Source organism: Lissotriton vulgaris, chromosome 6 (assembly GCF_964263255.1).
Source record: "Lissotriton vulgaris chromosome 6, aLisVul1.2, whole genome shotgun sequence".
Lineage (NCBI taxonomy): Eukaryota > Metazoa > Chordata > Amphibia > Caudata > Salamandridae > Lissotriton > Lissotriton vulgaris.
This window is the reverse complement of record NC_141694.1, coordinates 1,586,432,016-1,586,504,104: the sequence shown is the minus strand read 5'-3', so window position 1 is coordinate 1,586,504,104 and position 72,089 is coordinate 1,586,432,016.

Genomic DNA, 72,089 nt, shown 5'->3' with positions numbered 1-72,089 from the left:
ACAGGGCGTGTTTGCACACGTCACCTCAGGCTTCATCCCCTCCCTACACCACTTTGTAAACGCACCCTGTGGCCATTTTAAGTTGTGAGATTAAGTCCCCTTGAATGCTGAGGGTCCCTACGGTCAAACTAGCCCACTAGTTACCTCCAGTAAGCGCTGTTGCAGAGAGGTTTAAAAAGGGGCATGTCCTGAACCACCTCTCTGCAACGCAGCGCAGTGGTGCTTACTGAAAGCACTTGGTGGGCTAGTTGGCCCCCAGGGGCCGTCAGGATTGAAGGGGATTATTTCCCCAACTTAAAACACACCACAGGGCGTGTTTGCACATGTCACCTCAGGCCCCGTCCCTTCCCTTCACCACTGTGTAAACATGCCCTGTGGCCGTTTTAAGTTGGGAGATTAACCCCTTCCATGCTGATGACGGCCCCCAGCCGTCATGCACTACAGTGCTTGTGTGCTGATGACGGCTGGGGGCCGTCATAAACCCGCCCACTTGTGATTCTGCCGCACAGGCGTAAAATCGTGGCCGCATGGAAGGGGTTAAGTTCCCTTGAATCCTGAGTGTCCCTAGGGTCCAACTAGCCCACTACGTACCTCCAGTAGGCGCCACAGAGCTGCGTTGCAGAGACGTATATAAAAGGGCGTGGCCTCAAAACACATCTCTGCAACACAGTTCCGTGGCGCATACTGGAGGTACCTGGTGGGATAGTTCACCCCCAGGGACCCCCCGTATTCAAGGGGAATTAGTTCCCCATCTGCAAACGCGACAGAGGGCGCGTTTGCAGAATGCTGCGGGGTCTCCGGCACAATGCTGTTTTTTTTTTTAAGAAGGGGGCTGTGTGGCCCCCCTTCTTTTCCTTTTGTTATCGGCTCTGGGGACCCCATCCCCCAGGGCCTGACCCCTTTCTTTTATTACAAAATAGGAAGGGGTCCATGTGGCCCCTCTCCAGAGGCCATAATTGGCACCGGGGACCCCATCCCCCGGGGCATGGCCAGTTTTAAAAATGTATTTAAACGTTTGGATGGCGGCTGCGTGGACCCCCTCCTCAGGTGGTTCATGGCCCGGGGAATCAATCCCCCAGGGCCAGCCTTTCTGTTTTTAACATTTTTAAAAATATTTTTTATAATTTGGGAGGGGGGCTGCATGGCCACTCTCCCGGGCCACTTGTTGCCCCATGGACCCCATCCCCAAGGGCCGGCTCTTTCCATTGGGGACCGTGGGGGAGCCAGCATTGCTTTTTCACATGGGGAGCTGCTAAGGTTCCGCTCCCGTGTGGAAAAGCAGTCGTCTTTGGTCTTTGGAATAGAGAGCAGGATTCCCTGCTCTCTTTTCCAAAAACCAAAGCAGTTTGCGCTCCCGCCCTGCCATAGCAAACAGCAGTGTAGGAGCCGGCCAAGGGGGGTGGTGGTCCCCAGGGCCCTTGAGGGCTCCAGGAGGGGGGCCACGCAGCACCCTCTTACCATCTCCTTAGCCCCGGGGGGTGGTGGTCCCCAGGGCTAGGGGGTCTGTCACGGACCCCCATTTGTAAAATTAGAGCACTGGGGGGGGTGGCGGTCCCTGGGGAACATGGAGGGATTCAGGCCCCACACAGGTATTTTTATTTAAAAAATAGAAGCCCCAGGGGGGTGGCGGTCCCCGGGGGCTGTGGGGGGGCCATGAGCACCCACAAATATTTTCAAAAAGCCCCAGGGGGTGGCAGTCCTCAGAGCTTGTGGGGGCCTTTGAGCTCCCTCATCCATTTATTTTAGAAGCACCGGAGGGGCTGTGAGTCCCCCCGCAAATATTTTCAGAAAGACCTTTGGGGTGTTAGTCCCTGGGGCTTTCGGGGCCTTTGAGCCCCCCCACCCATTTATTTTAGAAGCCCCAGGTCCCTGGGGCTGTTACAGCCCCCCACTGAGACGCTTAACAACGCCACCGATTTGGGAGCGAGGAGCGTTTGTTGGGGGATAATGGACAGCTGCGGTGTTGTGATGTGACACTGCATACCCCATTGTGGTTTTATTTCTTCATCAAACAGTGTGCTCCAAGGCAGGCAACTCACTGAAGGAGGACATGACATTACACTACAGGTACCATGAAGCCCTGTGACCGGCCACGCACACTGGGGTGAATACTACTGCTGTGGTTTTGCCCAAAAAATGTTTGCCTTGGAGCTCGAGTCAGTGCCTCTGAAGAAGTAGCAATACGAAACGCGTCAGGCTGACTTTCATTGCATTTGCTGTTTTTGCATCCATTTCGCAAGCTGCGCTCCCACAAAGAATTAAATGCTGAAACCTTTACCTTGCTCGTGGGCTCCTCTTCCTTGCAGGCAAACTAAGTTTGGACATATATATTCTGCTCCTTCTCTGAAAGTTTTGGGGGGATTCGTCAAGCAGGGGCTGAGAAAAAAGGGGGGTTCCCCATGTTAATTTCCATAGGACGTTAAGACACGGCTACAGCCCGAACCGCTGAACGGAATTACACCAAACTTGGCAAAATTGTAGGGACTGGTACGCAGAAGTGCCTTTTGTTTAAATTGTGTAAATCCCTCCAGTAGTTCCTGAGAAAATCAAGAGAGAAAATATATATATATATATCTATAGCAGCTTACTGTTAGCTTACTGTAAGCTTACTGTACTCTGTACCATTTCGAGCACAAGCTGCATGCTGATTGGCTGCCAATATCTGTCAACACTTCAAACCAGAAAGTGTTGGTAGCCATCTTGTGGCTCGGTAGACTGAGGCACAGGAAAGCAGAAAAACAAAGGTGCAAAAAACGCAAAGGGAGCAGGGTAGAAATACCCTGACCCCCTAGGCCTGCTCAGGGCGTCCCACAAGGACCCCCCAGGCCCCCAAAAATTATTTTATTGTTTTAAATCGCGAGGAATGCGTACATGATAGCACCTCATTAAAAAGCATTGCAGTTAATAGAAGGTTTTAAGACATTAGTTACATTATAAATCATTTGTTGATGGTACCATACTCATTTTAGGAATTGTGGTGTGTTCTAAGGTTTTTTTACCATGTGAAAAAGCCTTCTGTTATGATATCATGAATCATGTTTGAAAGAAAACTATTATCTAATGCTTTTCCCACAGTGGTTTGGAAGGGGATCTATAAGCTAAACTGAAAGCATATTTTCTGTAAATTCACATTATCTTTCTCAGTCATGTGAGAATGAAGTCTGACATTCTCAGTAAAACATCCATCCAACAAGGACAGACACTGTCAGTTGATTCCTTTGTGTTCTACTGCAGCCTCCTAGAGTGTTCTAAAGAACAACTAGAGCGCTAACAGTCTTACTTATTACAAAGTTATGGCACACCTGAAGCCATCTTGATTGGAATAAAGTGGTAACTCCTAAAACATTTAATTTAAAAAGGAACAAAATGAGGGGGTATATTTAGCCATAGAAAGTATGATTAGTGCTGCAGAAAGAAAAATTAGGCCACATTTTGAGTGACTTCTCAAATCCTCTTCTATTTTATTAAAAAATTCTGACATGCAGTCTCACAAGATGGCCACCAGGGACAAAAGAGCCCAAATGTAGCCCAAATATCACCCAGATGTAGCCCAAGTATAGCCCAATGACAGAATGTCCCAGAGTGTTCTAAAAAACAACTAGAGCGCTAACAGTCTTACTTATGACAAAAGTATGGCACACTAGAAGCCATCTTGATTGGAATGAAGTGGTAAGTCTGAAAACATTTAATTTTAAAAGGAACAAAATGATGGGGTTCATGTTGCCATAGAAAGTATGATTAGTGCTGCAGAAAGAAAAATTAGGGCACATTTTAAGTGACTTCTCAAATCCTCTTCTCTTTCATTAAAACATTCTGACATGCAGTCTCCCAAGATGGCCACCAGAGACAAAAGAGCCCAAATGTAGCCCAAATATCACCCAGATGTAGCCCACGTATTGCCCAATGACAGAATGTCCCAGAGTGTTCTAAAGAACAACTAGAGCGCTAACAGTCTTACTTCTGATAAAAGTATGGCATACCAGAAGCCATCTTCATTGGAATGAAGTGGTAAGTCTGAAAACATTTAATTTAAAAAGGAACAACATGAGGGGGTTCATTTTGCCTTAGAAAGTATGATTAGTGCTTCAGAAAGAAAAATTAGGGTACATTTTGAGTGACTTCTCAAGTCCTCTTCTATTTCATTAAAAAATTCTGACATGCAGACTGGAACATGCACTTAGAATACCAGCAGCAGACTTCCCTGGTGAGCAGTAGCTTTACTACAGTGATCTAATGAGCAACTAGAGTGCTAACATTCAGAATTTATGGCAAATAAGTGACACATCTGAATGCCTTCTTGATGGAACCGAAGTAAACAAGCATTGAAAATGCAATAGATCTCGCCCTCGTTTAAGTTAAAGCCATTCTGTTTGTAATGAGGTGGCTTTTTAGCTTTGCTTTCATTAGTGTTTTTTAAACTTTCATGTAAATAACATGCATATGTATGCATATATGTATATGTATGCATACATTTATATTTGTATTTATATAGATATGCAGATTGTATATGTTTATATATGTATGTATATATACACACATACATATATATATGCATATGCATATATATGTGTATATATGTGTATATGTGTGCGTGTAAAGAGAGGTAGAGAGGTAGAGGTAGAGAGGTAGAGACTAGTAGAGAGAGGTAGAGAGGTAGAGAGTAGAGAGTGAGTAATAGAGAGTAGAGAGTGAGTAGTAGAGAGTATTAGAGACCAGTAGAGAGAGTAGCTGAGAGTGAGTAGTAGAGAGTAGTAGAGTGAGTAGTAGAGAGTAGTAGAGAGTGAATAGTAGAGAGTGAGTAGTACAGAGTGAGTAGTAGAGTGTAGTAAAGAGTAAGTAGTAGAGTGAGTAGTAGAGAGCAGTAGAGAGTGTGTAGTAGAGAGTAGTAAAGAGTGAGTAGTAGAGAGTAGCAGAGAGTGAGTAGTAGAGAGTAGTAGAGAGTGAGGAGTAGAGTGAGTAGTAGAGAGTAGTAGAGAGAGAGTAGTAGAGTGAGTAGTAGAGAGTGAGTAGTAGAGAGTAGTAGAGAGAGAGTAGTAGAGAGTGAGTAGTAGAGAGAAGTAGAGAGTGAGTAGTAGAGAGTAGTAGAGAGAGTAGTAGAGAGTGAGTAGTAGAGAGTAGTAGAGAGTGAGAAGTAGAGAGTGAGTAGTAGAGAGTAGAAGAGAGTGAGTAGTAAAGAGTGAGTAGTAGAGCGAGAGTAGTAGAGAGTGAGTAGTAGAGAGTAGAGAGTAGTAGAGAGTGAGTAGAAGAGAGTAGTAGATAGTGAGTAGTAGGGAGTGAGTAGTAGAGAGAGAGTAGCAGAGAGTACTAGAGTAGTAGAGAATGAGTAGTAGAGAGTGAGTATTAGAGAGTAGTGGAGTAGTAGAGAGTGAGTAGTAGAGACTACTGGAGAATAGTCCAAAGTTTGGCACAGCACCACTTGCACAACAAGTCAAATCAAATCATATCACTTAGAGTCCTTATTGAAGCGCTGAATCTTGGTGTATATTCAAATGCTTTTATTTTCCTTAAGTTTATGTACCACAGCCAGCCGACGCGTTTCGTTCTGTACAACAGAACTTCTTCAGGGCATTCTTATTTCCTTCAAGTTATGTCAGTATCCTGTTGTCATATAACTAGATATTTCTTCCAAATGTTAGACGAGACGTAAGTACATTCTTATTCAAAGTGACTAGGTATCAATTTTACCCACACAATTCGGGCAGACTTGAGTAATTTATAGCATCCTCAAAGTCAGTCTTTCAAAAATTCCAAAGTATAGGACATGATAATCCAAATCCAAATGTTTCTCAAGAAAAGTCATTTTCAATCGTTCGGAATATCGGCGTTTGGGCAGATATGACCCACGGACACGGTTTATGACTTTTCTTGAGAAACATTTGGATTTGGATTATCATGTCCTATACTTTGGAATTTTTGAAAGACTGACTTTGAGGATGCTATAAATTACTCAAGTCCATGGATGCTGCTGGGAACGCCCCCAGCAACACCCATTGCACACCCCTTTAACGCAGGACACTTTGTTAAAGGGACTGATATTTATCAGGCAGGATTACGCCACAAAAAGTGGCTTAGTCCTGCCTGATAAATATCACTCAGTCTTCTGCGCCACCGGAACGTCACAAAAAGTGCATCATTCATGACATGGTCAGTGACATCACTGATGGCATCACTGATGACATCTCAAATGACATCACTGATAACATCACTGATGACATCATCCATGTGACAATCAAATACACCTAATCACACACTAGTATAATCTTTCATCACTCACTGTAAAATAGAAAGTGCCATATTTGAAACCATTGACACACCAATAGAAATTTCTAAACACCCACTCAGTTATTCATAGAACTATACACACATCTAATCACTTACCTATAGATTCAGTGTTATATGCAGTGAATATTCAACAGAACACTATCAAATATACTTATACGCCTATTTCAACATTACACACCAGCACACATTGCATTTACTTATAAAGACATCCTTCTGACTTATGCAAACAATTGATTATACTTACATTTACTCACCTACACACTTATACAAACACCACTTCATCTATTTATATAGATAGTAACTCACAGTATGTTATAAAATCACTATTACAAGTATACAGTTATCCATATAGTGACTCATACAATCACTAAGTCTTAGACACACTTAATTAGATATAACTGTCACATACACTGCCTTTTTTTTCAAGTTTAATGGAGATGTACCTTTGAGAGAAATATTTCATCACCACCACACCCATAAACATATACACTCACTGAAACAACTGTTATAACATGTAGTCTTAACATCATATAACTACTGAATGAACTATTCACATATTTTTGGGCAATCACACACCCCCCACCAAACCACATAGACATTCATTTACCCATATAAATACTCAGTTAGGAAACCGATAACAAATATAGTCTTTAACATAGCAATTAAGACAAAGCAATAAAGACTTTCACACAGTTTAGTAACTACACATTATATATTGTGAGACTCTACAAATTAGTCAATGAAACAATCAATGACACTGTTACTAAATCCACCATCCACACATTTATATTTATATATCCACTCATTCTTCAATGCAAAGTAGTGTATTTATAATACATATTTAAATATCAAAGCAAACCACATTCACTGGATGATGTCATCAGTGATGTCATCAGTGATGTCACTGACCATGTCATGAATGATGCAATATGTGACATCATCAGCAGTGGATTGGTTATAGTGAGTACAATTAACTATAACGGGGGAAGTTCAATGGTTTTGTATGAGTAAAATGTCCAGCTAACTATAATATATATATATTTATATATACGTGCGCGGACGTGCACGGACCTTCGCATGCGCGAGCTGCATGCTGATTGGCTGCCAATGTATGTCAACACTCAAATTGTTGGCAGCTATCTTGTGCCCTGGTAGACTGAGGCAGAAGAAAGCAGAAAAACAAACATGTAGAACTCAAAAAGGTGGCAGGGTAGAAGCACCCTGACCCCCTAGGCCTGCTCGGGGGTCCCACTAGGACCCCCCAAGGCAAAAAAAAAAAGATTTTCAAAACAACGTGGGGTGCGCGTACCGTACGCGCACGGGTCAGGGTACGTATGCGTACGGTACGCGGACGGTGCGCGTACCTTTCCGAGAAAGCTGCATGCTTATTGGCTGTCAACACTCCAAACCAGGAAGTGTTGGCAGCCATCTTGTGCTCATTAGACTGAGGCACAAGAAAGCAGAAAAACAAACGTGTAGAACACAAAAAAGGGGCAGAGTAGAAACACCCTGACCCCGTAGGCCTGTTAAGGTGGTCCCACAAAGACCCCCAAGGCCCAATTTTTTTTTTTAATCCCGGTATTTTTTTCAAAAACTTACCCCCCAGGGGGACCAAATCGCGGGGCATAGTGATAAAGAAGTGTGGGGGGTGCCCAATCCCCCCCACACTGCCCCGGGGACTGCTGCCCTCCGGGGCAAAGCAACACAGCCCCCTGGCACATACTGGAGGCTCCTGGTGGGCTAGTTGGCCACCAGGGACCCCCAGTATGCAAGGGGATTAGTTCCCCTCTGCAAACACGCCAGGGGGCTGCGTTGCAGAGAGGTGTAACAAGGGGCATAGCCTCATTTCACCTCTGTGCAATGCAGCCCCCTGGCGCATACTGGAGATTCCAGGTGGGCTAGTCGGCCCCCAGGGGCCCCCAGTATTCAAGGGGAAATAGTTCTCTCTCTTCAAACATGCACGGGGGCTGCGTTGCAGAGAGGTGTAAAAAAGGGTGTGGCCTCATTACACCTCTCTGCAATGCAGCCCCCTGGAGCATACTGCAGGTTCAAGGTGGGCTAGTTGGCCCTCAGGGACCCCCAGTATGCAAGGGGAATTCGTTGCCCCTCTGCAAACACACCCGGGGGCTGCGTTGCAGAGAGGTGTAAATAGGGGCGTGGCTTCATTCACCTCTCTGCAATGCAGTCCCCTGGCGCATACTGGAGATTCCTGGTTGGCTTTCAGGTCCCATGAATTAGCATTAAAAAAACCTTTGAAATTCACTGAAAGAAACCATAGGTTTCAGGCCTTATATAGTTAGGAATTAGCATTTAAAAAACCTTGCAAATTCACTGAAAAAACCATAGGGTTCAGGCCTTATATAGTTAGGAATTAGCATTTAAAAAACCTTTGAAATTCCCTGAAAAAATCATAGGTTTCAGGACTTATATAGTTACGAATTCGCATTTAAAAAACCTTTAAAATTCACTCAAAAAACTATAAGTTTTAGGGGTGTTATAGTTAGCTGGACATTTCACTCATACAAAACCATTGAAATTGCTCCTATATAGTTAGTTATACTAACTATATTCGCGCACCCGCAATCCACTGCTGATGATGTCACATATTACATCATTCATGACATGGGAGGTGACATCACTGATGACATCTCAAATGACATCACTGATGACATCACTGATGACATCATCCACATGACAATCACATACACCTTTTCATACACTAGTAAAATCTTTCATAACTCTTTGTAAAATACATAGTATCATATTTGAATCCATTGTCACAGCAATACAAGTATCTAAAAACCCACTGAGTGATTCATAGATGTATACACACATCTAATCACTTACCTGTAGATTCACTCATACATGCTGTCAATGAACAATAGAACACTATCAAAAATACTTATACACCTATTTCGACATTACACACCAGCACACATCCTATTCACATATGAAGTCATCCTACACACTTATGCAAATAATGGATCATACTTACATATTTACTTAGCTACACACTTATACAAACACAACTTCATCTATTTATTTAGATAGTAAGTCATACTTAGTGAATTATAAAATCATTATTACAAATATACAGTTATCCATACAGTCACTCACACAATCATCAACTGACACATACATTGCCTTTTATTTTTCTAGTTTGTTGGACATGTACCATTGAGAAATATATTTGCTCATCACCACACCCATAAAGATATTCACTCACCCAAACAACTGTTAGAACATGTAGTTTTAACTTCATATATCTAGTCAATCAAGTATTCACACATCTTTGGGCAGTCACACACCCCCCACCGAACCACACACACATTAACTCTCCCATACAAATACTCAGTTAACTAATCAATAACTAATATAGACTTTCACATAGCTAGTTACCAACTGGAGAACCAGTTTACACAACAACTGACAAAGTGATACAGATATTCACACAGTTTAGTCACTATCCACTATATTTAGTGAGCCACTATAAATTGGTCAAGTAAACAGTCAATTACACTGCTACTAAATCCTCCATCCAAATATTTATTTTTATATATCCACTCATTCTTCAATGCAAATTGCTATATATATAATGCATATTTAAATAACGAAACAAACCACATTCACTGGATGATGTCGTCAGTGATGTCATCAGTGATGTCATTTGAGATGTCATCAGTGATGTCACTGACCATGTCATGAATGATGTAATATGTGACATTATCAGCAGTGGATTGTGGGTGCACGAAATATAGTTAGTACAACTAACTATATAGAGACAATTTCAATGGTTTTGTATGAGTTAAATGTCCAGCTAACTATAACACCCCTAAAACTTATAGTTTTTTGAGTTAATTTTAAAGGTTTTTTAAATGCTAATTCCTAGCTATATAAGGCCTGAAACCTATGGTTTTTTCAGTGAATATATATATATATATATGATCGACTGAATATTGGTGGCTTTAAAGTGAGTCTGAGCATCAACTCTCTGTTGTTTTATGCTCTTTCAGCCCAATGCAACTCAGATTAGTCACGTTAAATAACTTCCAGAGCAGTTATTCTTCTTGCTGCTAGTTCCTCAAGCAGACACACTTCTCAGTAAAAGGGTCTAAATTTCCTGTAGGCACCAAAGGTCTAACAGCAACGTAGATTCATCCCGGACACCGCCCGTACCCTCAAGGATCACACTTCCAAAAACCTACTGCTGTTCAAGCCCTCATACATCTGGACACCTTCCTACTCCTTGGCCTCCAAGACTTCATATTGGCACCTCTCTTTGGAATCTTATATACTGCATCACCTCTTTCTCTCAAGGCTCTTAGGAAATATGGTCACATTACCAACATCTTGATGAAAATCCATTGGCTAATCTTGTTGGCCTGTATCATCTACAAAATCAGCAGCATAATTTACAAAGTCATCATAACTAGCATCTCCACGTATTTTGCAGACAAACTCACCATCTCTCTCTGATGCTCAACAAACCTTGAACTAGAACACCATCAGAAAGCATACTTAAAAGTGTAAAAAAAAATTAAAAGGCAGCTGGCCTTTTATACTATGCACCCAGGTTTAGAAACAACATCCTAGAATCCATAAGCACTGCCTGAACATCTCTTTAAAGAACAATAAATCACAATGGATTTATAGTTCACAAACCCGCTATCTTTTCTGTTACTTGTTGACTTCATGCTGGATTTTGACCATGTATGGCACTTTGCTTCTTTTTGCCTGAGTGTGGGCCATATAAATATCATATACATACAGAGGCTCTTCCTTTTTGGGAGACAAGTGCTGGAAGCAGAAGTTCAAGTCAGGGCAGAGGAGTGTTCTTCCTAAAGCTTTTGCAAAGCAGGTTGTATTGTTATTATTTTTTCTCCTTTTTTTCCTTTATTTCCCCCCTTTTTTTCTTCTTCCCCCACGCAAAGTGCATAGTTAGTCTTGGGCTCCAAGCTGGTTCTTTGCTTGCAGTTGATGAAGCTAGGAATTATAAAGGGTAAACAAGTTTACTATTGGTTAGGATCCTTAACCCAATCATTAGAAGACATAATTTCCTGTTCCTTTGTTTATAACAGTATGGTGCACTTACTGTTCTCAGATGGCTACATAGATCATAATAGTTCCCAGAGTCCTTTTGCCCCCCCCAAAAAAGCTGAGTGGATCCACCATTAACCATGTAGCACTCCAGAAAGCAGGGTAGAGGCATCAGAATATTTGCAATGCCTGGTGTCCAAAAAGATAAGGGATTTTCAAAAGCAGATAGTTACCCTGATAGTAACAAAGCTATCCCTGCCTCACTTACACTTCTTTGAGTGCAAGCACTCTGTTCATTCTGCGTAATGCAGAACAGATTGGTTAGCAAGTTAGAAGTGAAGGAGATCTGCAACAAATACGGTTGTTAATTGATGGGAGTGACTACCAGCCTCATGGAACAAACACAATGTGTGTCAAGGTGAACCACTAACATCACTAAATAACCCTAAGCTCAACCCCCTGGTAGCTATGGTACAGAGCAAACAGGTTTAACTTGGAGGCAAAGCATAAATACAAAACAACACAAACAAATTCTGAAACAGTTTAGGAAAATGTAGTATATTTTTATAAATACAATGACAGCAACACAACAAAAACAGTGGTAAGCTGGTCACTGTAGACCAAAACATAGGTACAATTTGAGGTAGGCCACAATGGAGTACTGGTCAGATACAGGGACCAGGTGTGACCCAGTAGGACAATCTACCTTGGGACTTAAGACCCAGTTTTTATGTTGGCCGTATAAATACCGTAAACATGAAGGCCTGCCCATCCAATTTTTAAATGCGGGCAGACCTTCAGTTTGGTCACTGTGGAAACTACTCTGTCTCCTCTGTGGCTAAACCTCTCAGATGGCCCTGGGGAGTAGAAGCTATCGAAGAAAAGTTTACAAGTCCACCCACCCAATTTAGATTGGCAGACATGTAGTCATTTTTATTGGCAGACATGTAGTCATTTTTTACTGTTTCTGACTGCCAGGTAAAACCCAATGTGGGATTTTCCATTTTGAAAAGAAAAAAGGATTACTCTATACTACTGTGCTGCATCCTGCTGCTCAGCTCAGTAGCGCAGAGTAATATGCATTGCCAAGAACCACTGTTGAAGTACCGAAAATAAATAATACCATATAGAGCTATACTTACTGATAGCCCCCAATACCAATTACCAATAACCAGTCAGTTGGCAGTGAAGAAGGTTCAATCATGTATTATACAAAGACTCTGCCAGAGGAGCTTCTCGCGACCTAACCCGTCGAGGTCCGCAGAGAAGATTGCTGGCACATTCTCAAGAGATCATATATATACTGTTACATTTCGAAACAGTTACCTAAGAAGGAAAAATACAAGTTGGTATAGGTTGCTGGAAAGGAAGAACCATATATGGCACACAAAGCAGCTTCAGTTCGGCTCAGCTCATTATAGCAAGGTCGATGAGGGTGACTCCCTTCTGCCTATCGTTCAGGAGGGCTCGTACTGCGCCTCCTGGAATGTCTTATCCGGCCTACCCCACCTATAACCTTGACAGGCCTAACATGCAGGAGCAGCAGTTTGTTACATCTGTTATGCTATTTCGGAAAAGAGAAAACCTTACTGACTAAGGCGTGATGGGTTTTGCCAGTGCTACAGTCAGGCTAGGTCACAAAATGGCGCTGGTCGGGTAAAGTTATAATACCCGTCGAAAGATAGAGACTTATATTGTACGAGTAACAACAACTAAATATTGAGGTATGGATTTAGGTGATACCTATTAATGCATTGGTGCTTATACTGAACTAAATAGATACATCACGATAACTTCTAACCGTGACCGTGTGTTTACGACTTACTCATAAGGCCTAATTTAGACTTCAGTTCCTCAAACCCTCATTTTAGCGTGATGTAGCTAACTATACAAGGACTAATCCTGGAAAACCTCTTCATCAATGGCCATCAACTCATTAATCTCCTGTTGGAGCATCTGAGTTTTGGGTGGGACGGGAGAGGGGACCATCAGAGTTGTAAGTTTAGTGGCACAATAAGAGCAACAGGCAGTACCACATTGTATACAAAGACAGCAAGTAAATAGGATGCATGCAGCCCTGGCCACTATCATTAACAGTTTCCATCCCCATGATGACAATAGTCCCCAGAACCAACCAGAGAGTGACCAGGACCCATTGTCTGCATGTATCTCTGAAGCTAAGCAATGTAACTTCTGGATGGCTAAATGAACTGTGGGGGCGAAGTCTGGAATATAAACACTGCAGGAGCTGCCGATCACGCGGCATGCTCCTCCTCGATCAGCCAAGATGACGTCCAAAACCATGCGATTTTGAAGCGAGACAAGTCTTGTGGCCTGAAGTTCTTCAGTTATGTTTGTCATAATATTCGTAGTAATATTAATGACTCTCTCCACCACCCTGGACAATCGTCTAACTTCTCTACTTGTGAATATTGGACCCCAGATGGAAATAATCCTTTGGCAACATCATAAAACTGTTACAATGAAGTATCAGTCTGATCAACTTCGGACATCTCAAGTTGCCCCCTGCGTCTACTAGGAACTGTATCAGAATCAAATAATTGATGAGTCTTGTGATAGTTTGAAGGTGCTATATACACTGGGTGGTACAGGAAAGACAAATAACATCGACCTGCCCATCCTCGAGGCAACCAAGTATAGGCATTTTTCCTGCATACAAAATAAACATTTGGAAGGGTCAATAACGGCGGACTGCTGAAAATTTTCATTTTGTAGGTATAGTTACATAGACTATTCCAGACCTTCACATGTCCCATACCCTGTACACAGAAAGCAGAGGAAGTATTCAAAATGGGTACTGGCATAATCCGGTCGCTAGTAACATTTCTGGTAATAAACGGCTGAAAATACTGTGTATGATTGAAGTTAGTGAAATAAAAAAGTTCATTTTTCAACCAAGTACTGTTTTCATGAGTAGTGTATAGATTCATACAGGCATTTGGATCTAAAGATCCCTCCCCATCGTTCCCTGCCGGATCAAAACCTTGGTGTGTCTCAATATATGCCTGACTCATGTTATAGTCTTTCTCCGTGTACTGTCTAGGATTTTCCACGTAATGAGTATACATGGCCGATAGCAAACAACTACTTAAATATGATAAAGGCAAGTAGAGGAACAAGTCATGTTTATGCATGACTGACGGCAACATGCCACAAACCCAACAGTCTGTAACAGTAGTGGTACTATGCGTTTGATGGAGCATTTCTAAAAATACATTTTTAGCATACGTCTGATGATGTCTTTCCTTATGGGGAGCTAGTGAAAACAGTAAATGTTCCGGAGGGGCAACAGTGGTTTTCATCATTGTCTGCATCAGATACTGGCACTCTAAATATACGAACACACTCATAAAGATTACTAATATAACCGCTATCACTATTACAAATGCTATTTTCACATGCATGGTCCAAGCAGAAAACATGGGTAAATAAAAAGGTAAATGTCGCGGGGCAAAAGGGTGTTCTTCTTCGGGCACAATACGGCAAAAAGGGTACATTCCTAGCTAAAAGTCCAAAACTACACTGGGCCAAAGCAGACCTTCCTGCCAGAGGGTTCTTCTTCCCTGTGTCCATTTAGAGCCTCACAGGCAGACTCCCATAGTTCATCTTGAAAGAAACAATCGATTTAAGTTGCAATCCTTGATGCGGAGGAGAAAACAAGTATATAACCTGGGCCCTTGTATGCAAAAGTCTTTCTTTCTGAACATAGCAAATATCAAAGTTCCAGCTCTCAACGGGTTCAGTCCAGTGTCTCGCTCAGTACTGCCTACCTTGCAGATTGTCAAAATGATTTCGCTCAGAATGTCCTTGCGCCGCTTCTCCTCTACGCATATCACTGCGGTCTGGACCACCTCGGCCACGTCCCCGTTCTCGGACAGCTCCGTTCTGTGCCAATAACAACGGACACTGGGCTCTCCAATGTCCTTCCTGTTTACAGTATGCACATTGATGTATTCCTAAAGACAGGACTGGGCCTCCTCCCCTTCCTGTCCCCACCCCTCTCGACACGGGCCCCTCGGCCGCCCCTTCCTCCTCCTCGTCCTCGGACGACTTGCTGCATTAATACCCGAATCTTGAGGTCCTTAGCTTTCTTTTCTATTTTGTCCTTACTCTCATTTTCCCGATGCTCATAGTACTGGGCCATACTTAATATAACAGAAGTGGTGGATGTATTCCAAGTGCTCTCTGCGGCTTGTAGCCGGGTAGAGACTTCTGGTAACAAGTTGGTCACAAAACGATTTACAAATAACCGGATCCCACCCTCCGTAGCAAAGTCCTGTCCGCTAAAATCAATGAATGTGTCTTCAAATCGGGTAAAGAAATCCGAAACACTTTCGTCTTTCTTTTCCTTACAGGCTGTCAATTTGTCCCAATCAACCTTGCAAGGGGAAATCAAAGAATGCATATAAGCGATAATTTTGGCTGGGAGGTTAGTAATTTCAGTTTTCGGCTTGTCCCCTGGTTTGCGGTCCTTATCCCATTCTTTCAACTGTTCCCATGTTCCTCCTAATTCTGCAACATGATCAGTGTCATGCACTTGTCGCTATATATCCACAGGGACCAAAAGCCCGAAAAACAATTCAACATCGGCTAAAGTCATTACTGCTGAAGCCGCAGCTTCAGTCAATTCCTTATAGTAGGCTGTGGGATTCTTACGGGGATCGGAAGCTGTGATTTTAGGACCAGGACTTCACTCCTCTTCCATGGAGTGTATACCCATTGCTCCTGAAACCGAGCCTCTACTCTGTCTCTCGTTACTATATCCTGATCATTACGTAGTTCGGGTATTTCAGGATGGAAAATGGGATGCACTTCCCCCATGGGATGTTGAGAATCCCAATTGGGGCATTTCAAAAACATCCTACTTCGATATTTCACCAATGTCTCTACATTCCTGTACACTTCCTTTGGACGTAGATCAAACTTATGAGTTTGGTCCAGGATGTCATACAATTTCTGAGGGGCCAACCAGTCTCGAAAACAATTGCTCCCAAATTTCAATAAGGTAACGGGACATTTGATATAACGCATGCTGTTGCATGACGGGTTCAAGATCCCTTATGGTACTCCAAAAGTCAGTAACAGTGTACACATTGTTCCGCATCCATTTAACTGCCTGCTCTGCTATTGCTTCTTCTTCGCTATATCCAACTGCTGCCCTGGTGAATAGTCGCCTAGTGTTTAGTCCACCGGTGTTCCCTAACGGAGTCTGTCCCTTTACTTCAGGTGTTGCACCAGCCAACTGAGAAGTCCATAGAGGACTTGGGGATGCTAAAATTACACGAGAACTTCCTATGGGTGGCTGCATACCAGGAATTAGGGTAGCTGTATCTCTTAGTGAGGTAGGTGTGGTACTCGAAGTACCAGCAGTAGCTAGAGATACGGCTACAACGGGGGCTGGTGCTAGGGGAGCAGTGGGCACCTCGAGGGGAACAGAGGGATACACGCGCTGCAGCGCATACAGTGGGGGAGGTCGAACGTCCAATAAATCCTCTATTTCGTCTTCAGCTTCATTTCGAGTAACATAATTCTTGTCCGTCCGCAATCTGAACTGCCTATTCAAGCAATCAATATTCTGTTCAGTCTGATTTTTATCATAAGCCACAGCTTTCTGGGTGACAGACTGTCCTGCTTTTATCTTTACTAATTTCTCTGCTCTGATGCGCCTGCGCTTTGCTTATTTCTGCCACATATTAAGGGTGTCAAACATGGCTTGTCTGCTTCGCTTCGAGAACAGACGATCTTGTAAATATTGAATCTTTTTCACATCAAAAGACTCTGTCAACGGCCATTGCAGTTCTACATTGTCCTTTGTATATTTGTGCCACAAGGTATTAAACAGGAGTGGGGTAATCCCGTGCTTGCAATACATATGATGACTAGGGCTCCCTTCCGGAGGGGCCGGCTGACTCTCATCTAATCTTTAAGCATAGGAGAAATTTGCGAGTTCGCGTTCCACGAATTTGCGGATTTGCCTGCGAAATCGCAAAAAAAACAGCAAATTCGTGAATTTTCCCGCGAAATCGCGGATTTTTTTGCGATTTGCCCTGGAGTACTTTTTACTGGCTAATCCAGTAGGTGCTCCCTCATTGAGTAAATGTATAGTGCTTTTACTACACTGCAGCTGCGTAAAGGGCCAGAAGATGTGTCTCCAGTGACCATGTGTGCCTGTAACACAGGCACAGGCACACATGGTCACTGGAGACACATCTTCTGGCCCTTTACGCAGCTGCAGTGTAGTAAAAGCACTATGGGGCAGATTTACAAGCTGCTTGCGCCTCTTTTGCGCCGCAGTTGCGTCACTTTTGTGACGCATTGTAAGCGCGGCGCACCATGGGTGGCGAAGCGGCGCACAATAACTGGCGCATCCCTGGGGATGCGCCAGTTATTGTAAATCTGCCCCTATACATTTAGCCAACGAGGGAACACTTACTGATTAGATAGTAGAAAGTACTCCAGTTGAGTAGAGGTATTGCACAAAACGGTGGCATCTTCGTGGACAAACACGCAGGGCGGGATTCATTCTGCCCCCTATTGGACTCATTTTGTGTGCCCTTCTGCCCTCTGTTAGACTCGTTTTCCCTTGTTTTTCCGCCCTTCTGCCCTCTGTTAGACTAGTTTTTCCCTTGTTTTTCTGCCCTTCTGCCCCCTGTTAGACTCGTTTTTTGTGCCCTTCTGCCCTCCGTTAGACTCGTTTTTCCCTTGTTTTTGGGCCCTTCTGCCCTCTGTTAGACTCGTTTTTGTGCCCTTCTGCCCTCTGTTATTCCCTTGTTTTTCTGCCCTTCTGCCCTCTGTTAGACTTGTTTTTTGTGCCCTTCTGCCCTCTGTTAGACTCGTTTTTGTGCTTTTCTACCTCGTTAGACTTGTTTTTTGTGCCCTTCTGCCCTCTGTTAGACTCGTCCTTCCCTTGTTTTTCTGGCCTTCTGCCCTTTGTTAGACTGCTTTTTGTGCCTTTCTGCCCTCTGCATCACCACATCATCACTCAGCGCTACCCCAGCATCACTCAGCACCCCCACATTATCACTCAGCACCACCACATTATCACTCAGCACCACCATAGCACCACTCAGCAGAACCACAGCATCACTCAGCACCACCACAGCATCACTCAGCACCACCACAGCACCACTCAGCACCACCACAACACCACTCAGTGCCACCACAGCATCACTCAGCACCACCACATTATTGCTCAGCACCACCGCAGCACCACTTAGCACCACCACAGCACCACTCAGCACCACCCCAGCATCACTCGGCACCACCCCAGTATCACTCAGCACCACCACAGCACCACTCAGCATCACCACAGCACCACTCAGCACCACCACAGCATCACTCAGCACCACCCCAGCATCGTTCTGCGCAACCATTCAACAACGACTGGTTCAAATATGTTCTCTCAATGTTTCAAGCTTTATCACAAATGTCACAAAAAGATGTTAACATTTCACTTCTATTCTTGGATTTTCGTCACAATAAAATACACTGAACATAATCTTCACAAAAGTTATTTACAAAAGTTTAAGCTATTGCCATTATAAATTAAAATCACTTTTATTTAAGTATTAATTATTTTAAAAAATTAAAAGCCATTGTAATTTGTAATATCAATACATCTAAGTCATGTAAATACAAAACATGTTGCATTACAAATGCTATAGGTGTCACATTTGCGAAAGTTATAACTATTGGCATTGTAAATAACAAAGCTATTAATTTAGCTATTTTCAAAACCAACACATAAATTATTTACAAGACCAATACCTCAAACTTTCATAATGCGAGACCTATTGCATTGCAGATGCTTGTTTTTATACCTGTCAGTGCTTCCTGTTGAGGTTTAATTTTCGTGACAGGCGCCTCATTGCCTACTTGTAACTATTCTATGACCCTGCTTAAAGGGTCAGAGCAGGGTCAGAAAATAGTTGCAAGTAGGCAACAAGGCGCCAGGAAGCAATTACAGGCTTACAGCAGCAGGTGCCCAAGTTGAAGTTAATTTCTTTGTAACCCTTTTGTAAAAGGTTACAAAAAATTAGCTTTCACTTTTGCACCTGCTGCTGTAACCCTGTAAGTGCTTGGCTGAAAATTTGCGAAATCGCGGAAAATCCGCAAATTCCGCGAGGGGAACACATTTTCAGCCCATGCTTACTAATCTTGTGCCTTTCCGACAAATACAGCCGCAGCATAGCTTACTGAAGCATGGCATTTTTTCTCTTTTTCGGGTCCAATTTTTCTGTCTGGAAGGAAAAGAAAGTTAATTACAGCACTCTCATACACATAGCCATGTCCAAGCAACTTCTACGATTTACATACAATGAACATACAACAATCTTCTGACAACATAAAAGACGAAAAACTGTTCAAATTGACATGTCTTTACCAAACAAAAAGGCAGAGCCCGTCGACTCCTGCCCATGCAGAACTTGTGTATTTTTCAATTCTTTAAAAAAAAAAAATCAAGTATTCATATCCTCAGACTACCTAGAGATAGCCACACAGGTTTTCACACCACAGACCGACCTACGGACCATCCGGCAGCTTTCCTGGTTCACCTCCCCGACTATTCTGGCTTAGCCCGCTGTTTAAGAGCTGCTCCAGATCTGCCCAGGGGCTACCCAATCTTAACTGCCAGCATTTCCGAGAGCAGTCTGGCCGGGTACGAACTATCACAAGTCCCACCTAGGTGTTTGGTTCATATCTCTATTACTCACCACGATTGCTCAAAACAGTAGCGTCTGCCCGCGCAGTCTCAGTACTGGCCCGTCAGACCGCCATCAAGTTCTCCGTGGTCTCAAACCACCAAATACCGACAACCAAAATCAAAGTGTATCCAACACAAAACAAGACTAATCACTCACCTGGTGCACTCAGGTTTGATTGCAAGTTTCTCCAATGCCAACTCCTGAAGACCAACACGGTCTGCTTCTGGGTTACACGCGTAGGACTCCGGCGTGGGGCCACTAGCAGCTGAGGCTCTCTGATCAGGAGAGCGGAGTAACTCCCAAACTTCGGTCAGTCCACCCCCTCGACCTAGATCGCCTTTTCTAATGTCCCGTTCTTTTCCGATTACGAAGGGATGACCCTAACGCGGAGTCCCGGCGGAGTCGACAACTGAAGTACCGAAAATAAATAATACCATATAGAGCTATACTTACTGATAGCCCCAAATACCAATTACCAATAACCAGTCAGTTGGCAGTGAAGAAAGTTCAATCATTTATTATACAAAGACTCTGCCAGAGTAGCTTCTCGCGACCTAACCCCTCGAGGTCCGCCGAGAAGACTGCTGGCACATTCACAAGAGATCACATATATACTGTTATATTTCGAAACCGTTACCTAAGAAGGAAAAATACAAGTTGGTACAGGTTACTGGAAAGGAAGAACCATATATGGCACACAAAGCAGCTTCAGTTCGGCTCAGCTCATTATAGCAAGGTCGATGAGGGTGACTCCCTTCTGCCCATCATTCAAGAGGGCTCGCACTGTGCCTCCTGGAATGTCTTATCCGACCTACCCCCACCTATAACCGTGACAGGCCTAACATGCAGGAGCAGCAGTTTGTTACATCTGTTATGCTATTTCGGTAAAGAGCAAACCTTACTGACTAAGGCGTGATGGGTTTTGCTAGTGCTACAGTCAGGCTAGGCCACAAAATGACTGGTCGGGTAAAGTTATAATACCTGTCGAAAGATAGAGACTTATATTGTACGAGTAACTACAACTAAATATCGAGGTATCGATTTAGGTGATACCTATTAATGCATTGGTGCTTATACTGAACTAAATAGATACATCACGCTAACTTCTAACCGTGACCGTGTGTTTACGACTTACTCATAAGGCCTAATTTAGACTTCAGTTCCTCACTGTCATGGCGGTACCTTCCAATACTTCTATAAATAACCACCTGCTTGGCTGTCATTTATAAATTAGGGAGCAGCCTGTCCACCACGGGGGACAGAGTAACTTACTCCATCCCCATTGCATACCACGGACCATCCACAGTGCATTAAATAGGGCCCCGAAGTCTCAAAAATGGAAGTCCAAAGTCTTTGGCAGGGCAATGCAGCAGGCAATAAATAGCCTTTGTGGGCTCCACAAGGTTGGATAGCCTTTGGTCAAGGTTCTGGTAAAGTTCTTGTATTTTTGTTGGAAAGCTCTGAGCGGTAGAAATATTGTTCCCAAGAAAGGTCTCGCTGCTCTTATACTTTTGGGTGGTTTGCCAAGTCCAGATTTCTTTATTCACATGCTGTCACTTTTTTAGTGCTCATATTCTTCCAGCGTGGCAAGTGTACAGGCTGTAGGTGAAGAGGGTTCCATCATGCATGAAGTGATGCTGAAGAGGATTTGGCATCACGTAAAAGCTCAGAGTGGGGAAAACCTGAATCTTCAGCCAAGTGGCAACCCAACTTGGTTGGATAAGCTTGATAGTCTTGTTTGGGTACTCTGGAGGTCTTTGGAGCCAAAAAGGTTATAAGTCCTAAGATTTCTGGGGTAGTAAGGCAAGTTCCGTAAGACAGTGAAGAGTTCCTGGAATCAAGGACAGCATTTGAGGGTCAGGTGGGAATTGGAATAACCCCGGTTACCTCAAGACTGAATATGAGTTATAACGAGCTTGAAGGGGAATACTATTCCTACCTGGAGCATTGCATTATGATGTTGTTCATTTACCAGCACAACAAAACCAACAAATCTGTTACTGGGTTTCAAATGAGGTTACAAAACACTTTGGATTTCTGTAAATCTACGCAGCCTTAAAGAATTCCAGGAGAACAAAAAACGTGTCGGCGGCAGCATTTTGGAACAATGATGTACTGGAATGTGTTTCAGAATTAAAAAATAACTGTGCACCACTCATCTCTGGGCTGTAATTAACTACTGAGATGTTGTAACTTAATAAGAATAAGAATATGAAATGACAAATGGACTGGTGTGCTTCGGTGCCATTTTGGGGTTTTGACATTACTCTGCACTGCATTGTAGTCCGGATAATTTGCACCAAGGGTGGCTGGGTGATGGCACCATGACAGCACCAGTAAGTAAAACAGACATTATATTGTATTTCCTTTTTTTACTGCCGTAAACTGGGGGTAGATGTGCAGACTTCAGGCATAGCCACCATATGTTAGGTCTTGAACATCTTATGACTGGACTGCAAATGCCCTGTACAGTTTGATGCTAAAGAAGTATAGGATGGGAGACCATGTCTAAAGCTGCCAAGAAAGCCAAGAGAATGAAGGCTACTCTCTCCCTCTTATACAAATAGGTTTTAATGTATTCAGATACTTCTAGCAGAGCTAATTCAGTACTCATTGTGATGCATACAGGAGACCTTCTCAATCCAGATACTCTGTAATTTGGTATTGACCAGTTTTTCTTGAGACATGGCCAAAACAAGAAGCAAAAAAATAGGACCATAGTTGAGCAGGTTCTCAGGGTTGGTGGAAGGCATTTTCAGGAAAGGCATAACGTTGGCTTGTTTCCACATGGTTGGGACAGAGGCACTTTCCAAAGAAGTGTTGAATAATTTAGTTATCAGCAGAAAATGACATCAATTTCCTTTGCCAACATACTGGGAGGGCAGGAATCCAAAGGGGAGCTGATTTGCAACTACTTAGTGCCAGTTTGGTTCGCTGGAGAGTATTAGGGCAAAAATGGTGGTGAGGAGTTTGACGAGGATAACGCCAAAGAATACCCTTAGATAGTGAATCCTGCAGAGTGGGACTGAATTCAGCTTGGTTGTTTCTGATCTTATCGTCAAGGAAATCTGTCAGCGTAGTTTACAATTCAGTTGTGAGCATTATTACTGGATTGAAAACTTTGGGCTGCAGAAAAAGATTGGCAGTTGTAAATATCTTGTGTGCCTTATTGCCTGCAAAATCAATTAGTAAGGTGAAGAAAGCAGATAGTGCCATTTTATTAGACTTCCAGGCACCTTTTAGAGCTTGTGTATAGATTTCCTTTTTTCTGCAACTAAAGACGGTGAGACCAAGGATAAGTGTTCCTTGCCCTATGTCAAGCTAGGCAAGATTCCTGGCCTAGCTTGTCTACAATCATCCGAAACCATTGGTTAGCTAAGCTAACGTCTGCTTCCATAGCCCCCTGTTGTCAATACAGGAATTGCCTTGAATAGAGTAGAGAATAGCTCACAGTACTTGACCTGAACCCACTTCCAAATGCAGTGTGGGGGGTAGAAGGGGAAATATGTTTACAAGGCTCAGAATCCGCCTAATGAAGAAGTTTAGCATAGCGGGCGACCACACCAGGCAGGTAGGGGGTTGGACATGTAGAGATAATGTATTTGTTGCAACTAGGTCAGGTATATGGCCTGTCTCACGTGTGTCCTGATGAATTGCGCTAAGCTAAGTACTGAGAATATATGTCTAAGAGTTGCGCCTAGGAGTATCCATATAGAGATTAAAGTTATAGTGAATGCAATGTGAGGCCAGTGCATTGAAGAGAGAATTCAAGAATGTGGCAGCCGGGCACAGAGGCCTATGAATTAGGGCTCTTGCAAAAGAAGAGTTGTGGGTAGTTTGAATGTAAACGTAAATGTATTCAAGCAATGCATTGAAAGGAGCCTTTAACAGTAAGCGCCAAACCCCCTTCTTTTTTCTCCAAACCAGTCACAATGCTTGATATTATAACCCATTGGAATGGCCATGGCTATGTCTGTATTGGAAACAAAATTACTCCAAATCTCAGTCACAACACAAAAAAATTCTATCTTGGAATCCCTAATCAGGTCCCCAATATCTAGTGCCTGCGTAGCGAGAGACCAAGCACTGATAAGGCAGCCTGTAAAGTGATTCAATTCACTGCAGGGTCAGTGCATGAATGCTCTTTGTGAACGCTAATAATGATGCATATGTGTCACATTTACCAAGAGGGTACTTTTTTGTGTCTAGAACAATGTAAGCAAACATGTAATGTTACCCCCTTTGTAAGTCTTCACCTATTTTAGACTTCTCACACATTCCATATTCATTTCCCATTCGTCCTAGAAGAACCAACAGATTGTGACCCTTGTATGCATAGGATTAAGACAATAGGTTAAAGATGATGGAGTGGACTGGCATAGAGATAACAGCGGTGGGAGACTAACTTAGAAGTAGAGAATAATTACTCCTGTTGGAAGTTTTTCTGTAACCAGACTATGATGATATGCTATAATCAAATAATCATCAGTACACTTCAAATGTGTGCATAGTGTGTATTGTATGCCAGGAACGTTACATATGTTTGACATTTCTGGCAGTCCTGTATACTACAGAAGCTGAACTCTGCAAGTCAAGTATATTGGCTACAAATACAGGTATTTTGGATGAGGTGTTTAAGGTATATCCATGTTCGCTAATCTGGCAGTACAAAACTCTGCATTACTAGTTCTTCTGGGATGTGTACAAGGCATTCTACCCCGGATTTGATGGTGTGTCATAACAATGCTGCTTGCGATTTTATGTTAGTTCCAAACAGCATGCCAGACAACTAAATAATGGCTAATATACGTGATGAAGTGTCATGCAACCACGGAAGATTATCCCTCCCTACAAGCCGGAATTGCAAGACCAAAAGCTTTAGAGGGTCGACATGGAATGTACCTTAATAAACAGCCTACTGGCTTTGCACAGATATTCCTATGGGACTAGAAAGTTTTGATGAGGGGAAATGTAATTGTAATTGAAATTGCACTTAAATAGCGCTTACTGCCATTGACGAGAGGAGATAAAAGTGATTTTTCACCGCGTAGCATGCTAGTCCGGAACCTATAAAGATTAGCGGTGAATTATTATAATGAATTATGAAAGTATTTTGAGTGGTGGATATGTTAGTCAGTTATTTGGATTGAGAAGGATAGTGGAGGAATAGAAGAGGGAAACATTTTGTATTTATATTTGGCTTGCTACTCCTGATGAGGTGTTGAAGAACTTTTTTGGGGGGAAGCACAGTACTCCAGAACTCATAAAGGATTAGTTGTGAATTAGTATAGTAAAATATGAAAGTAATTTGAGTGGTGGATATGTTAGTCAAGTATTTGGATTGAGAAGGATAGTGGAGGGATAGAAACGGGAAAAGGTTTGCATTTATAGAGAGCTTGCTACCCCTGTTGAGGTGTTGAGTCACTTTTCGGTGAGTAGCATGCTACTCAGGAACCCAAACAGGATTAGTGGGAATTAATAAAGGGAAATATGCAATTAATTTAAGTGGTGGACATGCTAGTCGGTTATTTAGATTTAAAAGGAATAGTGAAGGGATAAAAGAGTGAAGGGTCTACAATCTTTTTTGTTTTGGTTTTCATAGCAGTAGGAGGGGGTTTGGAATGAGTAAAGGGGAGGTGGAGGGGAAAGAGTCAGAGGTAAAGGTTTATGAAGGCTTGTTTTTTTGTGTGGAGTTCATAACCATGGGGAGGTGAGGATTGAGATGAGTAAAGGGGAGGTTCGAAGGGGTTTACTATAGGGAAATATGAAATTAATTTGAGAGGTGGACATGTTAGTCTGTTTTTTGGATTGAAAAAGAATAGTGGGGGATAGAAGAGAAATTTTCATAGCATTAAGAGGGGATTTGGAATGAATAAAGGGTAGGTGGAAGAGGAAGAGTCAGATGTAAGGGTTTATAAAGGCTAATTTGGGAGATCTTAAGAAGTTTGAGATGATGCAAAGAGGGGTAGAGGAGGGAAGGGTCTAGAAAGGGTTATTTTGGGGATCATAGTAGTGGTATGGGATGAATGAGAGAGTGGAGGTAATGGATATATATTGATAGAGGTATAGGGTGAGAAATAGGGCAATGCATTGGAAAGAGTAGTTGAAGGAGGTTTGAGATGAGTCAGAGAGTTGGGGGAGAGGATATATTGAGAGCGGTAAAGGGTGAGAAATAGGGTAGCGCATTGGATATACTTAATTAGAAGGAAAGTAATAAATATATAGATACATAAGTGCATGGAAGGTATATATAGGTGTGTACAAGGCAGGGGATCCTGCCAAAACACATTACAGCCCTGTATTTAATCAAATAAAATGTACCTGATGAACTGTGGTGTCGGGCTAAAGCATTACTTGTGCCAGAGTTGGTTGTATATATAAATATATATATATCACAACGGAGTTGTTTCGAGGAGAAACGTTTACTCGGAAAGCCCCCTAATGCAGAAGAAGATTGCAGAATGATAGAAGCCGTAAGGAACGCGATGATGATTGAGTCGGAGGACCCGATTGCTGATATACGGTGAGTGAGTTATTGCCAGAGCTGTGTTTAGGTGGGAGAGGACAGGAACAAAAGGCGGGAAGAGGTCGGGAAACACGTCGGACACTGTCCCGAAAAGCAATACGTTTAAAGATCCCTGCGCTTCCGGAAAACCAATGGCGGCAAGCTTAGAGAGAGAGCGGGAGGAGGCGGCCGAGGAACTGTTCGGCAAACTGCCTGGGTTGTCAACAAATAAAGAACCGGCAGTATCAAATGCAAATAAAGAAAAACATCAAGACGTCAAACAATTATTTAGAACACTGGAAAAGAAAAGTAAAAATGAACTTACCAAGTGGTGGGAGCATAAATCCTTGACTTAGTATGTGGAGGTAGGACGACTGCCTCGGGGATTGCGTATTTTGTTAGCTCCTCGTTTTGAAGCACCAAATCCTGCCATGCTTCATGAATGGGGCGAAAGCAACTACTTGTCAAATATGCTGCAATAGATCGGGCCGTGTTAATAGAGGAAATTAAAAAGATTAATGAAGAATTGGAAACAGCAAGCCAGAATATTGAATGCAAAGAATTGATTGAGAAAACTAAAAAAGACATCAGTGAACGCTTAAGAAAGCATGAAGACAGGATTAAAATCCGCAAAGTGCATACATTTTCAAGAGATTTAAAAGATTATGAGCTGGGACAAATTTATACTTTTTCTAAAAAATTCGATCATGCTAAAAAACTGAAAATTAATGACAAGAAAGTAAATCCAAATGCATTGCCAAGCACATCCGGAATAGTGCGAAATATAAATACAGATGGGGATACTGTGTTGGTATCTAGTGTTACAAGTACGGAGAGCAGCAATTTATTTATTTAGTTTTGATTTGCCGGTTTGATGTTTTGGCGCTTCTCAGCGTGAAGGAAACTGCCGTGAAATTCGGGACTTAACAGTCTTGAAGGTGGCATTTGTTGCGCGATGGCTCACGGAGTTCCTGTTGTTTCCGTCTTGATGAAGCTTTCTCCCAACTCCTTCGAAAACTAACCAATTAACAAGGTATTAACTCTTGATTAACTAGATTAGTCTCCAAGGGAAAGGGGAAGTGGAGTGAGAAACAAAACAAACACTGGATCTCTTCTTTGCTGATTCCAGATGTGGTTTCTCAGAAGGAAGTATTCTGTGCTCCTTGTGATGCTCTATGATAATTGCAACTATATCTATAAACAGTGATACTTGATTGCAACTTGTTCAACACGTCAAAATATACTCATATATCAATAATTCCTTATTTACTCTTACGTACCACTTTTAGCTGAGCCCATACCAACACTTCTACAATTGTTAGGCTTTTGAATCACCCAGTTCTTCCTAGATGTGCCTATAACAATACAAGCATTCAAGATGTAAATTAGTCACTTGATGACTGTATGATCTGAGCAACATATACTGAACAGTAATTTGGTTAGTGTATTAGTTGTAGTTCACAACCACAACCTTTAACTGTCCTACCTTCCAATTGTAAAGATGATGTTCCAAAAAGGGGTTCTGAAATGAGAGGAGATAACAAGAAAGAAATACAACAAAAGATTGGCCAAATATCTCTTTGTCTATGTTCCCATCCACAAATCCCCATTTTATACCTACTTCCAAAGCTCCATAAAGACCCTATAAACCCGCCGGGAAGACCACTTGTTCCTTCAATAGGGTCTTTACTTGAGAATACATCCTGGTTCATTGACTGTTACCTAAGACCATATGTGGTCAGTTTACCAGCATATCTGAAAGATACCACCCATTTTTTGACTATCATAGAGGGTATACATTGAGAACCTAGTTGCATCATGATTACACTGGATATATGTTGTTTATATACATGCATTGGCCATCAACTTGGATTAGAGTCTGTCAAACATTTCCTGAACAAACTCTCCATCTCCTTTCTCTCACACTCTAGGATGATTCTCTCTATGATAGAGTTTTGCCTTACAAACAATTTTTTTCTATTTGATGATGTTGTCTATCACCAATCACAGGGCACGGCCATGGGCACCAGCTTCGCCCCCAGCTATGCCAATTTGGTCATGGGCTGGTGGGAGCAGCAGGTGGCCTCACAATTGGAGGAATACGATTGATGTGTCCTGTAGTTGCGTTATATAGACACCATCTTTATAATTTGGAATGGGGACCTGGAGCCTGCCAAGACATTCATTACGAAGCTGAAAAGTAATGATTACAACTTACAGTTCACTGAACATATGACTATGACCAAAATTGAATTTTTTAACATTTTGGTAGAGATTGTTGACCAAGCCTTACACACCAGATTATTTGGGAAAGTTACATCGGGCAACAGTATCTTGAATGCTGCAAGTTCACATACCCGCCAACTGGTGTACAGCATCCCATTTGTAAATTGATACTTGTATAGCGCACTACTCACCCGCTAGGATCTCAAGGCGCTTGTACGAATACCGCTGTGGAACCCATCCTGGCTTTTCCTGTGAGGCGTCCACTCCTGGGCACCCCCAAGGTGGAGGCCAGGCATCCTTAGCGTTGTGGGGGCTGCTGTGGAGATTAAGCAAGCTGTTGCCCAGAGTTGCAGAGTGGGACTCCATGATTGGAATAGGCACCGAGGCGAGAATTATCAGGTCCGTGGAATTTTATTTTGAGCCCAAGACCCGCCGAGGCGGGGAATTGAACCCTGGTCCCCGGCTAGACCTCTGCATCAGGGTCTGCCGCTCTAATCATTGAGCCACACTTCTCCACTCTTTGGAGAACTATTATGGGCTAAACGAAATTGCAGCTCAGATAATAGTTTTCTCTAAGAAATAAACATTATGGTACAGCGCTTTAAGGAGAGGGGTTATAGTGCGAAAACCATATCAGACGCCTGTAAGAAAGTAGACGCAGTCACTCGTACTCAATTACTATACCCAGTACATAGGGAGGAAGAAAACAGCACCCTGCGCTTTATCACAAGTTACTCAGGGCAGGAACCAGAAGTCCGGAAAATATTGAGAACACATTGCTATGTCTTGTTAACAGACAACAATCTTGAAAAAAATCTCAACTTAGGTCCCCAAATCACGTTTAAAAAATGTAGATCCTTGAGGGATGAGCTTTGCCCCAATTTGATAACTGCTGTTTTTTAAACCAGCAGGAATAGTCGAGGGGGCTTCAAATGCTGCAGAAACTGCAAGACTTGCAGTAACAGTGTTGATTGTACTACTCTTTCGATTTCTGGGATGAAAAAGGAGGTGGCAATGAGGAAAACACTTACATGTTATACCACTTATTGTGTGTATGCACTAATCTGGCCCTGCTACAAAGCCTATCTAGGCAGCACAATGCATTGTGCCAAAAAGCGTGTGCTTGAACATGTCAGGGCAATTAGGCATAACAATAGACAAAATCCTGTTGCAGGGCACTTTTAAGAACACCATTTCCAAAATGAAAAACAACTGCGGATGGTTGTTATTTATGATGTCCCTGAGAATGTGCGGGGTGGGAACAGACAACTCCTACTTCGCAAATTAGAGTCAAAGTACATCATTGACCTAGAAACAATGATCCCTCTAGGATTGAATTCCAGTGCAGAACTTTCTGTACACCTACACCAGTAGAGTTGTAATTTAAATTAAATTTGTAAATGTTATTATCCACTGTGCTATATGTTAACATTGTTTTTATTATTTTATCCCACTTTCAGGTTTGGCACATGTGTGTTATGTGTCCATCGATATCACTGGAGGAGTAATTCTGCCTACTGGGGCAAGATTGTGTATTTTTTAAGTTTATACAAATTAACTGAACCAATGTGGTACAGCATGAATCTTTTCAAATAATGAATTGGTTCCCACTGGGGCGGAATTGACTATCTGCATTCTAAGTACGACAATGTATGCAACACAATACATTATTGTTAGTGCGCTGTGTGCTGAATAAAGCATTGCACTTTGAATTTGGTATGGCAATATGATGGCGGTGCCGATAAATGGTCTGAGGATGACTATCAACTTGTCTTGTTCTGAAGTTGTCCGAAATTTGTATTTATAAGCACACTAAATTTTCATGCATTTCTAAAAAGACTTTTAGAAAAGAAAAAAATACTTTTTGGCTAGTACCGAAAATTGCATATAATGTTTACTTATGATCGATTTAAGTTGACCGTGTTGTGGTTAAATTAATTTTATTACCATGGTTTACATATTGATTATCATTTATAAAGAATTATTGGATTTGATGCACATTCATTAATGTAGAGACAGTGATAAGATGGCCGCTTCAGTTCACTATACTTTATAGTATTTTCACTAGGGTGTAATTTTGAGTCTGTCTTTGAAGTTTAGCACTACTATGTATATGTGTGCTAATACTGCTTATCTTCTTGGCGTGATCAAGACGAAAGACAAAACGAGTTGCTGTGCAGTCGTGGAATAAATTACCTGCAAACTACTCAAAGTGTCCGTGAGATTTCTGTATTCGGAAGTTATTGGCATTGTGATAAATATTTATATATTACCTACTGGCGGTCGCCAGTAGGTATATATAGTTAGGATTTTTTCTCTATGGCACTTTTGAAAATTCTATGTCTAATAACTTTAGCGTTTGTGGACGGAATCGGCTGAAATTTTCAGGAAAATGGCACATTTAGTTTCTGAGCAGCCCCTGAAAATTTGGAGGGGTTTCGTCAAGGGGGGGCCAAGAAAAAAGGGGGGTCCCAAAACACATTTTCCCATTCATTTTTCCATTGGGCGTTTGGCCTCACTTTTAGCTCGAACGGCTGAATGGATTTGCACGAAACTTGGCAAAATTGTAGGGACTGTTAGCCCGATGTGCCTTTGCTGGGTCTCAATATATGTGCTCCAGTGGATTTTGAGAAATTAACGTTTTAAAAAATTTATATATCTGTGACAGCGTCCCGGGTAGCGATCCAGATCGCGTACTTTTCGCGTCACGGAGCTTTGCCAAGCGATGCTGATTGGCTCTCCGGTGTCTGTCAACATTCTAAACAGTCCGGAGCGGCCGCCATCTTGTCTCTCGGTGGGATCGAGAGACAAGAAGAGGTGAAAAACGAAGGGGGAATTTAATGAAAGGGGGCAAGGTAGACCCCTCTTGATCCCCTAGGAATGATGTTGGGGTTATTAAAGGGTTCCGTGGGGAAAATAAAAAAAAAATGATTTTTCACGGTAGAAGCGGTTCTCGAAATGGGTCGCAAACTAACGGCTGAATGGATTTGCACGAAACTTGGCAAAATTATAGGGACTGTTAGTCCGATGTGCCTTTGCTGGGTCTCAATATATGTGCTCCAGTGGATTTTGAGAAATTAACGTTTTAAAAAACAGATATATCTGTGACAGCATCCCAGATAGCGCTCCAGATCGCGTACTTTTCGCGTAATGGAGCTTTGCGTAGCGAAGCTGATTGGCTGTCTGGTGTCTGTCAACATTCTAAACAGTCCGGTGCGGCCGCCATCTTGTCTGTCAGTAGGATCGAGAGACAAGAGGAGGAGAAAAACGAAGGGGGAATTTAATGAAAGGGGGCTAGGTAGACCCCTCTTGACCCCCTAGGAATGATGTTGGGGTTATTAAAGGGTCCCGTGGGGCAAATAAAAAAAAATTGATTTTTCGCGGTAGAAGCGCTTCTCGGTTCGCAAACTGGTAGCGAAACGTGAATTTGCCATTTTGTGTTTCGATTTCATTAAATTAGTAGGTATAAGGGGGTACGGGAGACATATCCTGACCCCTTTTGTTTTCTGAGGGTGGCTGAGGAGGCTCATATATGTTGATACATGTCTTCCAGCAGCTGTGCGTGAGCGTTTTTTTTTTATTGCTGCGTGACGTCTGTTAACGTTCGATTCGATGGAAATCAGGAAGTGTTGACCGCCATTTTGTCACTGCGAGTAAATATTTTATTTGTTATTAATAAATCATTATTGATAAACATTGTCTGCGCCATCTTGCCTTTTTTGCAATGCCACACTTTTGTCGAGCACAGCAGCCATTTTAGATGCCTTGACCAGACCCACTGTCTGCACCCTCGCAAGCATCTCCCCCACGCAATGGTCACTCCTGCTCTCTTTCTCATGTATGGGCTAGAAACCTCCTCCCATCTGCGCTGTTCTTCTCTGAGAATCACACCCTGTGCCCGCCCGACACCTGCCTTTCACCCTATTCACTACCGCACCCTCTGACACTCCTCTTCCTCTGTGTCCGATTGTCCAGGCCCGCCCCAGGCTATCACCTAGCCCTGCAGATGTAGTTTATGGCCTCAACTGTAAAGAATCACCCCTCTTCAAAGAAGTTACAGTAGATCAAGGCCCCCAACCGATGAGATCCGTCACACTACACGCGTTCCTACAATCTGATAACCATCCTGTATTGTGATTGGGGAGGGGATTCTCACTGTGAGGGTGTGTGGGACCGAGCCTGAAGCGGAAGATTCCAGGGATGCCTTTTTGTACATCAAAGTCTTCACAATTATGTGTCACATTAAAAATATATAGCACTCACAAAAAAGTAGAAGGAAAATAACACTTTAATAACTTATAAATATATACATCGCAACAAAAACAGTAAACACCTTAAAACATTTTTTAATAAAACAGAAGCAACAATGGTCAGTAGCGGTCTGTTGTGCGAATAGTCCCAAGGCAGCATATTTACCTAGAGTGGTGCTGTGTAGGACATTCTGAATGGAAATTAACCAGAACTATAACCATCTAATTCCAATAATATAACTTTTATGCCCAAATTACGCTAATCTGCTAGAGGGGGGAGTCGCCATTTCTTTACAATAATCAATAATGAAAAATCAACATCTATAGGGTTGTCCGTATTCCCGATGCAGCACTATAGTGCAACATACACAGCACCTGGGGTGTCAAGAGTGAACAGGTCCTAGCTGCTTAACCAATGACTGACAAATGCTATATTAAACACTTACTATGTAAAATACTTGCGTTCACAATAGTTTTACTTTACAAAACCGAACAAAAGATGTCCCCTGTAAGTAAACCCATATTAGCTGTTTCAGTTATTGAACATCCTAAGGTTTTATGACATGGGGAACAGTAGTGATATCCTGGGCGGGTGATGGAACTGGGTTTGTTAATGGAAAAACATCTACAGAGAAAACTATTGGTAAATTATACTTCTCCGGAAATTTAAAACTCACAAATGTTTCATTTGTGTAATCGTTTTATGAACATGTACATTAAAAAATTAAAAGAAATGCCAAGAACGTCCCATGTGAAAGTGAATTTTATCTGGCAATTTTTTTCTTTTCCTTCTCATGAAAAGAAAGTTAAAGCCAGGTTCCTTACCTGCCTCATCTGCAAAAAAAAAACTCTCGAGAGGGACCGAAAAAAAATATTGCTATGGTAATCATACCACGCATCGGCACATGGAGAGGTGGCACCCTTTTAATTATTCTAAAGCACAACTTCGAGATTTGGGGGATAACCCCCGACCGGCAAAAACATCCACCAATGACTTAGCAATAAGTGAGTCAGAGGCAAGGTAAACGGTCCCAAATCTGCAAAAGAACTTTGGGCAGATGAGATTGACTTGTGTAGCATGTGGAAAATTAATTTCATGCGGAGAGATCAGTATTACTTCAATAAATACAGTAATCAATGATGCATTAGAACTTAATATCAATTCATTTTCCGAACGTGTAATCAGTACCTGTCCCATGTCAATTCATTGTTCGAACGTATAATCAATACCCATCCCGGATCAATTCATTGTCCGAACATATAATCAGTAAAAAGTGCGACAAGTGCGACAAAATCATATCGATAATTCATTGTGAGCAAGTACCAAAAGTGTCGACAATTCTAACCTTCAATAAATACAGTAATCAATGATGCATTAGAACTTAATATCAATTCATTGTCTGAATGTGTAATCAGTACAAGTTCCATGTCAATTTATTGTTCGAACGTATAATCAATACCCATCCCGGATCAATTCATTGTCCCAACATATAATCAGTCTTATCCCATATCAATTCATGTGCTAAAAACTGCATACATATCTCATGATATCAAGGCTGAGCAATCGGGGCACAATAGTTTCATTTGTACCGGCGCCATTTTGGGTGAGGTCAGGAAGGTCCAAGTATAGTCAAAATGTCTCCACCAACTCGTGGTTGGACCAGGACCTCTTTCGGCAGTCTAAAAGTTTTCGTTGAAGGGTAGTAGAGGGCACTGGCGACATGAACCATCAGTCAAAGAGGGGTGGGAGGCAAAAATCTCTCCTACCGGGTCATACTGGTGTCCCACTGGAACTGATCAAGTTGGTAGTCTTGCAGGATTTTGGTGATTTCAAGACTGAAGCCGGCGCCGGCATGAGCGCGCCGACGTCCCGCGGCTACATCGTGGTCGTTCCGTGGGTGATCATGGCAGTCATTCCCCATCGGTGGTCGGGGGCCCCCGTGGCTCTTATAGAATCTTCAAAGTTGAGGAGAACGTTTCTGGATGCAGGACTCATTTTCTAGTTGAACTCAGAAGCGCTGTTGCACCGCAACAGTGGACGAGACCCCCGCTGGGTGAGCGGAGCATCATTGCCTCGCAATAGTGGACGAGACCTTTTGTCGGGTGAGTGTAGCGTCGCTGCATCCCAAGAGTGGAGAAACCCTTTTGTCGGGGTCGGAGGCAGTTGCAAGACATCCTCCCCCCGTGGCCTGCAGGGCGCCGCTTCAGGCCCGAACGGGGAGCTCATATCAAGCCGGGGCCAGACCAGGAGATACGAGGGGGGGGTCGGTGGCATGTGCAAGACATCCCCCCCCTGTTGTCGCAGCCATTATCTAAGAAAGAAGAGGAATCCCTCGGCCTCGGCTCCTCTCCTGGCCCGGAGATACGAGGGGAGGGGGGGGGGGTCGGTGGCATGTGCAAGACATCCCCCCCGCGTGTTGTCGCAGCCATTATTGAAGAAAGAAGAAGAATCCCGTCGGCCTCGGCTCCTCTCCTGGCCCACCTTACAGGATGACCTCCCCGGCCGACGGCTGCCAGCAGGACTCGCCCTACACGTGCCGAAGGCCTCGTCTTCCGGATGGGCGTAGCCGCGAACCTGTTGCACTTCGGGAGTTTCCGGAATGGGGGTAGGTATCTGCTGATTTGTATTTATTTCATGTTACCGTTATTGGGCGTGGCGGGCGGTGGGACAGACATGCATGGAGCAGTGGGGGGGTGGCGGAGCCTAGCTACCTTGTGGCTGCCGTAACGTCAAGCTTGGCTTCTTTCACCACTTTCATGTTTCTTATTTCTAGCGAAGTCAAAAACTCATCAGAGGCCTACTGATTTTGTTCGATTTCTTTCCTTTCCTTTTCAAGTGTGTTTCATGCTAAAGTTTCTGTTTAACAGGATACAGGGATTACTTCGTATTTTATATATGTCTTCTTTATTAGGGGTTCTCTCCAGTTGAGTCAGATGATGTACCTGTAATAAATGGTCCGGGTGGAAGTAGTTTCTCAATCAGTGGGGAGTGACAGATTGCAACGGGGGACAAAGGTCCGCATTACCCACCCTTCACTACTTGCAAAGACTAGACAGAATATTTCTATTCCACGTTATTTGCAAACAGAGAGTACCTCGAAAGAACTATTCCTTGAACAATAAATTTCCAGCCAATCAATCAATCAGGCATGACGGATTACAACGGGGGACAAAAGTCCGCATTACCTATCCTTCACTATCTGCAAAGGGAGACAGAATATTTCTATTCTTCTCTGTTTGTAGACAGGGAATATCTCAAACAGCAATAATCGACTAAAAAAATAGGAGGATTATAACACTTTAATAACTTATAAATATATACATCGCAACAAAAACAGTAAACACCTTAAAACATTTTTTATTAAAACAGAAGCAACAATGACAACTAACAGTAGTGATATCCTGGGCGGGTGATGGAACTGGGATTGTTAATGGAAAAAGATCTACAGAGAAAACTATTGGTGAATTATACTTCTCCGGAAATTTAAAACTCACAAATGTTTTATTTGTGTAATCGTTTCAGGTCAAACGGATTGTGGGACAATGTTCACAATGGAAGAGTCACCAAAAGGCATTTGGATCGATGTTGCAGCAGGCTGCCATGTATATAGTTATTTAATAAAACGTTTTACCCTGTTGCCTTGGATGGAAAAATCTTGATGAATGTACAAACTGAAAACCAGTTTTTGTCTGCATAGCATCAGCAGCAACGCTTGCTATCAGAGTGCATGAGTTTCATGCTCGATCGATTGAGCTAGCCGGATCAGGCAGCAAAAAGTATAAAATAGTTATGTAAATAGTTATTTAATAAAATGTTTTACCCTGTTACTTTGCTGGTGTGTTGTATATATTTATAATATTTGCATAGGGTTTGTCGTTATTTTGGGTGGGGTGGGCGGCGGAGTCGAGCTGTCTTGCAGCCATCATGGTGTGGAGCTAAGTTCATCTCACTAGTTTCGTATTTCTCATGAGGGGTTGTTTTTAATGTTTCTATTTTAGCGAGGTCAAAAACAGATCCCATTAGTGGCCTACTGATTTTGCTCGATTCCTTTTGTTTTTTTAAACTATTTCTCACTATCTGCAAAGACTAAACAGAGTATTGCGACTCTGTGCTTGTTTGTAAATACAGAATGAACCAAAGAGAACCAATTCTAAAACAGTAAATGCTTGGATAGCAATCAATCAAATAGAGAGAGAAGCAGGCACGACGGATTACAACGGGGGCAAAGGCCTGCGTTAACTACCCTTCACTATATGCAAAGAGAGAGTACTGCTAAGAGAAAAGAGGAGGGGTGGGGAGGGGGGGCATCGTTCAAAGCACATCAGCGTGCATAAACACGAAAATGTTTTTACCTATCATGTACTTGACATTTGACAGCATTTGATATTTGGTATTAAAAAACCATTGAAATTCACAGAAAAAACCATAGGTTTTAGGCCAGATATAGTTAGGGATTTGCATTTACAAAACCTTATTTTACTCGCATAAAACCATTGAAATTTCATATATAGTTAGTTCCACTAACTATATATCGCGCACCCGCAATCCACTGCTGATGATGTCACATATTACATCATTCATGACATGGTCAGTGACATCACTGATGACATCACTGATGACAACTCAAATGACATCACTGATAACATCACTGATGACATCAATCATGTGATAATACGATCAACCTCTTCAGACTCTAATATAACCTTAGATACACTCAGAGTAAACAGACACTCACAGACTGTCACTCATCCATGGAGTTATTCACACACCTAGTCAGTCATGCACTGAATCAATCACACCTCCATATCCTCAACTATACAGTTATACACACCTTACTTATTCAAACATATACTAACACATATTTACTCTTTTATACAATCCCTGATACAAGTTCACAATGATCCATACAGCCACTCACACATTCACTGGCTCTTATACACAGTAATTTATATATGTGAACTTTCACATGTACTGTGTTTTACATATGTACTTACTTTGACATGTAGCACTGAGATATCCATTCACTCACCAATACACTCGTACACAGTCAACCACCCATACAGCTGTTTCCACATGCAGTTTTGAACCCATAGATCTAGTGAAAAAACTGTTCACACATGTATGCACAGAGTCACACACCTCCCAGCCACCCACATACACACTCACTCTCCCATACAAATACTTGGGCAACCAATCAATAACCCATATAGTTAATCATATAGCTACTGATCAACACATGCATCAGTTTACAGAACAGCAGATATAATGATGCACAAATTAAAACAGTTTAGTCACTAACCCATGCTCTCAGTGAGACACATTTAATCACTCTCTCATGCAGTCAGTCATGCACTTACTAAATCCTTCATCCAGACACTTATACATCCACTCATTCTTCAATATGTAAGACATATTTTAACTTTACAGAAACATACAGTCACTGGATGTTGTCATCAGTGATGTCATCAGTGATGTCATTTGAGATGTCATCAGTGATGTCATCAGTGATGTCACTGACCATGTCATGAATGATGTAATATGTGACATCATCAGCAGTGGATTGCGGGTGCGCGATATATAGTTAGTGCAACTAACTATATATGGAATTTCAATGGTTTTGTGTGAGTAAAATAAGGTTTTGTAAATGTGAATTCCTAACTATATATGGTCTATAACCTATGGGTTTTTCAGTGAATTTTCAAGGTTTTGTAAATGCTAATTCCTAACTATATATGGTCTATAACCTATGGTTTTTTCAGTGAATTTTCAAGGTTTTGTAAATGCTAATTCCTAACTATATATGGTCTATAGCCTATGGTTTTTTCAGTGAATATATATATATACATACATATATAAACATATATCATCTGTATATCTATATAAATACAAACATAAATGCATGCATACATATACTTATATGCATACAGATGCATGTTATTTACATGAAAGTTGAAAAAACACTAATAAAAGCAAAGCTAAAAAGCCACCTCATTACAAACAGAATGGCTTTAACTTAAACGAGGGCGAGATCTATTGCATTTTCAATGCTTGTTTACTTTGGTTCCATCAAGAAGGCATTCAGATGTGTCACACATGTGCCATAAATTCTGAATGTTAGCACTCTAGTTGCACATTAGATCACTGTAGTAAAGCTACTGCTCACCAGGGACGTCTGCTGCTGGTATTCAGAGTGCATGTTTCAGTCTGCATGTCAGAATTTTTTTTAATGAAATAGAAGAGGATTTGAGAAGTCACTCAAAATGATCCCTAATTTTTCTTTCTGAAGCACTAATCATACTTTCTATGGCAAAATTAACCCCCTCATGTTGTTCCTTTTTAAATTGAGTGTTTTCAGACTTACCACTTCATTCCAATCAAGATGGCTTCTGGTGTGCCATACTTTTGTCATAAGTAAGACTGTTAGCGCTCTAGTTGTTCTTTAGAACACTCTGGGACATTCTGTCATTGGGCTATACTTGGGGTACATCTGGGTGATATTTGGGCTACATTTAGGCTCTTTTGTCTCTGGTGGCCATCTTGGGAGACTGTATGTCAGAATTTTTTATTGAAATTGAAGAGGATTTGAGAAGTCTCTCAAAATGTGCCCTAATTTTTCTTTCTGCAGCACTAATCACAATTCATATGGCAAAATATACCCCCTCATTTTGTTCCTTTTTAAATTAAATGTTTTAAGAGTTACCACTTCATTCCAAACAAGATGGCTTCAGGTGTGCCATACCTTTGTAATAAGTAGGACTGTTAGCGCTCTAGTTGTTCTTTAGAACACTCTGGGACATTCTGTCATTGGGCTATACTTGGGCTACATCTGGGTGATATTTGGGCTACATTTGGGCTCTTTTGTCTCTGGTGGCCATTTTGGGAGACTGCATGTCAGAATTTTTTAATGAAATAGAAGAGGATTTGAAAAGTCACTCAAAATGTGCCCTAATTTTTCTTTCTGCAGCACTAATAATACCTTCTATTGCATAATATACCCCCTCATTTTGTTCCTTTTTAAATTAAATGTTTTAAGAGTTACCACTTTATTCCCATTAGGATGGCTCCAGGTGTGCTATACCTTTGTAATAAGTAGGACTGTTAGCGCTCTAGTTGTTCTTTAGAACACTCTGGGACATTCTGTCATTGGGCTATACTTGGGCTACATCTGGGTGATAATTGGGCTACATTTGGGCTCTTTTGTCTCTGGTGGCCATTTTGGGAGACTGCATGTCAGAATGTTTTAATAAAATAGAAAAGGATTTGAGAAGTCACTCAAAATGTGCCCTAATTTTTCATTCTGCAGCACTAATCATACTTTCTATGGCAAAATATACCCCCTCATGTTGTTTCTTTTTAAATTAAATGTTTTAAGAGTTACCACTTTATTCCAATCAAGATGGCTTCAGGTGTGCCATACCTTTGTAATAAGTAGGACTGTTAGCGCTCTAGTTGTTCTTTAGAACACTCTAGGAGGCTGCAGTAGAACACAAAGGAATCAACTGACAGTCTCTGTCCTTGTTGGATGTACATGTTTTACTGAGAATGTCAGACTTCATTTTCACATGACTGAGAAAGATAATGTGAATTTACAGAAAATATGCTTTCAGTTTAGCTTATAGATCCCCTTCCAAACCCCTGTGGGAAAATCATGAGATATTAGTTTTCTTTCAAACAATATACATGATATCACAGCAGAAGGTTTTTTCACATGGTAAAATCACCTTAGAACCCACCACAATTCCTAAAACGAGTATGGTACCATCAACAAATGATTTATAATGTAACTAAAGTCCTAAAACCCTCTATTAACTACAATGCTTTTTAATGAGGTGCTATCATGTATATTGGTCCCAAGATGGCTGCCAACACTTCTTGGATGAAGTGCTGACAGCCAATCAGATCAGATGTGTGGTTAGGCTCCGCCCAGATATATATCTTTTTTTGAACCTAAATTACTCAAAATCCACTGGAGCTCATATATTGAGACCTAGCAAAGGCACATCGGGCTAACAGTCCCTACAATTTTGCCAAGTTTCGTGCAAATACATTCAGCCGTTCGAGCTAAAAGTGAGGCCAACCGCCCTATGGAAATTAACATGGGAAAAACGCGTTACGGGACCCCCCGTTTTTCTCGGCCCCCCCTTGATGAAACCCCCCCAAATTGTCAGGGGCTGCTCAGAAACAAAATGTTCCATTTTTCTGAAAATTTCAGCCAATTCCGTCCACAAACGCCAACGTTATTAGACATAGAATTTTCAAAAATCCCATAGAGAAAAAATCCTAACTATATATACCTACTGGCGACCGCCAGTAGGTAATATATATATATATATATATATCTATATATATATTACCTACTGGCTATCGCCAGTAGGTATATATAGTTAGGATTTTTTCCCTATGGGATTTTTGAAAAAAACAGAGTATTGCGACTTTGTGCTTGTTTGTAAATAGAGAATGAACCAAAGAGAATCAATTGTAAAACAGTAAATGCTTGGATAACAATCAATCAAATGGAGAGGGAAACAGGCACGACGGATTACAACGAGGCAAAGGCCTGCGTTAACTACCCTTCACTATCTGCAAAGAGAGAGTACTACTAAGAGAAAAGAGGGGAGGGGGGGCAGCGTTCAAAGCACATCAGCGTGCATAAACACGAAAAAAGTTTTTACCTATCACGTACTTGACATTTTAAAGCTTTTCATATTTGCTGATAAAAAACCATTGAAATTCACTGAAAAAAACATAGGTTATAGACCATATATAGTTAGGAATTAGCATTTACAAAACCTTGAAAATTCACTGAAAAAACCATAGGTTATAGACCATATATAGTTAGGGATTAGCATTTACAAAACCTTATTTTACTCGCACAAAACCATTGAAATTCACATATATAGTTAGTTGCACTAACTATATATCGCGCAATCGCAATCCTCTGCTGATGATGTCACATATTACATCATTCATGACAAAATTTTATTCAAGACTGTCTTAAATAAAATAAGTTGGAAATTGCCAAAGAACCCGTGAGTGCTGCCGTTTTTCTTCTACCCAGGGATCTGTGCAGAAAACTGTGAAGCGATTATTTTGTACGCGGTACACCAACGCGTGGCAGCACCCGCCAGCAGAGTGACTTGCGATACTGGTGAACTTTGGAGCATTGATATATATATATATATGTATATATATATATATATATATATATATATATATATATATATATATATATATATATATATATATATATATATATATATATATATATATATATATATATATATATTACCTACTGGTGGAAAAAATTTTCAAATTTGCCTTGCGGCGCTTCGGTCCTTCCCTGAAAGTTTGGGGGGGGATTCGTCAAGCAGGGTCCAAGATAAAAGGGGGTCCCAAAACGTGTTTTCCCCATGTTAATTTCAATAGGGCAGTCGGCCTCACTTTTAGCCCGAACGGCTGAATGGATTTCCACCAAACTTGGCAAAATTGTGTGGACTGGTAGCCTGATGTGCCTTTGCTATGACATCAGTGATGTCATGAGTGATGTCACTGACCATGTCATGAGTGATGTAATATGTGACGTCATCAGCAGTGCATTGCACGCGCAAGTTATAGTGAGTCCAACTAACTATAACGTGGGAATTTCAATGGTTTTATGCGAGTAAAACTTCCTGCTAACTATAACTGGTGTGAAACCTATGGTTTTTTCAGTGAATATATATATATATATATATATATATATATATATATATATATATATATATATATATATATATATATATATATATATATATATATATATATATATTACCTACTCGCCAGTAGGTATATATAGTTAGGATTTTTTCTCTATGGGATTTTTGAAAATTTATATATATATATATATATATGTCCGCCATATAGAAAGAATATCATAAATACAAATGTAATTACACAGTGGTAAAAACGTACAACAGAGTAATGTAGACAGTGAAAAAAAACTGCTATTACAGTGAAAGTGAATAAACATTGTCTTTACCATTACACAATAAGTGTTGTTTCGACCAGACTCATACATTTATGAATTCATTTATGCGAAGAAACTGGCATTATGGAAAACAACACTTAGGGGTCTATTATGATGTAGGGTGGATTGCCACCGCCCGCATGGTGGTGGCGATCTGGCCTACATCATCCCCCGCCCGCCTCCCATTTCCCCCAGTGGTGGGACCGGGGCAGATGGGGAGACCGTCTGCCACTTTTCCACCTGGTCGACGGGTCGATCGGTGGAAAAGGGTGGCATATGGTGGCAGTGTCTGCTAGACACCGCCAGTTATATTATGATGCCAGCGGGAAGCAGCCTTTCCGTGGCGATGTTGCCACCATGGAAAGGCTTGCAGATTCCTGAGTTGGGTGCCCGTTGTGGGCCCCCAGGTTGTTGAGGGAGTGGGGGGCACATGGGGGTACCTATGGTACCCCCCTGCATTTTTATGGATGAAGTGGCAGGCACCACGCGGTGCCTGCCATGTTGTGCATGCAAATGCACAAATGTCTTTTTTGAATTGCGGTGGGTGCTGCTGACAGCACTAGCCGCAGCAATACAAAAAATGCAGGATGCCTGACAGTGTGACACACGCATCCTAATAGCCCATGCGGGACCACCGCACCTTTAGCGGGTGGTCCCATTTCCCGGGGTGATGACAGACAGACAAAGTCCACCGACCATCATAATAGACCCCTAAGTGTGTAATTGTAAAGACAATGTTTATTCACCTTCACTGTAATAGCAATTATTTGACTGTCTACATTACTTTGTTGTACGTTTTTACCACTGTGTAATTACGTTTATATTTAGGATGCTCTTTCTTCCCGGTGGCCATATTTACATGGTCTTTGACGATGAGTCCTATGTTGATGTTAATTAAGGAAGTGTATATAAGGACTTGCATTTTGTAACTCAGTCTGTGTGATCAAGACCACCTTGTGTCAAAACGCATCACAGAGGGTTTATGAAGGGTAATATACCCCCTTGTCATTGATTGGAGTTTCTGAGTTTCTTGTCCTGAGAGCGTAATAATACTGGAACTTTCCATTGGATATATATATATTTGCACAAGGAAGGTAGTATATGTAGATTAAAGATGCATTTAATGAACTCCGACTTTCAGGTGTTGTTGTACTTTAAATTAATGTATTTGTTTTTTATTTTTTGAAATTCAATAGTTAAGAAATTGTAGATAAATAGTTATGATAATAGATGACTTTAATGCAGACACTTATATGCATGTTAAAATATAGGATTATATAGCTATCAGTATTATGTACATTTGTTAAGCAGAACTAGCATACATCTATATTTTTTAAAACATGATTATTATACAGGGTTATACAAAGCAATACACATATATAGGTACATATCCATAGTCTAAATAAATGAGTCTAAATAAATGCTTATATACAGAGGAATATGCTACTCTTTGTGTTTGTGTATGGTGGTTATGTGGGTAAGAGCCAATTCTTGAGTAATTTTCTGAAGGTAAGGTGGTTATCAGTGGATCTTACGTTGGGGGTAAAGAGTTCCATCGTTTGACTGTTTGAACAGAGAAGGATGTGCGATCCATGCTTTTTTCTTTTACATTGGGATTTGAGGTTAGGTGCCACTCTAGAGTGGAGGTCCCTTTGTAGAATGTGTTTGGTGACTTTATTCCTGATGAAGAGCGGTCCTGTTCTATGTATCGCTGTGTGGGTGATACAGAGCACCTTGAACCTCGATCTTCTGATGACCGGTAACTAATGCAGGGCTTTCAAGACAGGGAAGAAGTGGTCTTAAACAGGAGCGGCCGGCATGGATCAAGTGTGGTGGGTGGGGGCAGGAGCAGGGGGGAGCCACAAATGTGTGGGGGGGTCGAATGAGGATGTGCACAACAAACAAAAAAATGTACTTACCTTCCCTTCAGGTCCCAAGTCTCTGCCCCATGCCTCAGCAATGAAAAAGCACAGCCAGGCCCTCCTGACTAATCAGAATGCTGCAATGCAGCGTTGTGATTGGTTTTGAGCATCCAAGTTTGACGCTCAACCAGGAAATACATGGAGAACAGGGAAAAAGCGCTTGAATGGTGTGGGCAGCCCGAGAGTGCTGATCAAACAGTCAGTGCACAGTTAGGAGTGGGCAAACCACTCCTCACCTGCTCCAAAAGCAGAGCAGCCCAGCCCACCTGCCCGCAAAGCAGCACAAACATAAAATGATAATAACAGAAATGCATTATCATTTTATGTTTTCTCTTTTCGCACTGCTTGAAAGTAGTAGGGCAACACTTCTCCACCATAGCAGAGAAGCCGCAACTGGTCTTGCAGCTTCAGATGTAAGAGTCGTCTAGCAGCTGAGTTCTGAATCCATTGTAGTTTTTCTACCGTTGTTAAAGGTAATCCGTGGTAGAGGCTATTGGTGTAATCGAGTTTGGACAGAACAAGAGAGTTTGTAGCCTGGAACTTGTGTGGAAATCCTAGATGGGAGAAGATTAGTCGCAGAGTTTTTATATGACCAAAGCTTGATCTTGCTAGTTTGTCCACTTGGGCATTAATTGATAGCTTGATGTCCATGGTCATGCAGAGGTTTCTTACTTTCTAAGATACTTTAGGTCATGTTCCCAGATCATCAGTGGATCAACTGTGGATCATAATTTTTCCAATCGCCAAACATGAGTATTTCCATTTTGAAAGCATTCAATTTGAGATGGCTCCACGTCATCCATTGATCCACAGTTCTGGGACAAATGAAAATTGTTGATTTTCCAATGACTTTGGGGCATTCAAGGTGAAGGAGTATTTGCATGCCATCTGCATAGTTATGGCACATGAGTTGAAATTGATTGTTCAATGCCGGTAATGAATATGTAGATATTGAACAGCATGGGTGAGATGAGGGACCTCTGATTTTGTGAAGCGCAGTATGGACAAGAAAGGGGGGTATGGATGACATTATGTCTGTTGTGAAGGTAGGATGTGATCCGATCTAGAGCAGTCACCTCTATTCCGGCTTCATAGAGTTGCTATATCGGAGTGCCATGGTTAACAGTGTCAAAGGCAGTGGAGAGGTCTAAAAGAAGTAGTGCAGCAACCCTCAGATGGCAACAAGGGCTGATTATGTGCCTCTTACTGGCTGAAATCCTCTTTAGAAGACTTAAAGTATCGCATTATTTTCAATGAATTGTGATATCTGGGCGAATGCTGCTCTTTCTATCAGTTAACCCAGGAAAGGTCCACTTGTAATCGGTCTGTAGTTGTCGGGGTTCAGCATGTCAAGGTTTGTTTCCTTTAGTAGTGGGCAAATGTAGGATTTTTTAATTCTTATGGAAATATTCCTGTGGTTAAGGAGTTGTTGGTGATTCTTCTTACTGGTGTGGCAGCAGAGGTTGTTATAAGAATTCTCTTGAAGGTTTGCGGTGGGCACGGAACAGAGAGGCTGGGGTAGAGTATTCTTGGATTGTTGCTTTGAAAAAGGGTCGGTGCTGGTACTTTGTTTTAAATACGAGTCAAAGGTGTCTGTTATGGCCATGTAATGATTTGCTTATTTGTGAAATCTTGAGTAATGGGATGAGCTCCTTCTAGGCAATTTGGTTTCCGAAACTCATTGAGAATTTTATAGAATTCTTTACTTGCACATTTTGCATTTTGAATTCTGTCTGAATATTACATTTCTTAGCTTTTCTGATCGCTGACTTGTATATTCCGTTAAGTTCTGTAAGCGGTTTGTCTTGATTGGTGTTTGTTTTGAACCTGTTATGTTGCAGCTTTCGAATTTGTTGTTTTATCTCTTTTATCTCTTTATTTCTCCAATGTGCCTGTGTTCTTTTGTACCATTCTTAGTGGTATTTGATATCAAAAGCTTCCTGTAGCCACTCATATAGTTTTTAACAGAATGTATTGTGTCTAAATCTGTACTGGATGTTAGTTGTGTTTCTAAGTGTTCCAAATTGAATTTGTTCCACAGTCAATTAGTGGATGCACGTACGGTTGTTTTAGGTTCTTCACTTTGTGTTGTTTTAGGTTGGAAAGCAATCAAATGGTGATCTGACCATGTGACTGGAGTCATTGTTGAAAAGTAACTAGTTTGCATTACCAAAAATGACATCTAGGATGTGTCAAGCGATGTGTGTGGGTTTGTGGATTATCTGAGGAAGGTTCATTGTGTTGATCCATCGTCACTATAGAAATTCTGTCTCTCAATAAACATCAATCTCTACCTAATACTCACCATACTAATCAAAACTAAGGCCCATACAACTGAGACAGAAATGCGTGCAGCTGAATCATATGGCCTAATTAAACACTCTATCTAAACAAACTATGTACATTATATACAACTGCAGTATAGCATTTTATTCATTGACTCTAGAAAATCATTTTAATTAGACCATTTTGGTCAATGGACATAGCTAATGGTAACAACTAAAATATTCAAGACCAGCTTGATGTTTTAAGTCTTTTATTTTTAAGTTTCAAAAGGTTCAGTTTCAAAATCTTTATTAGCTCATTTATTAATTTCAATTTTTTTTAATAAATCAGTATTATCCATTAGTTTATTGGCACAAAAGGTCTGGCACTTCAAAATTGCACAAAATTAATGATTTAAAATAAACATCAACCCTAATTCCCTATGTTAAGCTTTCTGACCTGAAAAGAAAGACATTTAAAAATGCATTTAGAATTCTTACGTGTCTAAAGGAAATTGGACAGCACTTCGCCCTCAGGAACAGTCAGCCCCGCTCCCCTCAATGGGCTAAGTTTTTATACCTTTTCTAACTCACTAATCTAGCTAAACGATATATTTTTAATAGTTTCCAGCACCCTGATTGGTTGCTGTCTGTCAGACCACCAAGAGGCCACCGCTTCCAAATATTAAAACGTCGCTCGTCATTGTCCATTGACATGAAGCAACACCGGCTTCCGAAGGATTGATACAGTATCCAAAGTCATTTCACTGTTTCCTCCATAGCTCGGCCAAACCATCCCTTGTCACTTCCTTGGCCTTGTAAGAATATCTTTCAGAGCACATTACGCACAAGTCTCTTTGTTTAGGCTTCAGTTTATTTCAAAGAATAGTTTTTGTGGAAAAGCTTCAACATGGCTGTGCATGGCTCTGCTCACATACAGGCTAACCATCATTTTCCAGAACTAGGCCTCAAGCCTTTCTCTCGGGCTAGTATGCAAACAAACACAAAAGAATAATCAATACAAGAAAAGAAAGTCGTTCTATTACCCAACCTCTATTACTAATATTATCCCATTATTACAAGTCACCTAGCAGAAGCACATTAAAAAGAAGCACATTTATAATTTACCTTTCTTCATAAAATCCAGCATAAATCTGAAATGATAAAAAGAAATACAAACACAACATAGAAAACAACATAACGTAGACAATAGCACATATAAATTAAACACATGCCATCAATAAATCAGCTGCATTAATGTTGACAAAGACAATAGGACAAACAAAACAACATTAGTTATGTATTATTAAACGCACCAGCAAATGCAACAAGAGCACATTTATCATTAAACCCGCGTGTAATGCAATGATGATCTTTTAATCTAGATTGATTTAATACAACAAACATGCAATAACACATTAATATATTAGTTCATGTTACAAGGAATTAATTTCACAAGCCAGAATAAAATTATTTCTGAAACTCACTCCATCAACTCCCTCATCTGGTGATTTCAAAATCACCAAACAACACCCAAAATTTAGAAAATTTTGAACCCAATTTAGAGACGACACATTTTGAGTTCTTTCAGTATGAGTCTCCCTAAACCCCTGTTTCCGCTGTTTGCTCAACACTTTCAAATTGAGCCCTTCGCATCTCTTCTAACTCATATTCTTTCTCTTGTTCCTTTCCGAGTTTGTAAATCCTCCTCTATTCTTTCTGATGCTTCTTTCTCTTGTGAATCATGCAACTAATTTTTAACAGCAATATCACCATAATGATGACAATTACTGGATAGAGCACTTTGCCGATGATTGAGCCACCAATCTCTGAAAACCATTCTTTAATTGCCTCAATCCTTTTGCCTATTCGTTCAGTGAAATTTTCTTCCTCCAGGGGTTCTATCTCTTCATGAAATTCTGTTATGTTCTTAATAAGCGACTCTATATTCCGACTCTTGTCAGGAATATATGTACAACAATGCTGGACATGTAAAACCCCACAATTTCCTTCCTCTTTTGCAAGCAGAATGTCTAATGCAAGACGATTCTGCATAACCATGCTCCTGGTAGCAACAAGTTCTGTGTTGACTAATTGGAAATCACTTGCTGTATCTGCAGACAATCTATCTACAATTGTGGAAACTTTTCTAATTTTGATTTAATTCATGGTAATTCCTACCATAGGGATGACTGTACCAAAGATGTCTCCCAAGACTTCTGTAAAACTTTCTCTTTTGAACCTGTTCAGGTGTTCACCATATTCAAAGGTACCCTTTTCATTTCTGTCAACATGAAAAAATTTTGGAAATACTAATCCAAGATAGCACGTCCCATACCAATGGCCTGGGAGGCAAAAATATGCCTAATTACCACAAATAAAATAAATTCCAGGAAAAATTGGATCTTTACCACCTTTAAATCCCCATCCCCCTATGATACGATAAGTATCTTCACATTGACTAGCACCAACAAAAAAGTTATCATAAAGTGTGTTATCTCTTCTAATGCAAAATTTACCACTAACTGGTTCATCTATATGTATGGCTGCATTTGTGTTAACACCATTAAGCTTAGCGTCCTCCATTTGCCAGAATTTTGATTTAGCATGTTTAAGCATCTCATTTCTTTTGTAAACCGTCCTTCTCTCCTCAATCATATTCAGAAAAGTCTTTTCTTCTGCTCTCATTTTGCATGTTAGATTATTTCTATAAGCATATTCATAATTAAGTTCATTAGTTACTAAAAAGAATTCCCTCATCTGCTTTGCAGGCTTTACTTTATTTAAGCTATTTACAACTTTGAGGTTTGCAAAAACCTCATCAAAGTCCGAGTAATAATACTCCAGACAACCAGTTTGATAAAACAGGCTAGCAATTACACTACAAGTGATGCCATATGTGAGAGGTAACATGTTTTAAGTAACCCCCTCTGAGACAGAAGCAGGCAGCTTCACACAGATCTATCTTGATGGATCTCTGGATTATGCTCAATAACTCTGCTAGACTTGCCAGCATGTTTTTCATGTTTAGTCTCTACCTTACTTGTTATATTAGTCTTAAACTTCTGTTTATCAATAATAAAAGGATATACTACAGCTAAAATTAACCAAACCAGTATTAAAAGAACCACACAAATTGAAGACATTTTGCAACATTTCTTCAAAATAGAGCACCTTAAAGTATCAGAGCTAGGCATTTTTTAAAAATGAATAAACAAAACAACAATTTAAAAATATTAATGAACTATAAAACTAAAACTAAAATATAAAATATCCCCCCTTTTTAAATTTTTTTCTTTTCTTTTTTTTAAAGAACCCTAAAACAGCTTTTCTTCGATCTTGCGTTACATGAACGTGTGTTTTTCAGCTAACACAATTTCTTCGACCTTATGTCACCTAACGGATGTATGACGTTACAACGCATACTTTTACCACGCATACCATTACAACGCGGTATTTACAACGCATACCATTACAACGCATAGCGCTTTGGGGTGCTGGATAGTGAATAGTTTAATTTACTATTCCAACTCCAGTCCCCGTGGACACTAGGGAAGGTGTTGGATAGTAAATTAAACGCATTCCCTATCCTAGAGCGCCCCCCAGCGCAATGTGTTGTAATGGTTTGCGTTGTAATGACTGCGTTGTAATGGTAGTGCGTGGTAAAAGATTCGTTGTAAAGGTTGTATACCCACCTAACACATTCTCTTCAGCCTTATGCCAGGAACCCAAAACCCTTATCCAAAATTAAACAACTTCAATCATTGTCACTAGCTTCTTCCAAATCTTCTTGACTACTGCTTCCTACCTCAACAATTGGCGGGATAATGATGTACGTCCACTCTGGGGACTTATACTTTTGATTTGGCTTTATTACTCTTTTTGTCTTACGAGTGATTACTTCAATTTTCTTATTCTTTTCGTCTTTCTTATCAGAGTCACCTCCCTGACTTGAAATTTCGTTAATCTGCTCTTTTGATTTCTTCACCAGTTTGAATTTCAAGTTATCTTCTGGCCAAATATCTCCTTTCCTCAAGATTTTCTTTTTGGCACGTTTTCGTTACTTTAAGCTTTTCAAGCTCTTTTTCTGAATTTTCTTATTTCAGACTCTTCATCACTCCCATCTGTGTCTGTTTCTGAGACTTCAAATCTGTATCTAGGACCTTCTTTACTCGGCAGCTTCACTTCATTCGGAACATCATCCTTACAACTGGTACTTGGTAATTCTTCCTCTTCTTCAGGGATCACCTTTAGCTTCCCAGTTTCAGAATTCTTGCTCCTGCACACAGAGCTACTCTTTTGCCTTTCAATACTCTCCTTGTTCAGATTTTTATCCTGCTCAGAGTCTTTTTCTACTGAATATTCTTTTTCTTTCAAATCTTCATCAACATCTTGATCTCCAGTCCCAATTTCCAGATCTTTTTCACTCAAGGCCTGATCTGCGTCTAGATTTTCCAGATGTCGATCTTCCTGCTGATCATCAGATTCCTTATCTTCAGGTTCACCTTCTGAATCAGAATCAGTTGTTGTCTCACTTTCTTCGTCAAGATTATCAGGAGGTGGTACACGAATGGTATGGCTTGCATGCACCCACCATTTCCGACCTCTACACTTAACAGCATTTGTTGTGACAAGAATTACTTGTCTTGCCTTTTGCCATGTAGGTACTAAGCCGTTTCTCCTTCGATGCACTTTGGTTCTCACCCAATCTCCAGGCAACAGATCATGAGCTTGTTCTTTCTCCTTAGTTATTACATCTGTTCCCACATGATGAAATACATAATTAACTACATCAGAAAGGTTCTGACAGTATTCAATGATTGCACTATCATTAATACTCAAAAGCTTGCCAACTGGAACAAATGCTTGCCTCATTACTCTGCCCATCAAGATATCATGGAGACTAAGGCCTGTCTTTTTCTCTGGAGTACTTCTTAAAGACATTAGAACAAGTGGAAGAGCATCTGTCCATTTCACTCCTGTGGCTAGACACATTTTTGAAATCCTGTTTTTTATTGTTCCATTTATCTGCTCTACAACACCTGATGCGTCTGGTCTGTACGCACAATGCAGCTTCTGTTCAATGTTAAAAGCTTCACAAATCAGTTTTAACAATCTGTTTTCAAAATACGTTCCGCGATCACTTTCAATAGTTACCGGAAAGCCATATCTAGGTATGATCTCCCTCAGAAGTAATTTTGCCACAGTGACTGAGTCATTATGACGTGTTGGGAAAGCTTCCACCCATCTTAAAAACAGACAAACAAATACAAGCACATATTTCAGCTTGTTGTGCTTTGGCATATCAATGAAATCCATCTGTAATCTGGTAAAAGGACCACCCTCCCGTCCTATGGTTCCCAAACTTACAACAGTTTTCCTGTTTGGATTCATTTGTTGACAGGTCAAACAACTTTGGCAAAGTGACTGCTATGATTCTGAATTTTGGACTAAACCATGTTTCTCTGAATAGTCGGATCATGGAATCTCTCCCTAAATGCCCTGGACCATGGTACATCCGTGCCATGTCAGCAATCATGCAATTTGGCATTACAGGTCTGCCATCTTTGTAGACCCAAACTCCATCTTCCTCTCGCTGTCTGCACTCTGCTTTTAACCATGTGTTTTTCTCTTCTTCATCTACCTCATCTTGTAATTCTTTTACTCCCTGCCATGTTTCAACTACCGATATTAGCATGAGAGAGTTCAACATGTGACTTTTGTCTTTTTCCCGATTGATTGAGAAATTATTCTTTTTAACAGTACCTTGCAATTTCATCTGCGTAGGCGTTACCTTTGGTAATGTAATCCTCACCTTTTTTATGGGCTGCACATTTTACGACAGCAATTTGTTCTGGTAATTGAATGCCATCAATCAATCTTTTGATCAATTTTGCATTTCTGATTGGCATTCCCGCAGAGGTCAAATAACCTCTTTGAGACCAGAGCTGACCATAGTCATGAACTACGCCATACCCATACTGACTATCAGTCACTATGGTCACTTTTTTACCAGCTGCTCTTTCACAAGCTCAAATTAAACCAATTAATTCTGCAATTTGAGCTGAACGAATCCCATCAAGAGGTGAACCCTCTACAACCTCTGAAACAGTACATACTGCGTATGCTGCTCTCAGAATTCCTTCCTCTGATCTTAGACAAGAACCATCAACAAAGTAAACCAAATCAGATTCAGGTAAAGGAACATCTTTTATGTCCTGACGAGGTTTGGTGCAGTCATCTACAACATCCAGGAACTCATGATCCATGTCATTCTCATTGTTAACTTCAGTAACAACACCATCCGGCAATAATGTGGAAGGATTTAAATTCACACATCTTGCAATTGAAACATTATCTGATCCCAGAATTGTTTTCTCATATTTTGTCAACCTGTTACTGGTTAGATGCTGAGTTTTGCTTCTGGTAAGAAGAATTTCAACTGAATGAGGTACATATACTTTTACTGGAAATCCCATAATGATACCCTCACTTTGTTCAAGGCTTACACTTGTTGCAGCCACTGCTTTAAAGCAACCTGGCAAAGCTTTTGCAACAGGGTCCAAAACAGCTGAGAAATAAGCAATTGGTTTTCTCAGTTTTCCATGTCTCTGGATCGGGACTGACAGTGCACAACCTTCCCTTTCACTGCATTACAACTCAAATTCTTTCTCATAGTCTGGCATTCCCAAAGCTGGAGCTTCACATAAGCTTCTTTTTAACTGTTCAAAGGCTTCTAATTCAACTTTTGACAATCTGATTGGATCTTTTATGTCTGCTTTTGTCAGTCTTTGTAGTGGTTTTGCAATTACCGAAAATCCACTAATTCATTGACGACAATATCCAACCATTCCCAGAAACATTCTGACCTGCCTTTGTGTTGTCGGGGGCTGAATTGCTCGAATCATTTTAATTCTTTCAATAGTCACTTGTCTTATTCCCTTTGCAATTCTGTGACCAAGATATTTTACTTCTTGTTTGCAAAACTGTAATTTCGCAGGTGACACTTTATGTCCCTCATCTGCCAATCGATTTAAAAGAGTAATGGTGTCAGTTACACAATTCTCTCTTGTCTTTGCTGCCACAAGCAAGTCATCAATATACTGAACCAATGTAGAATTTCCAGGCAATATCAGATTTTCCAGGGATTTCTTTAATAACTGATTAAAGATAGATGGACTCTCAGTATACCCCTGTGGGATACGACACCATGCTAAAATGCGATTCTGGAACCTAAATGCAAAAATTTGCTGGCTCTCTGGATGCAGTGGAACTGTAAAGAAGGCATTACACAGGTCAATGACCGTGTACCATTCTGCGTCATGCGGAATCTGATAAAGATTTACCGCAAGATTTGGAACAATTGGGCAACATGGAACAACAATTTGGTTAATTTTTCTTAAATCCTGAACAATTCTATATGTTCCGTTTGGCTTTTTGATACCCATAATCGGTGAATTACATGGGCTACTCTCAATCTTTTTTAGTACGCCTTGACTTATGAACTTCTCAATCACTGGAATGACACCTTCAATTGTCTCAGCTTTCATTTTGTATTGTGGAACATTCAGAAAATCTATTCCTTGTTTTACAGTAATTTTTACTGGATCTACATTTTTCATAAGACCCATATCATTCCCAGTTAAGTCCCAAATTTCTGGTTTGACTTGCTTTTTGAGCTCTTCTGGCAAATCATTTTTGTCAAAGACAGGAAATAATAATTTCTTTTCTTCTTCAACCATCAACATTGTCAATTTGTAAAGACCATCTACTTCTGATGTTTGTACCTCAATGCCATCTTGTGAGCAATATATTTTGCAATTCATCTTGCACAATATATCACGACCAAACAGATTTACTGGACTACTGTCACAAACCAGAAACCTGTGTTTATCTTTGTAGTTTCCAATTTCAACTTTTACAGGCTCTGTCAGACTTGTTTTAATTTGCTGATTTGCTACACCTACAACTTGGATGGACTCACCAGAGAGAGGAAGGTTTTCTATTTCTGTTGATCTAACAGTAGAACGGGTAGCACCTGTGTCCACAAGAAAAGTGATATCTACATCATTCACTTTACCATTAACAAATGGACCAGACTGATCTACCTCAAGAGTGGGTCCAAGCACACACTCTTCTTCCTCTCTCAGGCACCGTCATGAGTAATCCTCTGATGAATCACTCTCTTCCTTACCTTTCAACCAAAACTGCTGAGAAGCATTTGACATATTCATTTTTGACCCATTATTTACCTGATTACCTCCACAGAAACCTGTTTCTGGTGTAAACCTTTGAGCATTTACACAGTTTGGAAATGGTGCTTGTGGAATCTGGCTCTGCTGAATTTGGCTCTGCTGAATCTGGCTCTGCTAATTCGCTACCTGTCGCTGCTGACTTAACTCTTTTAATTGCTGCTGTAGCTGTTGCTGTTGCTGCTGATTTAACTCACTCTGCATCTGTGGATTTAATGAAGTATTTTTAAAATTTCTGGGCGGGTTTTTACACTCACGCTTCCAGTGTCCAATTTCGCCTAAATTAAAACATGGGAGCTTCTGTTTTAGCTCTTCAACATTTACATTAAATGTAGGTTTATTATTAAAATTATTCTTAAATTTGCCTTGATTCTGTTGCATATTTTTATTTTCTAAAGCCATCTGCTGTTGCTGATGCTCAGCTACCTTCACTTGTGCCCACATTGCTTTCTCCTTCAAATTCTTTTGTTTGGCATCTATCTCGTCACTGCAATAGTTTGCCTTTCTCAGAATGTCATCAACTGAAAGAGATTGCCAGCACACAATTCCATTTTTAATCATTTCACCAAATTCAGGTCTCAGGCCATAGACAAATCTGTAAATAAAGTGGCTCATGTCCTTTTCACTTAATTTTTCATAGCCACTGTACTGTTTAAATACTAACAACAATCTTTCATAAAAAGAATGTACTGATTCTTTTGGCTCTTCATTTGTTCTGTCAATTTTAACCCAATCTACTTCTTTCGGGGGAATTTTCCCTTTCAGCCAATAAATTACTTTATTATACATATCCATAACATCTTTGGACGGGGCACCTGTAATTGTGTCTAGAGCAGGTTCTTCTTTTGGCCAACTCACAGAAATTTTGCATTCTGTCCAAAGATCTGATGGGACAACAATGTCAAAAAATCCATCCAGATCAATCCACAGAACTTTTGACACTTTAATAAATCTGTCCACCTGTCAATACCATTCAACAGGCTTCTCTCTCAGCCGAGGGAAATCGTTGGTAAACAACAGAATATCCTGTCTGGACCAAGGGACATGCACATATCCTCCACCTGCTATTTCCCTCATTGGAAATTCTGTAACAGTTTCATTTCTGACTCTTTTGTCTTGTTCTTTATTCTTTGACCATTTCATTCTCCATTTTCCTAATTCCCCATATCTTTTCAGAAAAGCTATCAATTCTTTAATATGGGTCATTCTTCCAGCAGTATTAAGATTATCAATATCCTTTTCGGAAAAATCCACTCTGTAATGGTTATGCAAATGTTTCTGTTTAATCAGATCAATTTCTAATTCAGCAGCCATTTCTTCCAGTTGCTCATACCTGTGTTTCGTTTTCCACTGAATACTCTTACAAATAAAAAGAAGTTCATCATCCTGATACAATCTCAAATTGTCAGTACCAATTGTGCCAATTATTAATTCCTCCAAATCAGCTTTTAATTTTGCAACATCAAGCTTTTTAAATTCAGGAGCTTCTGGAGACAATCAGCCAGATTCATCAATCTCCCGTTTTGCGAGGCCCTAATAGCGAATTATAGCGATTCGCTATTAAGGACTCGCAAAACGGGATTCATGTAGGATTAGCAACATTTATTGCGATTCCTACTGATTCCTTATTTGCGATTAGCAAATTGCTAATCGCAAATAAGGAAAAACTCCCCATTCATTCCTATGGGCCAAAAGGCCCATAGGAATGAATGGGGAGTATTCCTTATTTGCGATTAGCAATTTGCTAATCGCAAATAAGATTGCGATTTGAATTGTGCCAGGGGTGTCCAAAGGACACCCTGTAGCACCCCTCAAATGTACATTTGAACAGGTGTTGCGCACACACATGACCAGAGGACATGTGTGTGTGTAACATGCAAAAGTAAAAAATGCACAAAAGTGCTTTTTACTTGTTTGTCGCTATTTACCACGAAGTCAGATTTCATGGTAAATTGCGACCAAATATTGCGAATTCGCAATTTCAATTAGGGTGATGAATTGCATTTAAGGAATCTCTATTAGAGATTCCTTAAATCCAATTCCTCGCAAATATGCGATTTCGCAAATAGCGATTTTTGCATTTGGGATGATGAATCCCAAATGCAAAAATCGCACTCGCAAACGGCCAGATTCTCAGAATCTGGCCATTTGCGAGCGCAATTCAGGTTGATGAATATGGCTGATAGCATTTTGTGTTAAATCTATTCTATTTAAGCCTCTTTCTGATGTACCTGGATCTGATTCTGCAACATAAGGTGTCTGAGAACCTGTTAGACTTTGATTTAAAGTTAAATTTGGCATCAAAGATTTTTCTCTGTGAATTTCTGAAAGTTCTGAAAATAATTTTTCAGCCACTTTTTGAATTTCTGCTTTTAATGGAACTTTCAAAGCAGAATGTCTATTTTCTCCCTGATCAAAAACTGGTACAACAGGACCAATTGTTACTGGTACTGTCACTGCTTCCATGCTTTTTGTTAATTGCTGAATTAAATCTTCTTTTGCTTTATTATAACTTGAAATTTCTGGCATATCAGCAAGAATTCTTTCCTGATTACTTTGAAAAATATTTCTCTGTTCTGAAAATCTGTTTTCTCTGGGTGTACTAGAATTATTTATTGACCCTACTCTTTCAGGTAATTTTAAGAATCTCGGTGAACCTTCATTAGCTTCCCTAGATGGAGGTGCACTTGGAGAAGTTCCTGTAGAAACTCTCGGGTGGATTGAGAATCTATTTGATAAGGTGGCGGTTTGCGTTTAGTTGAATAAATGTCCTCTAAAATTGCATCATCCAATTCCTCATCTATTCTACTTTTCTGTTGAATTTCCTTTTGACCTGGATCTTTAGTGATCATTATTCTCACCGGGTACAGACCTTCATACATGTCTGCTTTTCTCCAGCATCTCACCTTGTCCTCATGTGTTTCTCTATTTAGAATCTGTTTTGAGTTTCTAGGTATTGAACATTTGCTTTCACGTTCAAGCTCCATCATCTCAACCTCCCATTTAACTAAAGCCTCAAATTGTGTAGGTCTAGGCTTCGGCACAAGATCTATCATTTTTTCTCTCAGGTTCCTTAAAACCTTCATATTAAGTGACCCATCTTCCGGCCATGCTAATACACCATCTTTTTGTGTATAATGCATCCAATTTTCAAACCAAATTACAGTATGATAGCCATATTCGCCTTCCATATAGGCTGCGGGTGTTTTGTACTTATGAAGTAATTTTCCACCACGAGTTTCAATTTTCTTGTCAGGTTTAAATAAATTTTTCATTTTCTGAAACCATGAAGGCTTCCTTTTCTCATTATCATACCAATAACTCATGTTTTAAGTCAAAATCGCTTATCCCAAAACGATCGAAATGTTTTCTTGTTGTTCCGCTATTTCAGCCAATCCGTGCGCGAAAGACACCAACAAGCCAATCAAGTCAAGCTACGTCGCCACCTTGCTCACCCAGTAGAAATACAGTATTCAGAACTGACCAATCTGGTATCAGCTCGTCACTGTCACGTGAACCAATCAGTGCGCTTGCTGTGACGTATGTTAGCCAATCACAGCGCGGACCGAAATGACTTACACTGCCGCTGCAGCTTCACTGTGTGTTACTCCGTAAACTCACCCCTCCTTCACAAAAACTTTATACAGCGCCATTTTAAATAATACTTTTCCAATGAATTTCAATTAGTAACTACAAATAAACAAACCACTTGTCTGTTTCGCTAAATAATGTGATAGGTTTACAAAAATTCAGAATTCTTCTTCGCATAAAATAGACGACGCTATTTCTATACGATCATTCACGCATTCAAACGGAAACCCTGATCATACACACACGAAATCTTGGCAGGACTTGAACCAACCACAGAAATCGTCTAACGTTAATAAGAATAGACGACGCTATCTTACCCTTCACTCAAGCTTGGATAAATCCTATTACTCTTTTCACAAAAAGTTTTAAAACGGGCTCACCAGGTCCCTATGCTTAATGCTACGATTTCATAGCCAATCCTCACTATTACATTCAACCAGTCACATCTAAGGTCCCTAAACTTGTGCTGTACGTCCACAACACTTTGCGATATATTCTATACCACAATTTTGAAACGGAACAAATACACTGTGTAACTCTTCTAGTCACACTACTCTTTTGCCGGCAAACAACCAGGAATTTTTCACACTGCAGGAAAAATCCTTTCGACTACATTTAACGACTGAACAAACTTAACAACATGTTTTAGACATGTATCCTATGTAATTAACATGTAACATGTCAGTTACCATAGCAACCATCCTCTGCTACCAGAGATTTGATCCAGCGTCACTATAGAAATTCTGTCTCTCAATAAACATCAATCTCTAGCTAATACTCACCATACTAATCAAAACTAAGGCCCATACAACTGAGACAGAAATGTGTGCAGCTGAATCATATGGCCTAATTAAACACTCTATCTAAACAAACTATGTACATTATATACAACTGCAGTATAACATTTTATTCATTGACTCTAGAAAATCATTTTAATTAGACCATTTTGGTCAATGGACATAGCTAATGGTAACGACTAAAATAATCAAGACCAGCTTGACGTTTTAAGTCTTTTATTTTTAAGTTTCAAAAGGTTCAGTTTCAAAATCTTTATTAGCTCATTTATTAATTTCAAACATTTTTAATAAATCAGTATTATCCATTAGTTTATTGGCACAAAAGGTCTGGCACTTCAAAATTGCACAAAATTAATGATTTAAAATAAACATCAACCCTAATTCCCTATGTTAAGCTTTCTGACCTGAAAAGGAAGACATTTAAAAATGCATTTAGAATTCTTACGTGTCTAAAGGAAATCGGACAGCACTTCGCCTCAGGAACAGTCAGCCCCGCTCCCCTCAATGGGCTAAGTTTTTATACCTTTTCTAACTCACTAATCTAGCTAAACGATATATTTTTAATAGTTTCCAGCACCCTGATTGGTTGCTGTCTGTCAGACCACCAAGAGGCCACCGCTTCCAAATATTAAAACGTCACTCGTCATTGTCCATTGACATGAAGCGACACAGGCTTCCGAAGGATTGATACAGTATCCAAAGTCATTTCACTGTTTCCTCCATAGCTCTGCCAAACCATCCCTTGTCACTTCCTTGGCCTTGTAAGAATATCTTTCAGAGCACATTACGCACAAGTCTCTTTGTTTAGGCTTCAGTTTATTTCAAAGAATAGTTTTTGTGGAAAAGCTTCAACATGGCTGTGCTTGGCTCTGCTCACATACAGGCTAACCATCATTTTCCAGAACTAGGCCTCAAGCCTTTCTCTCGGGCTAGTATGCAAACAAACACAAAAGAATAATTAATACAAGAGAGGAAAGAAAGTCGTTCTGTTACCCAACCTCTATTACTAATATTATCCCATTAGTACAAGTCACCTAGCAGAAGCACATTAAAAAGCAGCACATTTATAATTTACCTTTCTTCATAAAATCCAGCATAAATCTGAAATGATAAAAAGAAATACAAACACAACATAGAAAACAACATAATGTAGAAAATAGCACATACAAATTAAACACATGCCATCAATAAATCAGCCGCATTGATGTTGACAAAGACAATAGGAAAAACAAAACAAGATTAGTTATGTATTATTAAACGCACCAGCAAATGCAACAACAGCACATTTATCATTAAACCAGCGTGTAATGCAATGATGATCTTTTAATCTAGATTGATTTAATACAACAAACATGCAATAACACATTAATATATTAGTTCATGTTACTAGGAATTAATTTCACAAGCCAGAATAAAATTATTTCTGAAACTCGCTCCATCAGTGTCTAGGCAATCGATGATTGTTTTCGAATGGGGCATATTGGATTGTCAAAGCAGATGTTGAGGTCACCCAGAATGCATAGGTTGGAGTGCAGTGTTATCAGGTTTAAACCTGTATTTATAAGTGTGTCTGTGAATGTTGCATTTCTAGGTGGAGATCTGTAAAGGAGCAGGAAGTTACAGGAGGTGGATGGTGTAGGATTGCATCTGGTGAAAAGGGCCTCACAATCATGTATGGAGACTGAGTATAGGTTTGTTACTGACAGAAAGGTGTCTGTTAGGGGTAGTTAGAGCAGGCAGTCTGTGTCTGGATGGGATATAGTTAAGTATGGTGTGGATTTGGGTTGTGTTAGTGATGAGTGGATTGGTTAGTGGTATAGAATAGAGTTGTGTATTGTTTGTTGTTGATGGTGCAAATGTGTGGTAGTTGGTATAGAAGGGTGTATATGTTTTATTTCTGGAATTTTGTAGTGGGTGCTGAGACATTGAACTTTGTTTTGGGCTTGTTTGTTGTAAATGAGGTCAAGGGAGACACTAGGATGGAAAATCAGGCCGTTATGGGCAATTTTGTACAATGCAACAGATTTGGATTGCAAAGCTCACAATGCAACAGGTAAAATGACACAGTCATGGGCAAATAAAACTTCCAAATATTTAAACAAAACAGGTGACAAAGGATGAAATCACAGGCAGGAAAAAACTTCTATTTGTAAACTGTAACAACTATAAGCAATCATGAGTGGAGGAAAATCATTTTTAAATTTCAGGAAAGAGATAGCACTACACCTGCCTTCTGACCACCTTGTGGTTCTTGGTTCACTCACCCGTGGTATAGTGTGCCCTGCCTTAGAGCTCTGAGGGTTCTAGAGGTTAACATACCTGTGCTGCCTGGTAGTGTTAGCTGGCATGGGACCCAGACTAGGTGCCATGTAGACATTGTTGTTTTTTCCCTCACTGGGGCATTCAGGCTGCAAAGACAGTGGCATTGTCCCATGAGAAGGGTCCCAAGGGACCCTCTTCAGCCTTCAGGCCCTAGGTACCCAGAGTACCTGTGACTAGGGACTTACAGGAGGCAGACGGACCAATTGGGAGTTTGTTTTAGGTAAGCAGCACTGGCACAGGGCACCTGGTTGTCAGGGACCCTGTGCACTACAGCTGAAAGCACATCAAAAAGTGGTGGGCTATCCAATTAATGCGAGAGAGTACAGCTATGCTAAGTTCTATATGAGAGGCAATGGACCTCCTCCTCTGTTAAATACACTCAGTGCAGACTGGTTCTTTATATGTGATTTTGGGATGGATAATAGTACAACTATATCATCAGGACACCTTTCCAGGTAGCACAGCACAGCACAACTCCTAAGTACTTGACATTACATTACAACTCAGGACATATGTAGTACCTGTCAGCATACGTGCTCTATGATGAAATATGGATACAATCATTGCTGATGTAATTGCACCAAATGTTGATGTAATGTGTTAAAGATGTTTAATAAACTAAAAGAATGAAAAAATTGCAAAAATCAAGAACTATTTTTATTTGTGTGTGTTTTCAAATATTGCTAATAGGTCCAAGTTTGAGGTAACATACTGAAGGTAATGAAAAGATTATTGCTTGTTCTCGTATTCACAATCAGTATTGATAAGGTAGCAGTATATCAGCTAGATTCATTAAAGGAAATTGCACTCGCAAAGGGCCAGATTCTGAGAATCTGGCCCTTTGCGAGCGCAATTTTTGCATTTGGGATTCATCATCCCAAATGCAAAAATCGCCATTTGCGAAATCGCATATTTGCGAGGAATTGCATTTAAGGAATCTCTATTAGAGATTCCTTAAATGCAATTCATTAACCAATTTTAAATTGCAAATTCGCAATATTTGGCCGCTATTTACCACGAAGTCTGACTTCGTGGTAAATAGCGAAAAAATAGAAAAATGCACTTTAGTGCATTTTTCTCTGTTGCATGTTACACACACACATGTCCTTTGGACATGTGTGTGCGCAACACCTGTGTAAATTTGCATTTCATGGGTGGTACAGGGTGTCCTTTGGACACCCCTGGCACCCTTGAAATCGCTATCTTATTGCGATTAGCAAATTGCTAATCGCAAATAAGTAATACTCTCCATTCATTCCTATGAGTTTTAGGCCCATAGGAATGAATGGGGAGTTATTCTTTATTTGCGATTAGCAATTTGCTAATCGCAAATAAGGAATGTGTAGGAATCGCAATTTATTTAGCAATTCCTACATGAATCCCGTTTTGCAAGTCCTTAATAGCGATTCCTTAATAATCGCTATTAAGGACTCGCAAAACAGCTCTTTGATGAATCTAGCTGTATGTGAACAATCATTTTAATTATGAGATTTCAACTTTGTGCTGCAATATCAACCTACTCTAGTTTTGCTGCTGGGGTTCATTAAAAAATTCTTCCTACTATATGCGTGTCTCTTTTAACTAATTAAAATCTTTTAATAGTCTCAATATATTGGGAGCGTAAGGTAGTTCGATAAATCCCTCTGTACTTACATGACTTTCTAAGTTAAATTGCTCTTGAGCACTACAATTCACTCTAGCCAAAACAACCGCTGATGGGGTATGCATCTTTTAAAAGTAGTTTGATTGATGAGCACAAGAATCCTAAAGAATAGAACTGATCGTTGTTGCTTTCAGGGAAGGTTGTCAAAAGGCTGATGTCTTATCAGCTTGAGATCAAAGAAGACTAGAAACAAGGACAAGATTCCTCTGCTGGCACTCACACATGCCATAGCTAAATTTACAGAAGATGGTGGGAGTACTACAGATATCCGTGACACGCAATATTCAGTGATGAACTTGATCCTATCTGCAGGGTCATCCCCAAACATTTTGCCTTCACTCTCCTGTTTTCTGAACCGGTTTTGTTGGCTTTTAGGACTTTGCATACTTGACCACTGCTAACCAATGATGAAGTGCTTGTTCTGTCTCCTTAACATAAGGTATAATTGGCGTATACACAATTGCATTTTTAGTTTCCCTGTATATCCATCATAAAGTGGCACTACCTGTGCCTAAGGCCTGTAAATAAAATCTTAATAGTGGACGTGCAGCACTGCTTTTACCACCCATTTAGGTTACACTTTAAACATGTTTCAAGCCTGCTATTGCAGCCTGTGTATGTGCAGTTTTACATTTTAAAACATATACGTCACCCCTTGGGTTGAACCTCAACTGTAAGAGGGCAGGGTACAATGTATTTAAAAAGTAGGACATGTACTTTTCAAGTTTTAAATGTTCTGGTAGTGAAAAACTCTTACATTAATTTTTCACTACTGCAAGGCCTACCTCTCCCATAGAGTTGCCCTATTAATTTTCAGAGGTGAAATATCCAAATGGGAGCACATAACCCCTTCATGTTTGGTGTCTCTGGAATTGTAATGGAAAATCCTAACTTATGGTGAAGTCAAATTTTAAATTACAATTTGAAAAATGCCACTTTTAGAAAGTTGCCATTTTCTTGCCATATCCATAAGTTACCTAAAGCCTATGTCTGGGTCACTTGACTGTGTGTAGTTGTAATTTGGGCTTTGCGTATTCCTCCTAGACAGCCACACAATAGGGAATGTAGGTGGGATTGAATGGACCATGGCTGGCATGACAGGAGGGAGGAGCTGGGCTCAGCCCCACTAACATTTGAATAGGTTACCTATTGTTTTCAAATGAAGGGATGCATACCCCCTGTAGTTAGCGCTCAGCCAGGAAAGAATAGCAAGGCACCCATGCACTTTAAATGCACCCGCTTGAAGCTTCTCCCCATTTAAAGGTGCAACTGGGTACAAATGCTGGAACTCAGACACCAACTCTTCAGTACACTTCTGGCCCTATGGATACTCTATCAGGAAAAAGGGTTGCTGTGCTGCCGAAAGCACAGCCACTCTGCTGGACTGCAGCTCTGAAAGAACAGCTGCCCTGTTCTGCTGACCTCTTAACTGGGTGAGAGGAGAACTGGACCTGCAACATCACCATTGAACCCAGGACTCTTGAGTGACTCTAAGGCTAGTCATGTACCAGCACCTGGACCCAGCTGAAGTGAGTTCTTGACCCCCAAGTGGTGCCCCTCGGGTCCTGGACCATTATTGTGGTTCAGAGAGCTGTATATTTATGTTTTCGGGTACCTCTTGAACATGATAGGACCCATTCACACAAAGACCACACCGCCCGCACCTTGATTTAATGTGAAGAAGCTCTGGCAGCTACCTATTTGTGCTCTAGCATTGACCGCTATCGGGGATCACCAACTCAAAGCTTCAGCAAAGCTGGCCCACAATGCCTCGCCTGCTATCTGTGCCACCTTGGAAGCTTTCTGCAACACTCTCCCTGCTCCTTGTGGCCCCCTTCTTGGGAAACAGGATTTTTGGCATTGATTTGAGAAGGTAAACTTCTTTGGGCGTAACCTGGTGACTGTATTTGACCTTTGCTTCATCACGGTTGGCCTGAAAGTGTGACTTTGACCCAGTACAGATATCCATAGTTGGCCCTTTATGATTTTTGGCACAATTTCACAATAATCTTTAAAAAATCATAACTTCAGTTCTACTTATTGGATTGTGGTTGTACTGGCCTTGTTTTAGCTATTACATTATTTACTTGGTGTGAGATCCTTTTTGTGTGGTGATTTTAACTTTATTACTGTTTGAAGTATTGAACAGATACATTACCATTCCATTCTAACAGACTTTATTTCGGTCAGGAAAGACCATAAAAAGCAGATAATACAAAACAATACTTAGATTTTAACAAAGATAACATTTAATCAGAAACAGGATTTTTCTAATAATAAAAAAATTCTTGATGACCATGATCAACTACCATAGCAGTTATCTTAGTTAGGAACACAATCATCAAAAAGAGAAAGGTAGCCACATTTTAAATTAATCGAATATTATTTCGTCAATATTTTTAAGTTTTTGGAAGAAAAGAAAATAATAAAAGACAAGTTATAAATAAGTTAAAAAGTTAAAATTGAATAAAATGTGACAGAATGTACAAGGAGAGATGTTTACACTTGCAGTGGTGTGTTTATCAGGACTCTACGAGTATGCCACATGGAGTTCAAGAATTGGGACACAGCGAAAACTATGGGTGGGTGTGTAGTAGGGGGCCTCAGCAAGGCATACCAGTGCTAGGGATTCTCCCTTCTCTGCACAGAATCCTCAGACCAATAGGAAGAAGCTGGCACAGAAGCTGGAATAGAAAATACAGAGTTTATTAAACCTAATGAGGTAGAACTACATTCACACAGCACCCTTCGGTAATGTAAGAAGTAGCACACTGAATGGAAGGAGCTTGGTCCTTTTATACCCACACAGGGGCTCAAATGAAGGCGGTACAGGTACAAAATGCTGGTTTTAGGTATAAAACAGGTCATACAGAAAATGCACAGTCAACAAGTGGGAGGAGCTAACAGTTGCTAATTCTGGTGAACACATCCTGACAGTTACAGACTGGGGACAGCTGCAAGGACAGCTTCAAGCTCAACTGAGCATAGCGAAGCAGAAAAGCCTAAATATATCTCTTCTCTAGGCAGATTTCAAGAGCAGTTAACAGGAAGGTAGGACAGAGCACATGACGAGCACATGGTAGCACATGGCAAACAAAATGGCTGACAAGAATATAAAATGGATTTCACAAAATGGACAAGATAGTCTCTAAATACAGGATGGCTTCTGCTAATGCTAACCTAATCGCTGCCAAATTACAACAGAGACCCTTTTAGCATTAGCTGAGACAGTCGTTCATCTGGGGTAATCTAGATATGCATCCTGTACATTGATGCTCATAATCTCAATGATCTCTTTATTTAGCATTTGTTGTTCTTTTATTTCTGCAATATTTCTCTTAGCAGGTGTACAAGCAATGATGCACATGGAGCAAAGCATAGGACCTTATTGTATACAAGTGCAGCATGTAAATAATATTGCCAACAGTATACATAAAATAGTCAGTAGTTTCCAGCCCCATGTAGCAAATAGTGTCCAGAACCAGGTCGAAAAAAGTCCATGTACCAGTCTCTGGGTGAATCTCTGCAGCAATCTTATGCAGTTTTGATATTGCGTCGTATTCTGAAGGTGACTGATCTGGTATAAATACGCAGTAACTGCTACCGATGATGCGACATGCACCACCACGATCAGCCAATAATCACATCAAGAACCATTCTGTTTTGGGGTGCTACAATCCTTGCAATTTGCAGTTCCTCTGTAATGTTCCCAAGTGCCATTGCTGTCTGATTGGTAACAGCTTCCACAACACGAGTGATTCTCCTTATTTTCCTACTGTTTAATGCAGCACCCACGAAGAAGATCAAACCCAAATTAAAATCGACATATTCTTGCAAAGTGGTATCAGTCTGATCAACCTCATCAGTACTTATTGTTCGTTTGTATATGTTCTTGGAAATGTCATTATACAATTTGAAGTCGAGGTGCCAAAAGCACAGGGGGCAAGAGAAAGGACACAAAGCAGATCCCTGACCACCGAACAGGTAGTTGATAGTATCCCTTATTTCTGCACATGAAATAAGTATTGTGTGAGGCTGTAAAACTGCTGTTATTAGCACCTTCAATAGTTAGTGCCAAAATACATTCACTCCGTCCCACTGGAATTCTCCCAACACTACTTATACACAAATCTGCTTTAGCTCTGGTCACAGAAATTACAAAAGGTCCATTGGTCTAAATATTTCTCATGTTTGTAAAGACATATGGTGTCGAAATATTGTCAGGTTGATACTCTTCCCATTCCTATTTAGCCCCTTTAGCTTGGGGATAACCATCTGTATCTTGATAGCATACTTTATTCAGACGAAAGTTAATCCCACCTACTGAAGGCTTTCCAGAAGCAAACAAAAGTGCATACCAAGCTTGACATGAACCATTATGGGAAAACGGCAGAGGAATAAAAGGTTTTCCTCCCTTTTTCTGGTGAGCAGGTATCATCCCACACACCCAACAGTTGGTGGTATTTGTGGCATTATGTGTATGATGCAACATTTGAATAAATGTGTTGCTTAAGTAGGATTGTCGATGCTTCTGCTCGTGATAGGGAAGCATGAAGTAGTGCTGTTCCATTGGTACTGTAGTAGTGGCAACAAAAAGCTGCCGAGCAGGATCCACTTTCTCAACAAACCAGGTGAATATTGCTTAACCACAAGAGCAACAACAAACCCTACAGCACAAATGATTCTTTTGTTATGCATTTTAGAAACAGCGATAATTGATCTTTCTACAAACTCGTTGAAACAATCGTTGGAGCTCTTATCCCTGGGCAGCCGTTGATTTCTTCACCATGGGCCAAGACGGGGGTCACTACACTACGCAGGACTGATCCCCCCTTGCCACATCGGCGTTCCATTTCACTAACCTAGGGCGGTAGCTCAACCAGTCTTTTTCGGCAAAGCAGTTTCTTTCCTTGGTCTCAGCTGATATCGGGATTCTCCAGCGATCGTGTGGTCTGGGAGGACTTCCGCAGATTCATCAGGTGAGATAGCTTGACCTTTCTCCATCTCCAGAATCTCTTGATGGTCGGTCAACACAGCAGGTTCCACCAAGGCAGGAGACACACGTTTGCAGTGTGTGCTATGGACCCAGTTCTTCTTGTTCGTCATTCGAACTGCTGTCCTTGTTGCTTGGAGCACCTGCTCCGGTCCTCGCCACCTCGGTCCCAAACTGTTCGATCTGTCGAAGACCTTGAACATTACGTGGTCGCCAAAATGGAGTTCATGGCCCACACCTGTAGATCAGTCAGGAAGAGCTTCTCGAACCTGTTGATGAATAGAGATCAAACGTTCAGTTAACTGTGCCAAATAATCATTCATCAGAACACATGGAACTTCATGTATGGGGTGTGGCTTAGGAACTCCCCAAAAGTTCATTGGTCTCCCAAAGACCACTTCATATGGGGTAAGGCCAGATCGTGAATGTGGCACCGATCTTATGGACAACAATGCCAAGGGAAGCCAGTATTTTCACCACCTTCAATTTCAAAGTAGCGTTGTACCTCTCCACTAATCCTGCTGATTGCGGTGGAAGACAGCATGGAATTTTTGCTTGATCCCTAATCCTTTCAGGACATGCTCAACAACTTGCCCAATAAAATGAGGTACATTGTCACTCCACAAAAGTTTGCAAACACCATATCTTGGGAAAAACTCCTTTAGAAGCACCTTAGCTGTAGTGAGAGCTGTATTATCCTTTGTAGGGCATGCCTCTATCCATTTACTGAAGGCACATACCATCACTAAGATATATTTTAAGTTATTGCAGCGTTCAAGTTGGATGTAATCCATCTGCAAAACTTCAAAAGGTGCAGTTGGTGTAGCAAACCCTCCTGTAGGTGTTTGTGTCCCTTTTCCAGGATTATACTGCCAACAGATCAAACAGGACTGTACTACACTTTTAGCTGTGCTAGCAATTACAGGATGCTCCCAAACTTGCGTAGGCAATTTCGATATCGCTAGAGCTCCAACATGTGCCAGCCCATGTGCCATTTGAACCATAGTTTGTAAATAGGCTGCATGCAATTTCCATCTATCCATGTCTTTGTTGCGCCAACAGCCCTCATCATCCAATATCCCTTCCTTAGACCATTGCTCAAGTTCTGCTACAGAAGCTGATCTCTGTACATCTCTGTACATCTAGTACTTCTTCTCTAACATCATGCCATCGCTCAGCTTGAGACTTCACTATGTACATGGAAGTAGTGCTTTGTTGCATTGCAGTCTCACAAGCTACGCGATCAGTAAAAGCATTACCTTGTCCTACCTTGTCAGTCACTTTCTTGTGTGCGCTAAACTTCGCAATTGCTATCTTCTTTGGATATGTCAATGCAGTCAAAAGGTTATTAACTAATTCTCCATGCATTATCTGCTTCCCGTGGGATGTAGGAAAGCCTCTTTCCTTCCAAAGCAGGCCAAAATCATGGGCCACTCCAAAAGCATAGCGGCTGTCTGTATAGATGTGCACACGTAAGTTAGCGCTAAGTTCACACGCTCGTGTCAGAGCTTTTAGTTCAGCTGCTTGAGCTGACTTTTCTGGTATGCAAGCTGTTTCCACTACTGGCTGAAGTGTCGTAATTGCATATGCAGCTGAGGCCGTGCCATCTGGTAAATTCAAACAGGACTCATCAACCCACAGTTCCCCATCTTCAGCTGGAAGGGGCGTATCTTGCAAATCAATGCGACCCTTTGTCTGTTCCTCAGTAAGGAATATACAATCGTGAGGCTCCTTTGACTGAGACTGAGTCGCAGGATCTGGCAATTAAGTGGCTGAGTTCAGTGTCGCGCATTTCTTCATGGTAATATGAGGTGCTAACAGTGTCAATTCATATCCTGTCAAGCGGGCACTAGTTAAGTGTTGTGTCTTGGTCCGATTCAAAAGGGCATCTACTACATGGGGTACTAGCACCAACAGATTATGTGACAGAACTATCCCTTCACTCTGACATATGAACACAGCTGTTGCTGCAACCGAACGAAAGCACCCAGGTAATGCACGAGCAATAGGATCAAGGACAGCTGAAAAGTATGCGCAGGGACGCTGCTTATCACCATGTGTCTGTACTAAAACTGACAATGCGCATCCATCTTTCTCATGTACATAGAGTGTAAAAACATTGTGTAATCTGGAGTGCCTAATACTGGTGCAGAACAAAGAGCTTGACGTAACTGATGAAAAGCATTCTGACATTCATTTGTCCATGGAAGGGGCACTGGAGTGTCTTCCGTCAAAAATGCTAGCAGAGGTTTAACAATGTGTGAAAATCCTAATATCCATTGCCTACAAAACGAAGTCAGATCAATGAATGCAGGGACATCTTTCTGAGTGGAAGGTACAGGTGTGTCTAAAATTGCTTGTATGCGATCTGATGTAAGTGCACGGGCCTCCTTAGACAGAAGGTTACCTTCGGTCTACAATTTTGAAATTTCTTTCGTGACAATTTATGATGGTGTGTAGAAAGAAAAGAAAGCAAAGACAAACTACACTCTTCACATAGTTCAGGCGTATCTGCTGCCAACAAGATGTCATTGACATATTGAATGAGAGCCACCCCTTTAGGTAAGATGAAAGAATCAAGTTGTCTTTTCAGTGCTTGGCTATAGATACTAGGACTCTCAGTGTACCCTTGAGGAATGCTACAAAAACTGTATGATCGATTATTTAAAGTGATACCAAACAAATATCTGCTATCAGGATGAATAGGGATCGAGAAGAAAGCATTCTTCAAGTCAATCACGCTAGTCGCTGTCTGGGGAACCAAAGTAAGTAGTTTTGTTATGTCAGAAACCACTGGGTATGGTGGTACTATAATCTTATTACCTTCTCGCAAATTAATAATGAATCTGTAAATCCTAGTATCAGTATTAAGCATGGGCGCAAAATCCGTTCCGCTCGTGGATTTTGCGGATTTTCGGCAAATTCGCAATCTGCGAATTCCCGCGAATTTGCAGAAAATCCACGAATCCGCGAGCGGAAGGATCCGGGGGACAAAAGTTCAAGCTTCAAGCTTGTAACTATTTTAGAATGGCGCCGGCAAGCTGCCAGCGCCATTCTAAAATAGTTACTAAGTTAGCTTCAACAGGAAGCACTAATAGAAGCAGGTGCTCGAGTTTAACTGAATTCGAGCACCTGCTTTATTTTATCTATTAGTGCTTCCTGATGAAGCTAACTTAGTAACTATTTTAGAATGGCGCTGGCAGCTTGCCGGCGCCATTCTAAAATAAAACAGGAGAGGGGCAGAGAGCAGAA